The sequence below is a fragment of the Platichthys flesus genome, chromosome 10 (assembly GCF_949316205.1).
Source record: "Platichthys flesus chromosome 10, fPlaFle2.1, whole genome shotgun sequence".
Taxonomy (NCBI): Eukaryota; Metazoa; Chordata; class Actinopteri; order Pleuronectiformes; family Pleuronectidae; genus Platichthys; species Platichthys flesus.
Window position 1 is genome coordinate 25,179,504 of NC_084954.1, and position 72,089 is coordinate 25,251,592.

General features: G+C 42.3%; 1 protein-coding gene across 3 annotated transcripts; it reads left to right on the top strand.

Moving 5' to 3' along the window:
• The first annotated feature begins 14,326 nt into the window (after positions 1 to 14,326).
• Positions 14,327 to 51,254, top strand: bcl11ba (BCL11 transcription factor B a). Of its 3 annotated transcripts, XM_062396784.1 has the most exons (4): positions 14,327 to 15,143; positions 22,735 to 23,205; positions 45,909 to 47,774; positions 49,935 to 51,254. In XM_062396784.1, the coding sequence occupies exons 1-4, from the start codon at positions 15,089 to 15,091 to the stop codon at positions 50,009 to 50,011; spliced, it is 2,469 nt and encodes an 822-aa protein (XP_062252768.1). In that variant the 5' UTR covers positions 14,327 to 15,088; the 3' UTR covers positions 50,012 to 51,254. The 3 variants fall into 3 exon arrangements, with proteins under 3 accessions (XP_062252768.1, XP_062252766.1, XP_062252767.1); XM_062396782.1 differs by having other exon boundaries at positions 45,909 to 51,254; XM_062396783.1 differs by having other exon boundaries at positions 22,738 to 23,205; positions 45,909 to 51,254.
• The last annotated feature ends 20,835 nt before the right edge of the window (positions 51,255 to 72,089 follow it).

Here is a 72,089-nt window from a genome sequence, read left to right on the forward strand (position 1 = left end):
TAAAACGCAATAAAATGCTAAACTAAGAGTATATACAAGTTCTTGAACTTTAACTGTATGCATTTGTGTGAATAGGTATTGCACATATGTATGTATAGTTATTGCACCTTGTGTTGTGATTCACATTTTTCCAAATAAAGTGCAAAAAGGCAGGAAAATGATGTGCACAGGGTTGAAAGTTATGGGCTTCCTAAACCTCCCTGATGGTAGAAACTGTTCTTAAATCTGGTGATGAATGCAGCCCTGCTCCTTTACCTTCTTCCAGATGGTAACTGAGTGAACAGTCTGCGTGCTGGATGGCTATGGTCCTTGATGATGTTTTGTGCCACATCTGCCACTCCCTGCATTGATTTTTGCTATGATGTAAAATGTCAGCAAGCTGTCAATGTTCCACCGGTACAAGTTTGTGAGAATGCTGGTGTTAACGCCAAATTTCCTCAGTCTCCTAAGAGAAGAGAATGGCTGATGATCTTTCTTGACCGTGTCCAGGAGAAGTCCTTAGTGATGTGCACAAAGACATCTGAAGCTGCTGACCCTCTCAATCTCAGCATGACCAATGGGGGGGGTCCACCTCCCTGCTGTCTTCTGAAATGCACAATCATCTCCTTCTTTTTGCTGACATTGATAGAGAGAGGTTGTTAGCGTTTAACCAGCTTGTCAGTGACCTCACATCTTCTCGGTAGGTCATCTCGGCGTTGTGTGTGTTGATGCCCAGGATGGTTGTGTCGTCGGCAAACTGATTGATGGTGTTGAAGCTGTTCTCGGCTGTGCAGTCTTGGGTGAACAGGGAATACAGGATGGGGCTGAGCACACAGCCCTGACGTACACCCATGTTGAGGATCAGAAGGGAGGAGATGTGCCAATTCTCACCACCTGGGGCCTGCTTGTCAGAAAGGCACATAGCTAGCATCTTCAGCTGGATTTATGACTTACTGACCTATGACCTTTGAAAGAGACTTTGACGGTTACACAATTGGTCAGACTGGTTGTTATAATGGAAATGGTAAGCGTGATATAGATGTAATGATGTTATAAATGATAGCAGCAACTTTTAATATTATTCTTAATATTATTCTTATTATTCTCATAATAATCATAATCATAATTCTGCAGCTATGGAGTCAGAGATACCTGCATAATGAAATATAGAGAGACACAGAGAAAAAGAGAGAAGTGCTCAGTGCATGATGGGAGTTTCCCCAGAAGTCTAGCTCAGGGTGGTTCAGGGCCTCCACAACAACTAGGTCCAAAAAGATTTATTGAATTAAAGGGGAGGGAATATTTACACACAAATATTTACAAGGACAATAACACAGGAAATATCCAAAATAGATCAAATTAACCATATCCTTATAGCAATGGAATAGAAAGGTGATCATTTGTGTGATGGTGATGGAGATGGTGGCGGATGTGGATTCTGCAATAATGATTATGATTATTATAATGATTATTAACCATTAATTCTTATTAATATCACTTAACCCGCAACCTTTTCAAAATGTAAATGTACATTTAATTTAACGGACATGCCCTTTAACTTGAGCATTACTTTGTAAAAAGGATATGCTGCTGTTAGTGATGCTTTCTGATTGTGCTTTTTATTTGCTTTTGGAGAGATGCTATGGAAATTTCAATGTATGATAGAATATAATCCCCAAAAAGATGAATCCCTTCAAGTCAAAATTTCCAGGGCACTGAAAATAAACACTCACCATTTAAAAGAATATGTAAAACAACACTGGAAATAAAATAAGTTGCAGTAGGGTTATACATTTTAAAGCGGGGGAATGTTATAGCATGTGACGAGTCTCATGCCAAAAACAGTTAGCATCGTTTCCGACCACCGTTCACACAGTCTATTATCAGGCCATCTTGATGCACTTCCCCTTCAACCTGCTACTTTCTATCTTCCCTGACCCCCACCCTCCACCTCTGTCTCGCTGGTCTTTCTCCTGGTTATGGTGTGATGACCTGTCAGGAGATGCTGCAGAGAGGGCAGAGCGACAACAAAATCAGCTAAGATTAGACCTGATCCCTTAACACACATGCACACACACACACATGCCAATGCACAGCGGTGTGCTGACCAGAAAGCGAAGAGGCCCACTGTTGGTGTCCCACCTCATCTTCATCAGATCTCCCAGCTCTGACCCAGAATCCTCCAGATCTGTGTGTGTGTGTGTGTGTGTTTGCGCTAACTCTGACCATATCCGTGATTACTGGGGCTCTGGCTGCTCAGGTGGACAGTGTATGTGAGTGAGTGTGTCTGACATGATGGCTTGTGGCAAAGTGATCTCTACAGCCCAGAAGCCTGACTGTCAGACCAAATATCTGAAGAGGGGAGAAGAATTGTTGGAGGGAGAGATATCCAGAGAATGGAGGAAAGAAAGGGAGATGAAAAATATATAGTTCTCCATAAAGTTACTTCTGTATCTTTAGTGAGGTTTTTCTCCATTAAACTGTTAAACAAATAATTCATTTTGTGAGCAACAGTGTATGCTCCCTCAGTTGATCTCTATCTGGGACTGTCTGGATGAGATCTGCTTAATTTGGGTTTGATCTCTTTGATCACAGTGTGTGCAGTTGCTAGTGCAAGTGTTTACTCTCCGTCAGTATTTCACTTCAAGAGGAAGATGAGGTGGGTGCTTATTGGGGTATTTGTTGGCTCATATCAGAACTGTCATCATCTGAGGCTGGATTACCTACTTGGTAGAACAGAACTGCCCTGAGAACCCAAATTTCCGGCTGGTCGGTCTTACAACAGTACAGTTTATTGCCATTCATCCATTCACACATATTCATACATTGCATCTATGAGCAGCACTTTTTCTATGAGGGGAAATTTGGGGTTCAGTATCTTGCCCAAGGACACTTCAGCGTGCAAATGGTTAGACGAAGACTGCTCTGCCCCCTGGGCCCTTAAGTTAGTGGTCTATTGAAATAAAGCGTGAGAATATGCACAGCTGAAGCACCATACCAACCGACAATACATAGTGAGTCCTTGTTTATTGTCAACAATACCCTATTGTGGGCGTGATAATATAAAATTATATCAACTTTATGTCCCCCAGGGGCAAATTTTCTGGGGGGACAGGGGGGTCCCAACCACTAAATCCAGAGAGTTGCCCCACCTCAATATCCTTGCCAACATAGGCAATGAAGATGTTAAATAGTACAATCTATACTGAACGCATGTTTACTAATTATAAATGTAAATAAAAGCATTCTCCCACCCTCCCGTGTCACACATATACTCTCTCTCTCCCTCTCTCTAAGAGCGATTGCGAACTCAGTGTGTTGACTTCATCCTGAAGTAATAATATTAATAATTATAGTAACAATAACTATATTTGTATAGCACCTATCTAAACAAGGTTATAATGGTTAAAAATCCATTGAAAAAAGTTAATGAACAAAAATAACATTCAATTAAATTTTAAGCAAAAAATCATTTTAACGTAAGTAAATTAAAGCAAGCACTTTAAAAGAAAAAAAATAGCAGCTTTATAACAGATAACTAGAAGCAAAGCATGTGGCAGACATTTTGCTTGGATTTGACCACTCAGTAAAATAAAGTGCACATTTAACCAGACTGGATATTGTTTGTTTAGTGCTACCGTTGAATCTTGATCACATTTTTCAGATCGATTCCAATTCGTGCATATAAATGATAAGTCATCTGTACGCACCAAAGTTAACCATGGTGTTCCACAGGGCTTTGTGCTCGGCCCAATTTTATTCTCATTGTATATGCTTCCACTAGGAAACATTATAAGGACACACTCTATAAATTTCCACTGCTATGTGGATGACACCCAGTTAATTAAAACCTGAACAAAGTAATCAATTAACTAAACTTCGAGCATGTCTCAAGGACATAAAAACCTGGATGACCCGCAATTTTCTCTTATTAAACTCAGATAAAGCAGAGGTTATAATTTTGGCCCTAAACACCTTTGAGATACATTATCTAATGATATAGCTGCGCTAGACGACATTGCCCTTGCTTCCAACGAAACAGTCAGGAACTTGGGAGTGAGCTTCGACCCCGATTTGTCCTTTAATTGTCACTTAAAACAAATTTCTAGAAATGCCTTCTTTGACTTGGGTAACAACCCACAAATGAGAAGTCCCTTCTCAAAAAGATGCAGAAAATCTATTTCACGCCTTTGTTACATCCAGACTTGATTATTTAAATTCCTTATTGTCAGGCTCCAGCAGTAAGTCGTTAAAGACACTGCATTTTCTCTAAAATGCCGCAGCAAGTGTCCTGACAAGAACCAAGAAAATAGAGCACATTTCTCCAGTATAAGCTTCGCTACAATGGCTTCTGGTTAAATCTAGAACAGAATTTAAATTCTCTTCCTCACCTTCAAGGCCCTTAATAATATGTAACATTATACCTCAAAGAGCTGATTGTACCATATCAACCCACCAGAGCACTGCACTCCAAGAGTTTAGGCCTAATTGTCGTCCCTAAAGTCTCTAAAAGTAGAGTAGGAGCCAGAGCTTTCAGCTATCAAGCTCCTCTCCTGTGGAATCAACTCTCACTTTCAGTTCGGGAGGCAGACACCCTCTGTACGTTTAAGAGTAGGCTTAAAACCTTCCTTTATGACAAAGCGTATAGTTCGAGCTGGTCCAGGCTTGTCTTAGACCTGCTCTTAGTTATGCTGCTATAGGTCTAGAATGTTAGGGGACACATGACACACGGATCTTCTCTTCCCAGCTTTTCCTCCTCTTCTCCATCCTTTCATCAATACATGTTACTGACTTGAGTTCTTCCGTGGAGTCCCTTTGCCCTACCGTCCGCAGACCCAGGGCCACGGCTGTGGACAATTGAGGTGGCAGCTGCTGGTGGCTCCTGATGGCGGCAGGGAACAATGACTGTGGACTATAATGGCATCCAATCTTGATGGTGGTGGCTGCTGACCATGGACTATGATTACAACGAGACTGCTTGATATATCATATTTCTCCTCAGATACTTGACCATTACCAGATTAATTGACCTTCCATTATGCTACAAAGTGTTTATTCTAATCAATGCTGGAAAGACCCTTATCTTTCTGATATTTCTTTTACACGTGGCATCTAATGCACTTCTGTCCGTCCTGGGAGAGGGAACCCTCACATGTGGCTCTCTCCAATGTTTCTACGTTCTTTTTACCCTGTTAAAGGATTTTTGTTGTAGTTTTTCTTTACTCTTGTTGAGGGTTAAGGGCAGATGATGTCAAAACTTGTAAAAGCCCTATGAGACTAATCGTGATTTGTGAATATGGGCTATACAAATACAATTTGATTGGTGGATTGATTGATTTTATATGACCCATAGCATACCGATGGCATATGAGACCACTGTTGTCACAGTTAGAGTAATTAACACATGGTTAAGACTGTATAAGTGTCACTTTTTGGTCAGGTTTGTACTGCACAAAACAAAACTACTTGTTTAAGGAAAATATAATTTTTGGGGATAAAATAAGAGCTTCCTTAGGGTCAGAGAACCTTCTTTATGAAAACATCCATCCATCTATCCTGCCCGGTTTGCTCCTAACTTTGAGTTAATTACTCTTTATACTATGCCACCACCTCAATGGCACCTGTCATAGTCATTATGGTCACTATTATTCTCCACAAATGAACTGTGCTCAAACGAATTTAAGACATGTTCTATGAAGGATTGTGATGGAAATTCATCTTGAGATTTGAAATAAAGAAATTCTCAGACTGGAGTTTCTTTTGAGTCTTTATAATAATAAGCTCTGCAGAGTTTATACAACAAGCACTGGTGCTCAAATGGAACTGGCCTCAAGTTCACAAAAGCCAGAACTTATACAAAGAGGCGGTACATAAGACATAATATAAAAAAAGGAGACATGAAAGTCATGAGATCATCCTCTGTCTTATCTGCTGTGTCCGTCCGTCCGCGGTACCAGTTGGAAGAAAAACATCACCAATTAAGAGTTCCATCCTATCAGGTAGACAGTATCACAGCAGTGATGATTTCCACTACCTTAGACACTGGTCAGTTTTTTCCTCCACAGGATCTCCACAGAATTAGGTCCAAACTCTCTCCGCAGGTACACACAATGCAGCGGGTGTTCTCTGCTGAGGCACATCCACAACAGCAACAAATTCTTCGCAGGATTCAGGTGAGAGGTGGTCGAGCAGGCAGAGAAAGGACATAACGGATTAGTTCTGCCGATTTTGTTCACAGAACATGTCGTCACACTGGCATTACCACAAACTGTCTGGATATCATCGATTGTGTCTTCTATGTGTGTGTTACACCCATATATATATATATATATATTTATGAATTTTTTTTTTCCGCCTGTTACATGGTGGTCATCAAAAATAGTGCAGTAAAGTGTTGTCAATAGATGTCCAATATGAGGAAATAGTGACCAGAAGAGGGCAGTGGAGGACAGTTAATGAAGCCTAGTTTCCTAATTAACCAAGGCTAATTAAGAGAGTGAGACAGAGAGTGAGAAACAGTCAGAGAAGGAGAGACAAAAGAGCGTGAGAGAGAAAAAGAGAGAGAGAGAGAGACAGTTGGAGAGCACGAGAAAATATATTTTAAACAAACCTTTATATGTCATCATGTACTCTTTATTGTACTCTACAAAAACACATTTTCTTTTACATTAGGTCAAGATTCACATCAGGATTGGACAAAAACTCAGTCGGTTCCCACAATAGCCCCTGGTATCCTGGTCAGCATCCATCTCCTGCACCCTCTGTCAAATCTGAAGTCCATCAGCAATTTGGACCTCATTCTAACATCAACATCCAATGATTCCTCCACCTTCCTCCTCCTGCTCACATGAGACAATTCTGCTAGTTTTTCTTAAATTGCTGCAGGAGAACCAACACTATTGTAACCATGCTACCGCGGTAAGAAATTGAAAAAAAGTTGGCCAGCTGACCAATCAGAGCAGACTATTAAGAACAGATTAAATTGATGAGGCAATTTAGGATCCCCCACTGTATGGCTTTGTCAGAGGATTATCTTCTAATCTTCAGGGTTGTATAAAGTCAAGACTTAAGCCTTGTTGGGGGGCATTTTTATGTGATTTGAATTCAAGTACATTAGGACAACTACACCTTAAGATTTTTTTAATCTTCTAAATTCAACGAGACATGACTGAGCTGAATGAGTCCAGATCTCGTTGTTGATTTCTCCTGACCCTGGCTGCACTGTGCTGTATTTGCTGAGGGATGAAGGAGGACAAGGCCTGATCACCTTAGCAGCAGAGCGACAAGAAGTTTCTTTGTCGTCCTGCTGATTTGGTGTGGAGGCTTTTGGCCCGCACCATCTTGACTTTCTCTGTCATTAATACTGCTGCGAGTCACCACTGCTCACTCTCTGATCATGAGATATTGCTTTATCAACTGATTGTTGCCACTGTTCTCAATGCTGGGGGGTCTTTTGGGTTCTTTAGTGAGGTCTTTTCTAAGCAGGTGATGATTATGTTGAGGTGGTTCGGGCATCTGGTAAGGATGCCCACTGGGCGCCTCCCTTGGGAGGTTTTTCAGGCACGTCCAGTGGGGAGGAGACCTCGGGGAAGACCCAGGACTAGGTGGAGAGATTATATCTCAACACTGGCCTGGGAACGCCTCGGGATCCCCCCGTCAGAGCTGGTCAATGTGGCCCGGGAAAGGGAAGTCTGGGGCCCCCTGTTTGAGCTGCTCCCCCCGCCACCCGACCCCGGATAAGCGGATGACGATGAGATGAGATGAGATGATGAGTGATGATTATGTGTTACAGGTCTTCCCAGTAGAACCAACAAAAAATGTCAGCTTTGATTTTTGGAAAGGGCTCAGCTAGCCATGTAGCTGCAGATAATGAATTGTCTTTATTTTTGTCAAAATGTTGAGTGTTCTTCTACAGATAGATTTGAATCTCTACAGAGTGACAAGGGATGCAGAAAGAGCGTCCAGTGTTTAGCGTTACACTGACAAGTCTAATTTATTGTAGAGAATGAACTGATCTTCAGGAATTTGCCAAAGCGATTTGGATTCTGTGAATGTGGATTCAATGGATTCAATGTTTATTACTGTTGTAACAGTTGTGTAAAATGTTTAGTTTAAACTATACTTTATCAATTACTTATTGCACTCTCTCTCTCTCTCTCTCTCTCTCTCTCTCTCTCATACATCACACTGATGGATAGACTCAGCTCAGTTTTTCAACACCCTGACAAAGAAGTCAGCTGTGGTTCAGCCTGATAAGAAGTCTGTGTGTGTTTGTGGTGGTCATCATCATTTGGACAACTCTTCCTTGATCAGTCCAGCTCATATTAATGTCAGTGCTGTGTCTTACCTTGACTACATCATGTCATGTTTCCACAAACTGAACACCAAACTCCTGCAGTGCAGATACAAGGATTTAAACTCTGCTGCTTTCCTAACCTAAAAGGCATTTGAAGCTATTTCATTTCAATTTCCTCCTGACAATTACAAGAAAACTAGGAGTCTCTGTATTTGTTTTTCTAACATGATCTCCTTCAAAGAATCAGCTTCCATGAATTTACTAATTCGCTTTCTTCACAGCGCGAAAGAACACTTTCACAGCCAAATCATAGTCTGTGTTATCCTAAATCAATTAAGCCCAATAAATGTTGTCTCTAAGAGAAAATGTGAGGATTTATGTGTGTATGTGCAAGTCAATGAGAGGACAAAGTTCTGGTTCAGGCGGCCAAAAGTCATGTCAGGGCTGCAGGAGAAACACTACATGAGAGCTTCTTTAAAACAAAAGCATGGACTTGGCTCACTACTGCTGGGTTTAGGATGAGCGTCTGAGGACAGAGCTAATTGTGGTGAATACAGAGCTTTGGCAGCGGCATGCTCCTCTATCAGATGCCAGCGTTTGTGTGTGTATGTTCTGGGCTGTGCATACCCTCACTCGTTTGTTTGCTCACTCTCTCTGCTTCCTCCGGGGACTCTGGTGAAAGTAGGCCTGCCGTCCGGCTGCCAAGTAAACCTGATTTAGTCACACTTGGCTGCCATTATTTTACTGCAAAGCAATCATGTTTGGCCCTGTGGCCGTTGGCTGGTGGCCGGTGGCCGACGGTTGTCAGGCTGCAGGGTCCCGCACTGGCCCGGTCTTCCTGGAAGCAGAACAGCTTCGCACACGGCTGGACTCTTCAGTGATTTAGCTCCTTGTGTTTTGAAGTGCTGGACTTCAATGTTTCTGAGAGAGATTCTTACTATTACTTTTGTATTTAGCACTTAAGAGCTCTTCCTATCTGGGCCTTTCCACAGAAACAACTGAACATTGTAACAGTAAAGAGGAGGGAGTTCACTTCACCTGGTGATCTGACACAACGACTTGCACTAGTGACTCCTCCTGTTGAGTGACCCTTAATGTCTCTTTCCTTTTCTCCCTATCTTGTCTTTGCGCTCCCTATTATGTTCTGTTCTCCTCTGTCCTGTATTATATGTATCTTAAAATACTTATAACAAATAGAAATAAGATAAGTAAGTAAAAGTGACCACTGTTTTCCTGGCTTCAATTTTACATCTCAAACAAAACAGTTTATAAGTAGCCCTTAGTGAATGTGGCTCCAGGTTTCTATCACTATATGAAAATTTGAATCAGTATATGATGCCATTGAGGGCGTTGCCTGCTCATTAGTCTCTAATTGAAAGCAAAGCCAATTTGCATACTTCTCTTTGAGTTGAGAACACATCCTTTTTCTCCTGTTTCCTCTCTCTGCCTCATTATGAGAAAATCTGAATAATGACCACCGTATATGTTAACGACTGGTATAATTGTGTTGGATTAATGATTCTGAAAATAATTATCTTTGAAAAGAGAGGAGTGAGGGGAAAAAGTGAGCGTGATATAAAAGGTCTTGCAGCGAGAGTGCACATGTGTTTGTGTGAAAGTGTGTGTTGATGCAGTGCTGCTGCTAACTTGCTCTAAATACATCTCTGATTAGCATTTTCCCTTTAAAAGAAATAATTTGAACTTTGATATCCCTAATGATGCTTAAGGGCTTATTAGCCCTCACACACTTGCTCCTCAGCCCGCGTAGAAACGATCACAGCAGCGTTTAATTCACTATACCCTTCATTCACAAGCTGTATTAATGATCAATGAATGCTGCTTTAATAAAAAAACCTTACAAGATGTTAAGTGAATCAGAAAAGTGCAGCACTCAATAGTGTGTGCATATACATAAAACACACACACACACACACACACACACACACACACACACACACATCCGGAGACATGTATACAGGCAGATAGGCAGACAGATAGACAAACAGAAACAAACATATACACGGGGCTTTTTACGTGCACGTGGCTGACCAACAGAGGGTGGTGTTGTATCGCAGGTGTGAAAACAGAGACGCGCTGCTTTGAGCTGAAGCAGATCTCCTGACTTTCTAATGAGCAGTTCACTCCTCATCACTGGATACTGGAAAGGAAACAAAGCACTTTAATGGATGATGCTGACATGAAGACGTGATGGTTGCTGATCAACGGAATCTGTCAGCTGCTCATTGATAAACACGAGTCTCTCACTTGGATGTTGTGTCTGAAATCTTTTACCATCTCAATTCAACAATTTTATATTTTGAGAATTTTTTTAAATAAAACCAGCAGCTCGTTTTTTTTTCTCTTTGACTCAAGACAAAATATAATGACCAACTACACTATCTCACTACAAGGTCAATTTAACAGTCTTTTCTGGAGCTTTAAATCAGATCATATGATCTTCTCTTGTCACTAAATGTTGTTTCCTAGGGCAAGAATGAACTCAGCTGTATGTGATCTGTGTCTGTTGCCTGACAGACAAAGACATTTTACCTACATTCCAAGTCAGCTGCTAAAGCTCATGTGATATTAATTAAAGCTCTGGAGCAGAAACCTGTTTGCAAAGTAAAAATCCACTTTTAACAATGAATTAAATAAAAAAAACCTCTTCCTGGCTTCTGTTGCCAGGATTCTCAGTGTATGAGATTTACTCAAACGTAGAAATAAAATTCACTTGATTAAAAGGGCATTCATCTGATGCATCTACGACTGGCTTCTGATTGGCCTGCTGTGTAAAATGTTGATACATTTAAAATATTAAGCATTCCTATCACAGCTTCTCAGTAACGTTGTGAACTCACTGTGTACATTTGTTTCTCCTCACACACTGCTTTATGTCCCAGCATGCATCTGAGCACATAAACATCAATATTAGCAGTTTAGTGGTGAACAGTTGCTGGGGAAGTGATCTTAAAACTCTAAAGGACACCTCCACGTCCCTCTAATTAAACCTTAACCGCCCAGCCGAGGTGATGGCTGATAGGAGGGGGAAGGGTAAAGGGGCTTATTTAGCATTAACATAAAAACAAACAGCCGCATATAGATATGCAAATTAAGGAAGTGCGAAAACAGAATGCCAGGAGCCATCCGCCATAACTCACACTGATGGTCTTTAAGTGAGAGGACGCCTTCGAAAAACGTCCAATAAGAAAGTGGGAATGATGCACCTGTCGCCCGTCTGTCTAATGAGCCAATCAGGTAGCAAGGACGAGGAGCATATCCGGGTAGAGAATTTGGCCTGGAGTGTCACTTGGTACAAAATGCACTCATGATTCCACAGCAGTGAAGATTTCACAGCTTTAGGTAACATAAAATACACCAAAACGGTAACAACACACCTTAAAAAAAATTGGAGCTGCAATAACAAATGATTTACAACATCAGCAGGCCAAAAACTGATAAACAGTGTGGACCTGAAAATGTAGTTTAAAGGCATTCCAAGTATGTGTGTGTGTGCGTGTGTGCGTGTGTGTGTGTCTGTGTCTGTGTGTTTTCTTGTGTGTTGACAGAATATGAGCGACAATTAAGACAGCTTCTACGTATTTCCCTTCGTCCATACGCAGAGCTGCTCAAAGCAGTTTTAATCCCATATCTTCATGAAAAAAAAATTCACTGGCACGAAGTCGTGCCTTAAAACTGACAATGATTTACATTTCAACATAATGCTCTGTGTCGGCTGTTATTGTGACAAAGTGCTGCATGTATCCCTCCAAAATGAAAGTGGGTGTTCTGTTATGTGTGAAACAAAGACATTTGGACGAACCTGCCATCCTCTCCTTTTTCTTGCAAATGAGCATGGTAAATCTATTTATGTCCTCCTACAGCATACTGGTGAAATAAGGAAAGCTTTTGGCTTATTGAGAGACAGCCTGAGCAGCCGAAACAAGCCCCCGTGAAGATATTTAGAAAGAAAAAAAAGAAAAAGGAGAAGGATGGTGGAAAGGAGCGGCAGCACCCGAGGCGATGCAGGAAAAGTAGCGAGAAGTCCAAACACAAAGCCGGGTGGATGAGGGACGGGGAAATGCGTTCTCGCTGGATGATCTGCCGCTCTGACAACACCTGGCCAAGGAACAAACTACAGGCTTGTCTAGATGCGAGGTAGAGAGGGATAAAAAGAACCCTGAGGCCTGCAATCCTCCCCCCAGCTCGCTTTTTTCTTTTTCAAGCAACGAGGTTGAGGATAGAGATGGAGGCACGAAGTTGAAATGCAGACATGCAGATGAAGAATAAGAAAAAAGGTTTTTTGGGAATGTGATAGCAGCTAATCCAGCTCAGATGCAGCTCTGTAGGGATGAAGGGGCTGGCAGCTGGAGTTGTAGTCATTGCTGACTGGCCAATGGTTCAAACCTGTGCTTTAAAAAACACTGACGTTCCTCCATATATATCAGAGCGACATGGCGTTTCATCATCGAGATGCCACCACAATCTAGAGACAGCAGAAAGTATGTGAGAGTGAATTCTAGACATTCACTCTCACCTACTTTCTGTTGTCTGTACACACACACACACACACACACACATACACACACACACACACACACACACACACACACACACACACACACACACACACACACACACACATCTTCAAGTCACCAAATTTCTACTTTTGTGTTTGAGCCTCCTCCTCTCCCACAGGGATGTGTGAGGATGAGAATCAGATGATATTCTCTGTTAAACAGTAGCTGCTGCAGGGAGGCGGTGAGCAGCCTGCATGCGGAGATGAGGCTTTCTGTCACCAAACCTTTTATCCATCATCAGCCTGAATCCACATCCTCCCTACACACACACGCATGCATGCACATATATACGCACACACACAAACGCAGTGCTATTTATGATGTTAAGGTGTGTAAGTGGCAGTTATTGCATTTTCACTTTTGTCTATTGTTTTAATTATAATTTTACTTTGGAAATACAATGAAATTCTTGATACAGAATATTTTGTTTTCTACAACCACTAACTTGAAATTAATGTATTTCATTTTCCACTTCAGGCAGTCTAAGGTCACTATGAGGTCACACCTGTTTAAACTCTGACGTCTTTGAACACTTAAATTGACTTTTCCTTATCTGACAGTTATATCACTCACAGCGTATTTCTAAAATGTATGTTAATTAATACGTTAAAAACAATTCAGAAATAACGATGTGTGTTTTCATATACATGCAGATTATTATAAAATGATCTGAATGATCCGTAAACCAGTGCGCTTGTGGACCGAGACAGCGCATTGTCTGACTCAGAGTCGGGTACAAATTCGGCGGCTTAATAGATTAAATACACACAGGCCTGTTATTTATTGATTTAAAAGAAAAAATTGTCTTGAGTCAGTGAGTCATTGAAAATCTTAAAAATGATTACGCGTCACTTATTTATGTTGCATTTAAATGTCAAATTGAGAGACATACATTTTTCACACGGACCGTTAAATGACAGGCCTGTGCTGTGGAGAAAGTGTCTGCACGCGCGTGTTTAAGTGTTTAAAAGGGTCAAATGCTGTGTTTGAACAGAATTTAATCATCAGAGACATTTGCGCACACTGCCCGACACAGTCTGAGTGTGTAACGAGGTGCGCACTGACACACTGCACGTGTTCACCTCTAAAACATACGAACACGGGCTCCTGCAAAGTGTCCAGCATCCTGGGAGGATATACAGAAAACCCTCGGGTCACACTTTAACGCAAATAAATACAGCTCTAATAGAGACGGGACAGAGACACAGGAGCGGCTCTGGCCACTGCGCTGTGCGCGCCACGCGCCGGAGTGGCTGCGAGGGCGTGAGGGTGGCATGCGTATGTGTGTGTGTTTGTGTGTGTGTGTGTCTGAGTGTCAGTGTGTGTGAAAGCCACCACTAGTCGCCCCCAGTGCTCTTCAGTCTCCACTCTCCCTTCTCAACGCAGACTGAACGTCACGTCCGCACTTGAACTTGAGTTTTGTCCCATTGTAGAAGCCAGCGAGGCGCACACAGCCGCACACCGCCGCACACAGCCCGGGGATGCGGGACGCTGCAGCCAGCACAAAGAGAAAAGAGGGTGGCAGTCTGTCCTCAAACCAACACTGGACGTTGACTTGAAGAGTTCAAGTCTAACCCGCCCGTTTGGCTGGCAGTGCAAGTGCAGCAGAAGAAGTGCCCACCACTTGGCAACATCCTGTGAAGTGCAGAGGAGAAAATTGGATCCCTATTCTAAACACTTTCCCACATTAGTTTATGTCCACTTACCTGCTTTGTCCGAGCAGGTACGCACGTTGTCCAAAGTGGCCGGAGAGTGGACACAGGTAGTGACCCTCCACCAGGAGCTGACCGCCGACCTCCCGCGCCTCGCTGGGTCCCTCCACTCCATTGCGTGCCTTCCTCCGCTCTCCTCTCACAGATGGGGCGAAAGTAGCGGAAGACAGAGCCGGACTATCTCCCAACCTCGCCACCGCCACGACCGAAGAACGGAGGCGCACAACCACTTTGGCACCGAGCTCCGACCGAGCGCCCGGCCGCCCAGCGCTGCGCCACGGCCGGTCACCGCAAATCGCAGCAGCCACTGCCCGCTGGAGGGAGAGCCGCCGCAGAGGGGTCAGTTCAAGGGCCAAGTTTGGGGCCAGTGCCGTGCAGTCCGTCTCGGCTGGCCAGCGAGCGGCCGGTTTGGGGGCCAGATCGCGGTCGGTATACCGGAGCAGCAGCAGCAGGAGGAGGAGGAGGAGGAGAGCCGACCCTTCCAGCGCCGCTCTCCGGGCGATGCCAGTGTAAATGCCAGGGCGATGTCCCGACGCAAGCAGGGGAACCCGCAGCACCTGTCCCAGAGAGAAATAACACGTAAGTATACCTGCGACAATTCACATCATATGATCACAATAATCTACTTGTCGTTATTTATTTTTTTCTCTTGTCAATCTGATAATTTTTTCTTCCGGATTATCGAGGCGATAAACATTTTCAAACAAACAGAAAGTTCGCAAAGTGCCCCCCCGAAGACCTTTCTTCTTTTTTGAGTTGAATAACAATCTAAGAATCAGTTTGTATGCACTTATGGGATCACTGCGGTGTAGCGATCAACTTAAAATTCTCAAACACATAAAACAGAGAGAGTGGAAAGTGTCTGACTTCTACTGAACAAGCAGCTCACGGAGAAGTCGGACTTTACTGTGACGTTACTTCTATATTGTTCCACTGTTTGTATGCATGGAGTTTTAGACAGGGGACACTGACAGTTACTCTATATTGTACAATACAATTTTCATTCCTCAAATTAAATTCGTTATTACTTTAGGATGCGCTTTCATCAGCAGATATAGATGGACATGTGAAACACACAAAAAGTCGCGTATGGATTTTAATATTTGTATTTATATTATAAAAACTTGTCTTCATTCTTTGCTTCAAGTGAAAGGCCGATAGTTGGACTTTATTTCAAGCATCACTCGCTTCTTTTTCCACTTCAGTGAAAGTAATGAAATGAATCCAGCAGAGGCGATTTTCCTCTGTGCGCACGGGCAGCCTCACTTTGAACACGCACACTTTCTTTTTCTCTTTCTGCATCTTGTTAAATCTTTAACAGACGCATTCCAGCCTCTCGGTTCGTACTCGAGCTGTTTAGTCCCGTTTTGCTGCTGCATGGAGGCAAAGTTTATACTTCCGCTGCTTGTAATATTAATGCTGCCTCTGGATTATTTAAAACCCTGCGCGTCTGACAGCCAAAATTCAAGGGTTTCCCTCACGGCCCTTTAATGCAGAGCACAATAAGTGACGGCATTTGAAGTGAAAATACGTAGGAAGAAAATCTTATATTATTATGAGGGATGGATAAAATATTTAATGCGTTTACTGTTGGAAAAAATCATGTTAGTGTTGATGTGAATTCAAGCGTAAATTGCGCAAATTAATTCAAACAGGAAACGCATCGCTTCCCTCATTTTTTACGCAAACTCCTTTTTGCGCTGACGCTTGAAAGTCCTCTGCAGATCTAATCACAGCTGATGTGTTCGGACAGGAGCCGCAAGTCTTCATGCAGGACTTTAGAGAAAACATTAGTAAAGGACACTTCGTGATGGATGCAGCTAAAAGCCTCAATCTGTTACTGGTTTACAGGTTTGCATTATTGAGGTATAAGATGCAGCTCTGTATCAGGACTGTATGTTGGGTGAATATCCCGCTTTCTTCCCTGCTGCTTCAGGGTGTTTGGGGAGATTTGTCTTGAGTGAGGTCTGTCAGATCAGATCACTTACACCACAGTGTATCAGTGTGCACCTTGCTGGATTGCTATGTATAACTTCACATCACATTTTAGAGTTGAAACTCAGCCTACCTGGCTGTGTGTAGGTTCTGTCCTCTGCTGCACGACCTGACTTTTACTACACTCACACACACACACACACACACACACACACACACACACACACACACACACACACACACACACACACACACACACACACACACACACACACACACACACACACACCTGAAGACACTGCATGTGGCACCAGCCAAATCACCTCCTGACATGAGGAGAGCTGATACAACTACAACTTGTGTGTGTGGCTGCTCATACGCAGGCCTGCGGTGTGGTCATGGTTTCCTTAAAAAATGGGTCACATTGTGCACGCTGCATGTTATTCCTGAGACGTTAGTTCCTGCACCTGCAGCACAGAGCAAAGAATACACACTAATACAATAACAGGTAGACAGACAGACAGACAGACAGACAGACAATCATTAAGTGTGGAGAGATGAAAAACATGCAAATAAAAGTTTTTAAATGAGCTTCCTGCTTGCTCTGTGTAAAAGCTGCTTTACTTTCAATCAGTGTGTGTGTGTGAGAGAGAGTGAGGTGTAAAATGCAATTTGGTATTTGTGTCTTCAGAGCAGCTCTGAACTGTCTATCTGATTTATGCTGTACATTCCATAATTCATGTGTAAGAGATTCTCCCCAATTTAGTATGCTTGAGTGCAGTCACACACGAACACACACACACATACACACACGCACTTAAATATGTATGTAGGCTTTTGTGGGCATCAACACAGACCTACATGTAAATGAACACATGCGAATCCCTCCTACAAATTCTGGTTCTCGAACTGTCAGGTAATAAATTCTGTTTGAGCAGTGTTTTAATTGGGGTTCTTTAATTTTGGCTTTTTACAACAAGATGATTCACACTCTCCAATACAATGAGATTGTGAATCCAAGATTCCAGTAGTAGAGGAACATGTGTTACTCAACCTCTCTTTTGTCTTTTACTATCTTTTCCTGAGTGGGAGGAAGTGTTGGAAACAGTAGTGCAGTTTTCTGATTGTTAAATTGTGGATTTATTTTAATTTAGTTTGGCCTCAGTCATAAAGCGACTTCCTTACAAGAAAAATGACAAATTCTTACTGGCTGGGTTGTAGTCCCATTTTCTATTATCTTCATCCCATGCAGTCTGAGATCTTATTTTTAAAACTGATCAATAAGGGATCACATGTTGGCCTGGAGTCATCTCCTCAGTGCCCGTCATGAACACTAAATAATATTTTACTTCTTAACTCCTGCTTCTACAGTTAACGTGTTGGATTGTGAAACAAATCCAGTACTGCATGCTTTCCATCACACTCATTTCCTGCCACATTACAATCAAACACACCATCATGAATGGCTAATCTTCACAAGAAGTTGATGCAATTTCTCTCCCAGAGACACATGGGAGAGATGAATCAGTGGAAATCTAGATTTTTTTTGTGTTTGTCAGGCAGATTCAGTGTGTGTTTTGGTGTCACCACGCTCAGACAGTTTACACCCGAAGGTGCAGACGTGCCTTCTGCTTCTCATTCACTGCAAATAACCCGAGCTTTCCTCCGAGAGGCTGATTTAGTGTGAAGAGATGCAAACAGGACGAGAGCTCCCATTGTAGCTGCACACACACACACACACACACACACACACACACACACACACACACACACACACACACACACACACACACACACACACACACACACACACACACACACACACACACACACACACACACACAGAGAGGGGAGAGAGAGAGGGCTGTGTATAAATTGCAGTCTCCCACTTGAGATGCATGTTTCCCTTTGGCTTGTCAAATAGCCATGCACCCTGCTGGGGCTAAGTCTTTGTTAGAGAGAGGGAATGAACCTGGCATCTCCTTCTAGTCTATCCGCTGTGAAATGTTCTGTGGATGCGCTGTCTTTAAAAAACCATAAATGAAAATAGAGTGTATTCGTAAAGGTGTCTGCTGATTGGAATTGATACATGAAGCTGTCCCTCCGATCATTCACTCCTTTCACAAATGTTGTTCAGTCTAATTTACAAAGCATATTCTCTCATATTCTCTCATTGTTAACAGTTTCCATCGTAACTTAAATACAACACTGACAGTGAGCTCAGTTTGTTTTACACAGCAGCTTTATAAATGTAATTTCTGAGCTGTGAATGTTTATTCACCTCCAACTGTGAGAAAATGTTTATAAAGCCCATTTTAGTCTGTGTGTGTGTGTGTGTCTGTGTGTCAATCCTCAGGACGAGGGGTTTTCAGTTCTTGCCTCAACTCTTGTTGATGATCAGCAGGCTGTGCACACTCTCCCAGCTACGATACTGCGTTGCACCCTCACACACACACACTCACCTGCTGTAGCTTGCATTCCAGAGAGTTGGTTTGATCAGCTGAGACTCGGTGAGCTGTCTGTTGTTCTCTCTCTCTCTCTCTCTCTCTCTCTCTCTCTCTCTCTCTCTCTTCCTGCTAGGGGGAGCTCTCAGGCTGTCAGTGCCTCACTCGCTCTGCCATCGAGAGAAGGGGGTAGCAGCGTGTGAATGTGCAACGTGGAACTTGTGTGTGTGTTAATCAGATGTCTTCAGTGCTGAAAGACCGCATTCACCTCTTAACCGTCAACACCTGCACACTCTGTGCTTCACTGTCTGTCTCTCCGTCACGCTTTCAATTTACACCATGTACTGTAAATTCAACACTGACTGACAACTACAGCCATCTGTGTGTGTGTGTGTGTGTGTGTGTGTGTGTGTATGTGTGTGTGTGTTTGTGTGAGTGAGTGTGTGCTGCAGTCTATTAACATAATGTTAAATATATAAATTTCATGAAGTTTGAAGATCTAAATTATTTAACGTTAATATTCAGTTTGGAACTTGCTTCAACAGTGTGGCCTGTGATAAGGTTCACTGAGAGTGACACGCTGTTATTCACTCATTAAACTAAATCATAAAGACTTGTATACGACTGAAAAGCAACAGAAACTCTTCACCCTCTCAGGTTGTTTTTTGAGGATGTGGGGGTGCAGGAACGAGGCTGTTCTACTGTTTGTAAAGCGTGCTTCATTCCTACCACAGCACCTCCCGGGCAGGTGCCTCTGTAGTCTGTCACACACTCTATCATCACACATGAACCCAATCAGACTGAAATAACTGCTCAGAGTTGCAGTATTTTTAAATTTGCCTCTGATGGATGTCTTAAATTGACATGGTAATCCCAGCTTCAACCGCAGCACAGTGAAGAACCTGAATTAAATTTGAGGTAAATTGATTTGTCTTTGACTACAGAGTCAAAGTTGCAAATATACTGTGATTGAAAATGATGAACACCTGAGGTTTGTTCTGTCTGTCTCTACTTCTCTATGTTTTTCACCCAAAATTTCGGGTCCGTACAGATTTGATGTCACTACTACTGTACAATGCAGTTATTATTTGATAGCAACGATGTTAGGAAAATTATTTCAGTAATTTGCAAATACTTTGCATGTAAAACAGTGCGCAAATAATATTTAGATTTGTTGTTTTGTGCCACAGAGCGAGCCACTTTAATTGCAGCGTCTGTGGTGCTCCTTCACACCATCACACAGTATCACACTGTGCGTGTGTGTGTGCAGTGCATGGTTTTGAAATGTCTGGGTGTGGCAGTAGCTTCGAGTTATGAATGACTGTAATGCTGCAGGTGTTTGTGCATCTACACACTTATCATTGGACTTATCTGGGAAAACTGGATCTGCAAAACATTTTGGTAGAATTATTGATTCTAGTAAAAATTATAAAACATGAAAAAAAGGTGGAAAAGAAATATTTTAGAAGCAGCTTGCCGCTAATACACAATCCCATTTGTGTCTTTCGATTTAAGTGACGGTTTTGTGGAGAACAAGAAGTCTAGATGGAGTAACCGCACATTTACAGTGAGAGGCGGTAAACAAAGGAAGCCAAACCCCAAAGACGGTATCCTGCTCAGAGACAATTTCCCCCTGATGACAGGAATTCAAAGCAGTGCCTTTTTGGCATTGACACGAGTCAAACAATATATTTCATATAAACACTTGTATCTTTAGCCTCGCTGCAGATACTGTCCATGGTTTATCAAGAGTGTTATTTTTGAGCTGTTCATTTTTAGACATTTTCCTTTGATTTTTTTTGTTCATCTTCAGCCCTGGTTAACTGAAATCCTATTAGCGCTCCTGCCTGACTCACCCGAGCCTTATTAGGCAAAGTGACGCATTCTTTTTTATATCTGTCATTTGAAAGAATGCTGTGACTTCAGCGCACCAGATGTGCAATAGTCTTTGAATATAAATGGCCTGTAATCAGTATTTACAGTATGTTTATAATAAACTTGTTCATATTACAGCTTTCAAGTGTAAATGTAATAATATTTATGTGAGTGGTAGATCATTGCGTATACACACACACACACACACACACACACACACACACACACACACACACACACACACACAAACTGGAAGTCAGCTGTGGGTTTCAGGGCTGTCTGTCAGTTTTTTAAATCATATTTCTATAATTGTTAACTTCTCGAGAAACACACTCCACTGTTCATGGTTGTTCATTTCAATAGCAGTGGACAGATGGCAGCAGCCTGCAGGCCACACACACAGACACACACACAAATAACTTACATACATACACAATGCATATGTATGTGTATTCACATGGTTCACATGCATATACAAACATGGTACGACACACGGTACAGGCAGTACAAACATGCAATGTATACACACATGCAGAATGAGGGCAGGAGTTGGTGGTGTGTGGAAATTGGGCCGAGCGAGCTTCACACACTGTACACCTGCTTGCACACACACACTTCCTGTAGCCGCGGCTACAGGAACTTACCGACAATTGCTCTATTTGTTCTATTTTTGACAGTTTTTTAAGATTTATTATTAAAATAACTGAATTATGAATTAAATAATGAAAATGGCGTTGATTAAGATGAATAAAAGAAATAGCTTAATTTACTATTATTTTATTTTTCGTGTTGCCAACCTCTTCACATTAGATACAAACACAAATTATATTTAGTATATTTGTGCACATATATGCATTCATATTTTATAAATGTGTATGTGTTAACATAGCCTAAGTGTATAAATCTGCATGTATGTATTTATGAATTACATTTCCTTGAATTTTCTCTTCTACTGTGCAGGCCGAGACAAATGGACAAGCTGCTGTTAATCCATTATATTAGTCAGAGATATGGTGGAGCAGGAACAGGTTTAACAATATCCAAAAAAGGAATTAATTCATTTTGTACTGAGTGCTAAATAAATATTTACTTTAAGTAACCAGCGTCCTTCTCAAATTGAAGTGAATATACAATTGAAGTGTATGGTGTCTTCACAATTTTTCAGGAAGGATTTGATCAATAGTTTCTATAGTGGTGTTCCAGGACCCCCAAAAGGTAGAAGTGGTAGTATTTCCTTACTCTTGTTGAGGGTTAAGCGCAGAGGATGTCACACCTGGTTTAGCCCAATGAGACAAATAGTAATTTGTCAATATGGGCTATCCAAATCAAATTTGATTGATTGGTTGATAGAACTGGTCAGAATTAGAAGGCAATGGCACGATTTTTGGAACCAGTGAATATATGTAATTGTCTTCATCTGTTCCCCCCCTGGGAAATTTACTGTGTTATAAGGGTTTCAGCACAGACTTTGCAGATGTATAAGCATGTATGGCACTCCAGCTCTTCCAGACAGAATAGATCTCAGTATAATTCTAGCAAACCAGGTTGGCAACTGTTTACGGCACCTGCTCTGTCTGACCACATTCAAAAGTGGAGTGCAAGGTATCACAGAAAGTCCCAGGACATCATGAAACATATAGACAGGAATAATGCAGCACACTCTTAACTTTTCCTGGAAAGATTTCATGTTGTTGCATTCAGTTGTGCCCACAAGATGACACACACCACATGACAACACAACAGTGATACAGTTATCCCAGTGATAAAAAAAGTTAACACAGCTCCTTCTGTGTTTTGTTAAATTGCCCAGCGTCATTTTCCACCCACATGTTACCACTCATTTAAAAAAAATTGTAAACTAAACAAAGTACATGTTAATCTTCTGACATGTCTCCTCTGTTTTTCTTATGGGACAGCAGAGATTGAGCACCAAGATGGCAGCCTGCTCTCCGACTCCTTACTCTCACAGTCGCTTGGCCCACCTCCCCACGCGTTGGAGCCCAACCTGGCCCACGCCCTGCCACCTGGACTTCACGCCGACCACGACTTGCTGACATGTGGCCAGTGCCAGCTGACCTTCCCGCTGGGCGACATCCTTCTCTTCATTGAGCACAAGAAGAAGCAGTGCCAAATGCCGCCTCTGGCCAATGGCTGCTACGACAAGATGAGCGACCGTGGAGGAGGGAGTCCCACTCTGCAGGGCCTACATCACCATGGCCAGCGGGTGGAGCTCAGGAAGGTGCTGGAGCCAGTGGAGATCGGCATTCAGGTGACACCTGAAGAGGAGGAGGAGGAGGGAGGAAGAGGAAGAGGAGGGCAAGGAGGGGAGAGGAGAGAGAGGACGCCCATCAAAAGAATTTGCCCCAAGCAGGAAAACGCACTGGCAGGTAAGCATAATGAAGACACTTACTGTTACAGAGTGAAACGAGAAAATGTATAGGTTTAATATCTGTTTATGTACGGATCTGGAGTGTGGACCTGGAACCGAAATGCAAAAATGTTTTTGTGGGGTGTTTATGGTGGAACTATTTCTTGACAAACAGCAGCATGTTAGATGAGGTGTTTGGGACAATATCAAACCTGCAGTTTTTTCATCCCATTAAATATAGTGGACTTTTCTTACACAACATGAATGCAAGGAAACATAGCCCATCCTCTTCAGAGTGATGTCCATTCCATTAGAAGCAAGGACAACAGAAAGAAGGGAGAGAGGGGAGACACTTGCACATTACCCACTCAAAGCCCAAAACCCCCTCAAGGACTCGGCTGGTTGAAACAAATTGTGCAAAACATGACAGAGAGACTCACCCTGACTTTCATGCAGAAATCCAGCCTAAGCCGTCTGCTTAAAAAGGTGAAAAGCTCATTAAAATTCAAATAAGCAAAGGAGGAAAAAACACTATGACAGGAAAAGAAAAAAAAAACACAGAAATGGGGATTAAAAAAAGGCTAGTTTCTCTGACATTAATTTTTGTAAAGAGGCATTTTAGCAGGAGAGCATCTGCAGGAGGAAGAGCAACAGCATTATCTCTCAAACACGTCGATATGCTCAAAAGAAGCCAGGGGGGAAAAGCAGAATATTCAGTCTGCCAGGAGGGCACCTCTCAGCTGTCCTGCTTTTTTAGGGGTCAGTTTGAGGCTGCAGCTCAGAACTCAGCAGCAACTTCCCACCAACATCCAGCAGCTCCTGAAATTACCCACAAGTCAACAGTTAAATCAGAACTTCTCAAAGATGAGTACATAGACAAAGAATATTTGTCCAGTCTGACATGTTGGGCGTTGCACAGCTCTGTACTTTGCAGAGCTGTTTGTGTTGGCTCTGTCCAGTAGTCAGTAGGTATGACTAAATTCTAATACTTTCTTTTCAAATAGTTTCAGTCTAACATCAAATTCATCCCGGCACATCAACATGGAAACTTTCTCACAGCTTCATGTTCATTTTTACAACACTAGAAAAAAAATATATGTTTTTTTGTATGGCAACTTTTACAGTAACTTATAGAGCTTTGGACAAAGAATAAATATACAATCTGGAAATATAATAAAACAAGAATTCAAAAAACTTTGACTATAGCCTGGACGATGCTTCCCACACAAATAAACTGGACAAACTAATACTAGAACTAGGAGAGAAATAGACAAATAGACAAACAAATACAAGTTGGTCTAGAGAGTAAACAGCCACATATTCAAACAAGAGATTAGATAAAGTTTCTCATGAAGAATAAAATATTAATAACATTTGAAAATCAGTGTTTTGACATCATAGGAGATGTGCTCCTAAAAATTGGCATGATATGAACACATTATTACATGTAAAACCATTAACAATTATGTGACTTGAAATAGCATCACTAATAAAGCTCAGCCAGCTTTTATGTAACTGAGGACAGTTTATTCTCAGCTGTGGTGACATTTGGACAAAAACAAAGGTATTCATCATTAGCACTGAACTAAACTCAGGAGAGAGAGCTGGCTCGAAGCCAGGTGAGGAAGTGTTCTCACAGGTAACGCTCCTGACTTTGCCAGAGCAGCACAGAGCTGTTCCGAACGTGTCACTCTGCGGTTTGGCTTGCGCTGTAAAACACTGTGTTTGGGCCTGAAAGTCATCAATATTTAACCAGGCTGTTACAACTGTGTCAGGCAGCCGCACAGGAATCCTGCGGACAGCACCTGAACCTCGGAAAGCACGCCACTTAGCTCTGTAACTGCACCACCACTTTAAATTGAACACACAACTATCTGAGCATCTGCAGAGCTGCAGTCGGGCATGTGCACCCACTGTTTGGCGACAGTGGGCACAGTATTACGTTTACATTATTCATATTTATCTGCACCAGTATATTTTTCCTCCTGTGTTTAAATGCCTGTAATATATCTAATTGTAATCCTTCTGTGAAATCAACTCCACATGAGCAGCGTTGGAAAGCTTAAAATTTTAATTGCTCAATATTTCTTCATAACAGAACGTGCAATCATTTTCCCATTAAAAACAAAAACATATTAGCGGCTCAATTGGACGCGCACTGTGGCAACTGTAAACTATATTGCTGCAATAACATTTTATGTTCCAAAATTACCCTTGGTATTTCACAATTTCCACATGAAATATGTCCAACTAGCACCTTATTAACTCGGGAGAGGACAGAGAAGTTTATTAATGGAACTGCAGTTTAATTTGGTGAGAACATGCTCAGCCCGGCTCATAATCACCGGGGGATTGAAATAAGGCAGGTGGATTTTTCTCTTTGTAACCCAGACTGTGCTTTTCCTCTTGTAGACTTTTACACTTTTCATTACCTGGTGGAAGGGGGAGGACACATAAGGGAGGAAGCAAGAGAGCATGGCGAGAGAGAGAGTGCAGGGGGAAAAGTGATCAGGGAGTTTGAATGTCAGCTCAGAACACGACTGACGACAACACTTAATTGGCTCCGAGTCAAACGATTCCTTTATTCTCAAGCTTTTTTACTACCATTTGTTCCCCATGTTAAAAGGAACACACACACACACACACTTACATGTGCGTCAGGACACTACATTTTTTTGTAGCTCTAAATTAGAAAGTGTTCCTGTTGCAGCAGAGCAGAGGCTCTGACATGGAAATGAAGCAGCACAGAGCTTATCTCGGCGCCGATGAAAACTTCCAATCGACTTTTTCTCTTGCTCTGAGGTTGCACACCATCTTGTGTTGTTTAGTCCTGTTGTTTCCTAGTATTTCCTTTGTTGACAGCAATCAATTTCATGATTTTTTTAAACTTATCTTTTCGGGTCAGTATTTCTCCATTTCCTCCTCCTCCACTTCTTTAATTGTGCCTGCTGGACATTAATGATGGCCACCACAGGGTGATGCTCCATCTCAACACAGACACAACACACACACACACTCACACACTCACACAAAAAGCTTTTGTATTATCAGTCAAAAAAGAATAATTAAAACACGTTTTTAACAATATGTTGAGTTAATAAAACACACAACTAAAACTTTTTCATTCATGAATCTTAAGGAAACAATACACACACACACCTTATGTAAATAATAATGGAGCACAGCGGTGTGTCCTTAAAATATTTACCATATGCTTATCTATCTTCAAAATGAAAGTGCACAAACTTAACAAAGAGCTGCGGCACAGTGTCGGTCTGTGTGAGTGTGTGTTTGATATAACAGCCCGTACTTTAGAGGCATTACGGCGCCCGCTGCTCTTGTTTTTTTTGTGTTGTTTCAATAAAGCTTGGAGGCCTCTAGGATGGAGCGCTGGCCTTTTTGAAGTGGTAATTACTCTGGTTTGTATCCCTGCTCTCTCTCTCTCCCTCTGTCTCTCTCTACCTCTCCCAGCCTCTGTATCCTGTGTGCTTTTGAATAGTTTTGGTTTTTGGCATGTGTGTGTGTGTGTGTGTGTGTGTGTGTGTGTTTGTGTGTGTGTGTGTGTCCACGTCCTTACAGGCTGATTAAGAATGTTGCACTGTTTGAACACACGCACACACACACACACATACACACAAACACAAAAACACACACACACACACGGTAGAAAGGTAAAAGTAAAGTAAAAAAATTATGCTTTGTAGAGTGACATGTTGATATTTAATGAAGAAAAACTCAGGTGTTGCACAATTAAAGATTTCAAACAACTGGCCCCGCACTGTGTTGAACATGTGAACATGTGAACATGTGATAGAGAAGCACAATCTGTCACCAGTGAGTGTGTCTTGCAAAGAGTGGATACATTCACAATGTCACACAACCTTACAAACTCCTGACTGTACTCTCCACACTAACTAGCTAAGATCTGCCTGTGTTTGTGTCTCATCCACTTCTTAGAAATTTTGCTCTATATTTCTTCTGTAAATCCAGCATCCTGGACACAAACCAGACACCTAGAGCAAAAACAAGTGAGACATGGAGGCTGGACCAGAGAGAGAGAGAGAGGAATGGGGGTGTTAGAGAGGCATATGGCAACACAAGGTGAGAGAGAGAGTTTTCACTATTAATAGAGCATAAAAAGGCAAAGCAGCATCCCATGCGCTTCTTAGCATTTTCAAAAATCCCTTTTTGAGATTTTTGCCTCGTCTCCTCTATGCCAGGTTAATCACTTTGCACGCACTCATTTAAATATTACAATTTTTTAATCATCAAAGCCAGTGAACATCATGCATATTCATATCATCTTACCCTCCCTCCCCCCTTCCCTTCCCCTCTCCTCCATCACCCCATCCCCTGGATCTCAGGTTCATTACTCTGCTGTGTAGCTATTAGCCACTTCCCATATCACACAGTTTACACACTATCATGCATATGTTTGCGCACACATACACACACACATACAAAAACACAGCTAGCCACCAGCGCTAACCACTGTTAATCCACTAACTACAGTAAAACACACAGGCATCCCTCCAGTCCAAACTGAGCGAGCAGGCTTGTCATCCATCCTGGCTGCTAGATGGCTGGAGCTGGGAATATTTGTCAAGAGGCTCGACGAAACCCTCATTTGCATAATTACTTTGTAGTTCTGCATTAATACAATTTGCATATGAAGCCATGTTAATTACTCCTGATCAGCATTTTTTGCATTCATGCATGGTAATTGTCAGCAACTTGCGAAAATTGATGTCCAGGCGTTAAGGATGAGACTGAATATGATCAGTGTGTGTGTGTGTGTGTGTGTGTGTGTGTGTGTGTGTGTGTGTTTGTGTGTGTGTGCGTGTGTGCGCGTGTGTGTGTATGAGGATGAAGGCAGGTTGAAGGTGACGGAGAAAGGGGCTGGGGTAGTTGGGCCAGATTGTTGTGGATTGTGTTTCAGGCAGCGTATCTCTATGTCTGTACGTAACTTTTATGAAATCTGCTTTAATTGTTGAGAATAACAGGAGAGGCTTTTCACACACACACACACAGATACACCCACACACAAATACACACACACGGCTGGAAGCCATTCTGAAGTCATTGTTTACTCTCAGTTCTTCATTTCAAACAGCATAGAATCTATTGTGCTCTCAAATTCTCAAACTGTGCCGGATTCACACACAGTTCTTTTTTAATTATTATTTTGGTTCTAATCACAATATTATTTCGCTGTTCCGTGTTTCCTTTTTTCAGAATTTTTGTTTTTGTGTTGGTGTCTTTCTTGGTGTCTGTATATATTTAGGTTTGACATTTTAAACTGAACCACACAGATTTAGAGCTATATTGTGATCGTTGTACTTGAGGTAATATACCCTCAGAGGACATCTATTTTGCCTTCTGGCTTTTGATAGCTGCTGGAATTTAGCTTTTCTTTGATGAAAATGGCATCTAAGTGAGCGAATGCTGATTTTAGAAGCCTTCCGTTTATTTAAAGCTTTTCCCTCAAGGACGAGCTTGTTTGAATTCCCCATAGGGCTGATCAGGTTTAACAGACCTGTTAAACCCAGTTTGAGACTTTCTTCATGGTCCCTCCACAGTTTAATTTATTAATGGAATTTCTTTGGCCTTTTTCATGTTGTTTTGGCACAGGGCTTTCAATGTGTGTCATGTGTGTTCTTCTTACAGTAGATGTGCAAAATTCAAGTGAAACTGAGAGCCCTGGTGAAACAGAGAGAAAACATTTGTGTTTCTTGGTGATCTTTCATTCATTGCAACATAACGAGAGAATTAAAGCCAGCAGCTTTTAGCAGCATGGAGAGGCGGGGGCGCCAACCAACACAGAGACATTTCCAACAGGATGGACATGAATCAAAAGAGGCCATGGATAAAGGTCTAAAGTGGTAACGGTAAAGACTCCTCAGCCCTGTTTGTTTTCTTTCATGAGAGGTTTCTGTTTGGCTCGGCACAGTGATCACCTGTCAGTCACACTTAGGCTTTCCCCTTTTCATTCACTTTACTACAGCCATGCAACTGGAGCCCTCACTCCTTGGACCAACCAAACAAAATTTTCTCTGATCATGTGTAACTTGGTTAAAGTTTAAAACAGACAGTTGGTAAAATCACAAACTGTGAAGCTAATATTTATCCATGAAGTGGCAGTTGCTTTATCCTCAATCGGAGCTTGGTTGATACTGAGTCCTGAAGTTGTCTGAACTTTCTTTATATATATATATGATTTTATTTTTCTATTGTTTTCTGTCGTATTGAATCTTGTTTCATTCAAGGATAAATAATAACTGACGACAGAACTTCTCACTACAATCTTACAATTTTTGATACTTTCCAGCCTTCGATCTGGAGATCTGTTGCATATAAACATATTGTAATATACCACTGTTATATAATATTGTAATGTATAATTTATCTAATGTTCAATCAATCGAATTTATTTGTATAGCGTATATTCACAAATAACAATTTGTCTCATAGGGCTTTAACAAGGTGTGTCATCCTCTGCCCTTAACCCCCAACTTGAGTAAGGAAAAACTACCAAAAGAAAACCTTTTAACCGGTTAGAAAGAACATAGAAACCTCAGAGAGAGCCACATGTGAGGGATCCCTCTCCCAGGACGGACAGAAGTGCAATAGATGCCACGTGTAAATGAAAAAATCTGAAAAGATAAGGGTATATGCAGCATAGTGTTGCATTAGACCTGTCGTTTACAGAAATATTAAAATAACAATAGTCTATTCCATTCCGAGTGAGCTGGATTTGTATCAGTGGGATTTTTAATTCAACGTTTAATTGTTTTTTATGCAGTTTCACTGTCTATATGGGACCGTAAGGACTGTTCACACCTAAAGATCACTGAGCTGCTCTCTCTCTATACATCTTAATCTGGGTCGAATCACTTTCTAAAAGCAGCTATAAATCTGCTTTTTTAATATTTAAATATATTAATAGTTGAATTTAATTAAACAGTTTTGTAAAGTCAGTCTGATAGAACTGAGTCACATGAGAACACCATGAGGATGTCACCAGAGCCGTAATGAATATTAGGGAAATACAAATGCAGTCTCTGAATACAATATAGGTTCCTCTATGAATATTCCATGTGTGGATGGGAGAGGCATTTTTACTGAATGTTGGCTTTTGTGAATCTAAGAGATCCGATCAGGTGGCAGAACACGAGAGGATGTTTGTTTCCCATTGTGTGTGAGAGCATGAAGCTGTAGTCAGGCAAGTAGAATGTGAAAGTGGATAGAAAGAGACAAACAGCAGAAGAGGACTGATTGGGGATCTTTGTGGCACTGACAATAGCTGGATGCAAAGCTATACTCCCGTCTGCATTCATGTGGAATCACTGCTGATGATATTTCAGAATGCAGGCCCTGCAGGAAAGGCTGCACTCTTTACTCACTCTAATCTCCATTGTACACTATGTAGGTGGCAGTGTGTGTGTGTGCAGTGATAATGTACCTGCTGCGTCCACCCTGCTGTGTACAGTATGTGTACTCATCTTTATTGTCTGTGTCGGATATGAACATGTGCATGTGAGTGTTTGTGTGTGTGTGTGTGTGTGTGCTTTGTGAACATTTCAGTCAGTCATAGCTTGTACACATGTAACAAGTTGACCAACACTTAGAAAACACAGCTAGAAAATAGCCCATCTAAACTTAATACATAAATAATAATTTAAACCTAGATAAAATATACGATACTCAAAACATGATAAAGGTAATGAAATAGGGAATATAACTGTTGACAGAAGTATTAGAGAATCTGGGTTTTCAGTGCAGTTGTAAAAAGCTCTTTGTCGTAAGCTGCTCATGTATACATGAATGATATTTTTAGAAACAGGCATATAATTGCCATATTTTTATTAAATAATCTGAAATATTTACCTTTTCTTTCTTTCTTGAACATCAGTGCCTCAACAAATTGGAGAACTCCTTCAAATATAGATGTCTTTGTCAAACTAATATTTCCAAGAGAGAACTTTGACACTTAAATTATCAAAATGAATGGCTTCTTCTAATTTACTGTTACATTTTATTTTGTCACTTCACTGACGCTTATTGACAATAACGTTACATTGAGTAAAACAAGGTAGTTATTGCTTATCTTTTTTCATAAGCCAAAAGGAAAAACTTAATTTGAAAGACCATAATTAGAATTGAGACGTATAAAAGGTGGATGAAGCAGACTGCAGGCCGTGCACATACACTGTAAAAAAAAAAATACTACAGTGAACAGGAAGTTCCACTTAGGTTAAAAGAAATAAAAATGAAGCACATAGATGGGATGAGATGCACTACATATCCAGTGCCCCATGGAAATGTGATGCAGACTCTTAATAGATGAGATGGAGAGAAAAAAGTGAATCTTCTAGAATACCACATCTGTAGTAATGTAAAAGGTAGACTTGGAAACACACTGCGTTCTGTATGAATAAGAGTTATCGCTTTCCACATAAAGACATCAAACTCGTGTGTAACTCCATGCTCAGTAGAGCTGTGGTATCTTCATGCCACAGCAGGGGAACAAAACGTGACAGTCTGGCCCCGGATTGGCCATAAAATGTTTTGGCTTCCAGGTCATTGCCAACTCTCTCTCTCTCGCAGCTCTTTGCTCTTCTTCTGCCTTTTTATTGCCTGAAAATATCTCCTGCCATTGCAGAATTCTCTGAATTAACTTTGGAGTTTTTCTCGGACTGAGACCAAGTCACAGGGATTTTCTGTGGCAGATTTCTGCCTGCTGAGTCTAAAAGACGACGCTGTGCTTTGTCTTGCCTCCTCCTGCCAGTGGAGTCTGCTCTGTCTCACCGGCTTTGAGGATCTGACTCTGCAGCCATTTCTTGTGTCATCTATCAGCCTGACAATGGTGGCTTCCATGACAACTCTGCATACAAGATTTGATTTAGTAAATGGAGAGATGGCAGTGAGAGTAGTGAGGGGTGTTGGGGTAAGGAGGACTTGTATATGCTGCAAAACAGACACAGCACTGACAGCACCTGGGTAATACGTAGAGCAACCCTCCGTAGCCAAGCTGACATGCCGATGCTTCAAAACCATTTTGGACAACAAAGAGACACATACAAACAACTTGGCAATATTGTCAGGGCACAATAACAGGCAGCAGCAGCTCATGCCCGGCCGCATGGACAGGATGGGATTACCACAGTATTTTGCTTCATTTTGGGGGACTCATGACTGCCCCTCTCCTTTACAATGGGCTGTTGGCGTTTAGCAGCAGCCAAATCACCACTTAACAAAACCTAATTTCTCACTTGGTTAAACTGGGAAGGATTAGGGGCCCTGTGTCGGCACAATCCGTGTTTGCTGAAGAGTGAGGGATGGGGGATGTTATGGAAGGATTTAAGCCTCAATTACAAGGAACTGAGGGTGTTTGTGTGTCCGCAGCAAAGGTGGGACACATTTAGAAACTTTGTATGAGATATCTGCAGCCGTGCTGTCCACACGCACGGCAGTGTGTGTATGTGCATGTTGCCACGGGGTGGCATAGCCTGACGAATATATATTTATACATATGCAACACCATGTATTGTGTATGTATAAATGCAACATAAACACATCAAAAGACACACCATTTAAAACATTGTACATACTGAATGATTACTGCCTCTCAGGATCTCATCCACTATAATATTCCATGGTCATCTAGCACAGCTACAACACTTCGATCCAGGGCCTTTAGCATCCTTTTGGCAAGACCTCATTCAAGAAACTTAAAATTAAGCCGGCACACGTAACAGAAGACTGCTGCCCCTGAAATTCTGAAGTGTCCCCTCACACTGCTTAAAGGCCTTTACCACCTCTCTAAACACCTTTGCACAACCTGTTCTACTGCTGCAGCTTGACCAACTTTCTCTCCTTTCACCCAAATTCAGTGTTTATTGCTTTTATGTGTTTGTTTGTTGCGAGGGACACTCTTGGTGGAAGTAAACGGCGGCCTCTCTCCATCCTTCACCCACAACCAGATTTTGAACTGCTTCAGCGTCTCTTATCCTAGAGACTTTTGAGGAAGAATAGGGGGAAAGGGAGGGGTTAGATTTCCCCCCTTAACAACAAATCCTTTGGTTTGTATCAAAGCTTTGCCTCACTCCTGCTGACACCCCTGAAGTATTCACTTAAAGGGAAAGATAAACAAAGCTTGATAGCTACAGTTGTTCTATTGATTTTTCTGGGCAACATCACAGATAAGAAAAAGAGGGCTGGAGGAGAGGTGCTGGGCTGCAGCCGCCTCTCTTTTTTCATCTGTAAATAAATCAATAATGTGTGCAGTTTCTCTCTTGAGAAAGTAGCCCCTGTCCTGTTCCCCAGGAAAGCAAATAAATGCATTTAAATTATTTCTGCTTTGATAGTTAGAGCATGTGCCTATGGATCTGGTTGCTTGCCATGTGGGAAGTGTCTTGGATTTGAATTATCTATCGTGGTGTCGAACATGGTGTAGGAGCTAATAACTGGTCATACACCTCTGATTAGGAACAGCGAGATCCTTCGATTCTTTAAGAGTTTAAAAAGAAAAGTATCTGATAACCTGTTCACTCTTATTACTGTTACATTACTGAAAACGGAATATTGAATTACAGTGATTGTTCATTTATGCACATGTTCTCCCATATTCCCTGACCAAGAGTGTTCAAATATCACACACAGCTAAATATTTGGCCCATTTTGCGACATTCACAGGCAGCCACAAGATAAATGCCCCTTTGGCTCCACTTGAAGGCTTGCAGATAAAAGGAACCTAGGAGGAAATTGCAGGTTGGCAGGTGCAGCGTTTTCTCACTCCCTGACTAAGACTGCTTAATCACCAGAGGGCTCCTGCATTGTTTTGCTCCCCTGGCCCCATAGCACGTTATTATGTCATCCAGATGCTTAGGTACATTGCAGTACTGTTCATCCACCCATGGAGGCATTTACACCCAACCCAGGACCTGAGGCAGTGTCTGGGTCTGCCCAGCTGTGATTGGCCAGTGGATACAGTGTGACTGGCCACCAGCTTGGACCTGGATCTCGGCGGACCTTTCGTCATGGCTGCCAGCACAGCATCGCCGTATGTCTGGCTGTGGTGAGATCAGTGTATCCTGTGTAGCTTGATGTGTGTTTGCCTGCCGCTGCCTCGCTACACATTTACACACATTGAAATCGAGCAGAGCGGATCCAGCATGTGATGACCTTAATGGTCACTTCTGGAATCTAATGAGCAGTGGAGGAGGCTGCAATATCAGTTCACTTCTGTGTAATTGTGTGACTTAGAAGTTCTATCTAAAGACAATAAGGCTGATCTAGCGTGCTGAACAGAAACATACTGCATGAACATAGCCCAATTTTTCTAACTATACGTCAAAGCTCTGCGAGCCTCACGCAAGTCTGCTAACTACATCCTTGAGTCGCATTTCCGGTTTCATGCCACATAATACCGTCAAAACAACGGAAGATTTAGAAGAACGAATATGGACCAAATAGAAGAGCGTTTGGCAGAAGAGATCCGAAAGTATGACCACTTGTATAACCCCTCACTGACTGGCGGATTTGTCCGCCAGAAAAAGGCTATGTTGGTTTATAGTGGAAAAATAGTCGTGGACACTGTTTTACTCATGGCAGACTCAAGTACACATTGGAGGTTTAAAAGGAGAAGCTACTCATTCAGTTTGAATGATGTGTCGTCATGTGCTGCCAAACTGCATTGTGGTGCAGGCAGTAGAAGTGAAGGGCAGGCACCAGCCAATCAGATCCCATGAATGTCAATATTCACATGCAGGTACTAGCCAATCAAATGATGCAAATATAGGTTGAGTCTAACATCAGACCTTATGATACCAAGTGACAGCCACACCCACCGCTAAGCGTTAAAGCAACATATAAGTGCTGCATTAATACTTTTCCATCGTGCTGACAATGTTGCAATCTGAAATAATTAAATAATAAAACCAGTGCATTTCTCCTTTAAGAGATGAGGCAGCCTTGTTTTATTGTGCTTCAGAATGTGTGTGTGTGTGTGTGCATGTGTTAGTGTGTGTCTGTGCCTCAGCAAATGAAAACAGATTGGAGTGGTTATGGGAGTAGGCCTGCTTCCAGTTATTGTAGAGACAGCAGGAGGACTGAGAAGCTACTCTTCTGTCGTCCAGAAAAAAAGTTTAGACTTTCATATTTTGTCTAGAATCATCCATACACCAATCAGTATCTGACCATCAACAAATGTAAAAAAAAAGATATGCACAGAATTGAGAAAAAATTCCAGAAGACTGGTGTTTATGGTCACCAGTAATATTAGTCACATGCAGCTGTTATCTCTCACCAAATATTTTGCACAAAACCCTCATAATGAGTTTGACAGACGGGATGAGAGACTGACTGACAGAGAACCAGTTAGATGGCCTGACTGATAAATAACGTTTAGTGTGAAGTACTTATAGTTGAGATGGCTTCATTCTGGCTCCCCCTGCACTCTGTCCCTTTATATTTTCATTGTCTCTGCCTGTCTTTCCATAGCTCACCAGCCATCCAAGCCTTATAAGGGCCTTCAAGACAGACATGTCCCCTCATTCCTCCCTCCATCCCTTTATCCATGCCCTCCTCTAACCTCCGTCTGCTCTGGATCTGCTCTTGTCCTCGACCTGCCCCCCACACACACCACACCACCACACACACTTCTTGCTGCCACATCTGTATAAACAAGTGGAGTCTGACCATAACACTCAGAGCAAAGGATACACTCCTTCATTTCCCCCTCTCTCCTCTCTGCTTCACCTCTTTTTCCACCTCAGCAAACAGTTTCTTTGTACTTCTCTTTCTCTGTGGGTAAAGTTATTCGAGAGAGAGAGAGAGAGAGAGAGAGAGAGAGAGAGAGCGAGAGAGAGAGAGAGGACATCTTTTCTTCCTGATGTCACTGTCAGACAGTGTTGTAATATGTCTCCTTCAGACAGGAGGGGCACTGCTACATCATAGAATGGGATGGGGCTAGGGCGCATGTGTGTGTTCCAGGAGACTCTCACTTGGCAGTGGACATTTTGGACAATCTTCATATAGGGGAAGGGGAGTGGGGTGGGGTGGATTTGGACGGGACAGCCGAAAGGGAGACGTAGGGGATAGAGAGGGTTGATCCAAAAATGTGTTGGACTGTTACCCCGGTTTAATCAGGCTCATGGCAGACTTTGTGTGTTGTGGCTACAGAGACCGAGCCAACTCGTCACCTGACAACATGTCAATGACTAAACCGGCTAGTCCCCACAGAGGAGTATCCTCGCAGGATACTGAACCTGGAGGAAGTTCCTCAGCACACCCGGTCATCGTCTTATACGTCCTGCTGTTGAAATATATCAGTGTCAGCTAGAACAGCTTTTCTTCCATAGGCAGAGTCTAGCTCTTATTTTCATCTTCATCCCACTTTTAATTTAATAAGACTATCAAAAAATCACAATTATAGTTGGATTATCCATTCATCTGTCTGTTTGTCCCATTCTGATGAGTGCAATATTTTAGGAATAAGATTTTTACAATTTTTACAATGAATATTTGGAGGTTCTCCAGAGATCAGTGCATGTCTGAAGGCAGCTTTAGACTCAAGGACGAGCTGGTCAGAATTTGGAGGTCAAAGGTCAAGTAAACTGTGACCTCACACAGCAATTCAATTATTGCAATGATTATTATTATACTTTGTGCATTTTTATTGAATTCCTTCAGTCAACATGAGTGATTGGTTTAGGAGGCAACCATTCTAGTCACACATATTCACCAGAAGTGGTTAAACAGGAACCAGTCAAAAAGGCAACTGTAGTTCAAGCACCAAAATGTTGGGATCCAATTATTCTATCAACATTAGAAAGAAACATTAAGCCCATCTGTATGAGACGATTCTTGACACTGAGATTTATTTTGTGTGTCAGTGAAAACAGAGACGTTTGAAGTGGTAGATGGTCGTGTAGAAAATCTGACCTCCATGTCATAGACCAGACTGTGTATCCTGTCACTGTGTCATATGCTATATTAATAGTTCCCTTCATTGGAACTAAATAATTGCCTCACCTGAACCATGACAAACAGCCCAGAACCAAGGTGTTCCCATACACGTTGCAACCTCATATATTTGTTGGAATGAACACATACATATCGGAACAACCACTGGGGAACTTACTATAAATCTGATAGTAGATTATTTAAAATAAATAAATTAAATGCCCCAGGGGGCTTGGCTTTATTGTTTTAGGCTCACATCAGTAAAGAAAAGCATGAACTCCTCTGAAAATATTAATTTTAATAGCAAACAAACAGATCTTCACATACACAAACAAGACACACACACACACACACACACACAGACTCACACACTCATTCCCAGTGCAGTGGTGCAGTGGTGTGGGCCAGTGTGTGGGATTAGCTGCTATGCTCTGGCACACTCTCCTGGTAATCCCTCTAATTTGTTAACAGTGCACAGAAACAGACACACACACACACATGCACAAACACACATACCTTCACTTGCTGCAGTAGTTTGTTTTGGGTTGTACCGCACCTCCTAATTTTGGCTACCTGCTAAAGTGGTGTGAGGGACAGAGAATCTCTTCTTCCTCTTCCTCCTTCCTTGCTTCTCCTCACCCACTAATGATGAAGCCCTGATCAGCTAAGCCCTACTTTCAAATGCATATCATAAGAATGTCAAAGCCTCCTTCCTCCCGCCACTTCTTGTCTTCACTATCACACACATGGACATGCACATCTTGCACAATGATAATCATTTGCAGGCTGGATAACATACAGAAGATGGGCTCCTCCTGAAGTTCAACACATGCTGGGAAGAACGAAAGTTGTATAGACAGAGGCAGAGTAAAAGACAGTTACAGAGGCAGAGAGAATACAAGAAAACGCAGCTCATGTTGATTCTTTTGACGTTAATGTCTCTGTCTGGGCCAGACCTGCATATTGACATCCACCAGCTCTGTCAGATACCAACACTCACTTTGCTTCCATTCAGCTATCCAATAATTTCCTCAGAACCTTTTGAAACATGAACTCTAAAATGAAAACACATGAACTTCATCTGCTTTAAAATAAGACACATCCTCATGACTCTTCTTGCCACCAAAAGCATAAAGTGTTCCTGTGACAGACTCTTCAAGCCTGGGTATAGATATGTGAACTGAATCAAATCTGCAGATCTGGTGATGTATCCACTGATGACTGGTAAAACAACCGCGCCTATCAGAGCGTTGTTGGTGGGATGAGGAGCTGGGATAATTGTATTCCTGTTCTAAAGCCAGAAAGGAAAAATGTGTATGAAATGGATTGAGGATGAGAGTGACGCCATTCTACAGGTAGTTGGAGGTCAACATACAGCAGTAAGAAATTGTCATTAAAAATGCTCACTGAAGTTTCTTCAAAAAGAAGACATCAGTGAAGATGAAGTCAGTGATAGAGAGCTGAAGCTCCAGGCAGTTTAAACAGGACATTCTATTGTACTTTCAACACTTAATGAATATATATATATATAAGGTATATACATATGTATGTATGTATGTATGTATGTATGTATGTATGTATGTATGTATGTATGTATGTATGTATGTATGTATGTATGTATGTATGTATGTATGTATGTATGTATGTATGTATGTATGTTTGTATGTCTCTATGTATTTCTATGTCTAGATTTAGCCATGGGCAACCATTTGGCTCCTCTTGTCAAGCTGTTGAGATTTAACCTGCAGACAATTCTAACTAAAAGCGGGAAACTAAAACAGAGATAAAAAAGTGTTCAACAGCCTTATTGGGACATGTCAGGAGAACCACATCATTAACTCTGGAGTGGACTGAGGTTCTCCTCTAATGCTTGATTTATATCCATATTTGTTAAGACAAATACCAGGGTAATTTCATGTGAGGGTTTTCTGGAGGTTCCAACCTTGATTTTGACAAAAAAAGAACAGCTCTTAAGATTAGAGGCAAATAGCAGAATTTCTTCTCCCAAATTCCCTATTGTCAATAGTTTAAATGTAAGTGTAAAAGTCTTCATAGACAACTCCATTTTTCCATTCAGCCTTCACGTTCAACACATCATAATTTCGAAAAAATGAATAAAAGAAGAAGAAAATGTGGTATGTATACCCAGCACATGGCATATAGGCTTACAGTAACAGTCTGTATAGCAGCAAGAGGTAAAGGTTTATCTCTTGGTCTTTAGCCAATAGCTAAATATGTGAACTGAGCTCAGGGATGACTCAGTTTCCCCAGAAGGAGTTTTCAGTGTGGCCGAGTAGAGCTGCAGGAGCTGTGAAGTAGCTGCACTGAATCACAGTCTCAGAAGTAGCAGATAAAGCCTGCCCCGTCTCCAGTGTTGGGCTCTGTCGGTGCTGACTCTGTATAGGGTTTTCACACTGTAACAGTTTGTGTCTTGATTAAAGCTGCAGATTTGGATGAGGTTAATAGCTTTGCTCTCAAACCACATCATTCAAAACTAACACACTACTTAATGAATACCAGGAACTAATGATGTCCTTAGGACAGGGCAAGCAAAGAATAAACATTTGTTCACTCTCCTCCACTTGTAAGTGTGTGTGTGTGTGTGTGTGTGTGTGTGTGTGTGTGTGTGTGTGCGTGTGTGTGTGCGCGCCTGGTTAGGGGGCACCTCAAGCTCACACAAATGGTAAAGATGCTTCTGGCTTAGTAATGCAAGAAAACATATCAGGAAACTTTTCACATGCTCACACACACACACACATGTCAGCTTTGCTTTGCGCGCTGATATTTTGGCAGGGATATATTTTCTACTGATTGTGAACATTGCATTCAACGCAAGTAATCGAGTTATCTGACTCATAACCACCGACCAACCACGCTTCATTGTTCTGCAATAGCTTTTTTTCAGCTTTCATTTTCTGCATTCAGCAATCCTGGAGTTCTTTAAAAGTTCCCATTTTAGGGGCCCAAATGTGTGGACTGAAAGTAATTGTTGGGATGTAGCCACACATCCTTCTGTGAATTGTCCCCATTAATCCCCTTTCTTCCCTGTCGAGTCTACTTTGGGATAATTTAATGAAACACCTAAATGTAGAGCGATCTATAAATTAGTAAACTCAACACTGAAACACTGATGGTCTTTAAAATAGAAAATTAAAAAAAAAACACTTGAAAGAAGTAAACAGTAGAAAATCCATAGGTGCAACCATGTTCTGGAGCCAGGATCACATCTGTGTGTCGTGTCTTTGAATTTCCGTGGGTGACATTATTCCCATGTTCCATGCGACAACATTGATTTTACAGTAGGAGTTAACAATAGTGTGGAGTAAATCATTACAACACCAGTAACAATGTGGGTGGAGACACAATATAAGAAGTTAAAGTGAATGTAAAAACATTCATGTCAGCTCAGTTAAGATTGTGAGTCTGCTCTGGCTCTTTATAGTCCCCTGTCACTGTGTCTGCCTTCCATTCAGCTGCCAGCTACAGAAAAAAATCATCATTGTAATCATCTGACACAATAATCCAATGTTGCTCTTCCGACACATTAATCGCACACTTTAAAGCGATCTGCACTTGCTCTTTAATTCTACGTATTTGACCCCCCAAATCTGTAATAGCTGTGATTTAATTTAGCTATTTAACCTGTAATTCCAGCAATATTTATTGAGGAGTGAGGGGGAGAAAATTGGGCCATTAGCCGCCCCAGATGAATACACTGAGATGAAAATGAATGGCGCTAACTGCCAGTTGACCTTCGTACAGGAAATCCGCACTTCCCTCTCTCCCCTTTTTTATTAGCGACAGCCACAGTAATTATAGCAAATTGAATCATAGTGAAAACTGGAATCAGTCAGTAATGAGAGTTTTATGCTGTGTGAAACTAAGCCAGGAAGGAGCAACACACACAAAGGAGAAGAGCGACTGAAGTACGGAAGGATGAGGAGGGAGACTTGGATGTCAGTGTTTATTGTTTCTCCTCCATATGGCTGCTTCTGGGGGACAAATACATACACACACACACACACACATGCACGCACACACACACGCACACGCACATGCACCAAACACACACACACACCAATGCAGAACAGTATGTTTAATGTCAAATGCTAACGCACTGTGACTATGCATGATCGCATTGTTTTTCTTAGCAGTGACTCAACTTCAGCTGTGAAAATATGTGTCTAAAATTATCAATCCTTTAAAAGAAATGTCGGAAAAAAGAAAGTCGTTTTTATCATCCACAATAGAACACATTTTCCTCTTCACTCACACTTGTTGAAACAGTTGGTGCTGCCAGTGTGTGAGACAAAGACAGAGATAATTGTGTGTGTGTGTGAGAGAGAGAGAGAGAGAGAGAGAGAGAGAGAGAGAGAGAGAGAGAGAGAGAGAGAGAGAGAGAGAGAGAGAGAGAGAGAGAGAGAGAGAGAGAGAGAGAGAGAGAGAGATTATGTGAGCCAAAGAAAACACAGGCAAAGGGCCAGACTGCACTTCCACAGATATAGAGCAGCTCTAATAGGAAGCAGAGAGAGAAATAGAGAGTCTCTGACAGACAGAACAATATAACAATGTCTAATTGGAATTTGGTCATTTAGTGCTTTATTTACAAATTTGGGATATTATATATTATATTGTACTGTAATTTATTATTAGTAATTGTAATATTTGACATAATATATATAATATTTTAATTATTTAAAAAAATCTCCAGTTCTGTTACCACGACAGCAATAAATATATTTATCAAAAGGTAATCTAATTTTGCTTATACAAATGTTGTTTTGTTAAAATATTAAAAGCCACATCCCTGTCTGGTGAAATAATCTCTTGTAGGATTCCAGAATCCTCTTAGGAAAAACATCCTCTCATTGTGGCTTAACATGCGAAAATGTTCTGAAGCATTTAAAATGTGAATTCATCTGATTACTGTCAAACTTCTAAAACACTGAATGATAAAGGAGCCATTGTTGGCCATTCTTTTTGAAATAGCAAAGGCCACTTATATTGGTTTAAACAGCTTCTATTACGTCATCTGCAGCGTTTATAGGCAGTCTTTGCAACTTTAAGACCTGCTTAGTGACTTTTTCTCACCCAGTCATGACACTTTGGGATAAACCTTACCTAATTTCAGTCGAACAAAAGCTCAAGCTCAGGTTTTACCTCCACAGACACACCTCTTTGTCTCATTCAACTGACTGGCTTAGAAGTTACTGCTAGTTAACAAGTCTTAGTCGTCTTTGGCTGAGAATCGGTTTGAGTTATTCCACATTGGCTCTGTTGTCTGAAAACACACAAGAACATTTTTAATAAGAACAGTTTTATTCGGACTACAGTGAATCTTAAATAATGTAGGCTATATGTGAAAACAGAGATTGACAGATAAGCAAGCATATGTTAAGCCAGATGTTAATACAATGATACAAATACAATGTCATTATGTCATGCTGATTAGTTAATTTGAGCAGGATAACTCTCTAGTGAAAGTAATATTTCTACAGTGCTTTGTTAGTCATATCGATCACTCAAAGTGCTTAAAGTCGCATTCACCCATTCAGGCACACATACATATACACAGGGCTTCTATATGCAGCACTTTTTCTAATATCATCATTCAGGGAGTAGCCAGGGATCAAACCACTGACCTTTTGGTTAGAGGACAACCCTCTCTACCTCTGTGTATGGACCTAGACTTGTTTAGTATTGCATCCTGCTCTGATTTATAATGCATACGTGTCTGCACCAGCCAGTGGCTGTTGGCATTATGTTTTTCGGTTGTCTGTCCCTACATCCCATTCTTGAGAACACCATATCGCAAGAACGCCTGGCTACAAACATTCACTTTAACTCAAGGATAAACTAATCAAGATCAAAGATCACGGTAAACTCCCAAATATGTGTTTGGCCTCTTTAATGTGATATATAAAGACTTACGTAAGGGAAATTCTTCAGATTTGGCACAAATGGTAACTTGGACGCAATGATGAACTGATCAGATTTTGGTGCTGTAGGTCAAAGGTCAAGGTCACTGTGATCTCATGTTTCTTTGTCTGTAATATATGAGGAATGCCTGAAGGGAATTCTCTAAAATTTGGCACACAAGTTAATTTGGAATCACTGATAACTGATGTATTTGTTAAATCTGGTAGATTTACTTTAAGTAATATTAAGTTTGACATATTTCCACTTTTTAGACTCCCATCTGTAAAGAAAAGCATTGATTCTTCTGAATTATTTCTTCACACACACGCTCTCTCTCCTCAACTTACCCTAGCCATAACTTAACCTTTACCCTAACCTGACCCTAAACGTGACATTAACTTAGTCCTTTTTTGTCCAAATAAGGAAGACAATCTTAATATTAAATACAGGTTCCCACAACACGAGTAATATGGGGAACACATAGCGCACAACCTGGAAATGTACATTCAGTATTTCATAATTCAAACTGTGTGTGTGTGTGTGTCTGTTTGTGCATGCGTGCGTGCGTTTCCGGTGTGTATGTTCAAGTCAGAAACACAGAGAGGAGAGAAGGAAAGAAAGTATCTGCAAATGCCGATGAGGTAGTGTGTTTTTTTCATAGAGAGTTATATGTGTTTTTGTGTGTGACACACAACACTCCATAAAACATGCTCTGTGCATCTTACCAAATAATGTTATGAGCAGTCCTCTCTCTTTCTCTGTCTCTCCCTCTGTTTTTTCATATGGAAATAGGAAATAATGGGGTGATTAAATAGAGTCGTATATTAAAGTACAGCTGACATTAGAATTAGCATAATGTGCTCTCGCCTCAGGCTACATACTTTATTTGCCATCTGCGTTGGTCTCCCTTCCCCCAGGAGGGCACACACACACACACACAATTCCCCCAAACAAATACCCTTACCCATTCATTCCACTGTGGCCAGAGAGAAATGGCGTTTAGTGCAGAAACACATACTTTCTCTATTTCTCTGTCTCTCTCTATCTGTCTCTCTCTCTGTCACTCTCTCTGTCCCACACACACACACAAAAGCACACTCACACACACAAACGCCTCTGTTCCTAATTGTTGGGCAGAAATGAACGTCAGCTGCCCCTTAAATGACTTCTGTCGGCAGATGAGAAGTTCAGCTGAAGGACTGAGGATGGAGGAGCATCTCAGTTCTACCTTCATCCTCAGTCTCTTTTACTCACAGATCAAAGCATTGACTGAAAAGAGAGAGTAACAGAAGGTGCGGGTTCCTATTTTGGTGTTGTGGGTCTTGAGTTTCAGTAGTAAAACAGTGTTTGTGTTTGTATGAGAGAGAGAGAGAGAGAGAGAGAGAGAGAGAGAGAGAGAGAGAGAGAGAGAGAGAGAGAGAGAGACATAGAAAGCGTAGACAGAAAGGTGCAGACAAAAGCTGAGGCGTGGGGAGCTGTTATTTTCATTGTATGTGTGTGTGTGGGTGTGGGGTGGGGGGGGGGGTTTGCTGTCCACTATAATTAAGTCAAAAGGCTTTACAGGACTGTGGAGGTGAACAGCTGTTCCGCCTCTTGCCTTTCCTCCTTAACACACATACGCACTCACAAACCACATTGACTCACACACACGGGCGAGCGACTGGGTGAAATGTTTCAGTGAGGACAGGTTAACTGTCTAACAGGGGGGATATTAAATTACTGAGATGCTTATTGTTGAATTATTTAAGGTAATTTTATTTTGTGCGTTTTTATTTTCAAAAGCCATATATAAAATATAATATTTTGAGGCTTGTGTATACATTTGAGCAACATTTCCATTATTTTATTATTTTGTAATTTTTTCCAATATAATAATAAATAATATCAATACAGAGAGACTGAACTTTAAATCTTCAAACATGTTGTATTTAAATATAACGTTTGCATCTTTATTCTTTCATTTGGGCAGGTGTGGCTCAGGGGGTATAGCGGTACTCCTGAGCCCCTGGCGGCTGTGCCATTCTCATAGAAGAAGGTGGTAAAGTGTTAAAAAAAACTGTACTGTAAAGCGGTCATCAAGACTAGAAAAGCACTATATGAATACAGACCATTTACCATATTCAGCACATTTAATGCTTGTGTGTAGCTTTTATACCTGGTATACTCAAGCTCTCTTTTGTCATGGTGGTAGCAAGCTACTTAGGAATAGCGGGACCCATTCATATGTCCTGTATCTGAAATAAAATTCACACTATAATGTAATAACAAGTCTTCCTCTCAGCTGATTTTATCTCTTCCAAAGATCCAGGAATTTCATAGCTTAGTATTAGATTATCACAGATTCTTTGCTCGTAGGGATTGTCAGTTTTTTTAAATGCATACACATATGTGTATACATCTTCTTTCATGCTTGCTGTAAATCTAAACACACACAAACACACCGTTGCAGTTTGTACTTTGAGAATCACAATACTGTATATGACAGATTTAACGCCTCATGTTGGCCAATCCAGTATCTGTGAGAGGCCACCTCACAATAGCATGATAAGGACTTTATTTGGGACTAATAAATGCATCTTAATCTTAAGTAGCATTTATGTGACTACATGAGTAACTAGAAATAAGCTGTTGTAGAAAGCTATAGTTCCTGACAATTTTAATAATGAATGGTGTCAAGTTTACTAATAAGGTATTTAAAAAAAGGAATAAATGTTTATTTTTGTGACTGAAAATATGTGTTACTTCAGAAGGCTTGTAACACTCATGTTTTAATCGCATCAAATAAATGAGTAGGTCTCGGTTGAAATATTTCAATTATTTTCTCTTTCTGTGTCGCAGGTGGCAGGGATGAGCCTTCTAGCTATATATGTACCACATGCAAACAGCCCTTCCCCAGCGCCTGGTTCCTGCTGCAGCATGCCCAGAACATCCATGGCATTCGCATTTACCTGGAATCCAACCCCTCTAGCACAGCCCTCACTCCCCGCATCACTATGCCTCCGCCCATGGGCAACGACTCCATCCCACAGTCCCCCCTCACCAACTTTCTTAGGGACAACAATCCTTTCCATCTCCTAAGGATGACAGGTCCCCTGCTACGGGAGCCTCCCCCAGGCTTTGTGGAGAACCGCCTTCCCAACACACCTCCGTTTGTCAGCCCCCCTCCCCGCCATCACCTGGACCCCCACCGGTTGGAACGCCTTAGTGCAGAGGAAATGGGCCTCATCTCCCAGCATCCTAGTGCCTTTGAGAGGGTGATGCGGCTAACACCTATGGCCATTGAGTCCCAGTCTATGGACTTCTCCAGACGATTACGTGAGTTGGCAGGGAACAATAACAGTACCACACCACCATTATCACCCAGCAGGGCAAACCCTATGCACCGACTACTAAACCCCAACCCCTTTCAGCCCGGACCAAAATCGCCCTTTCTTAGCACACCCCCTTTACCACCAATTCCCCCAAATAGCACCACTCCTCCCCAGACACAGATCAAGGTCAAGTCCTGTGAGTTCTGCGGTAAGACCTTCAAATTTCAGAGCAACTTGGTTGTGCATCGGCGCAGCCATACCGGAGAAAAACCTTACAAGTGCCAGCTATGTGACCACGCCTGCTCTCAGGCAAGCAAACTGAAACGCCACATGAAGACACACATGCACAAGGCTGGATCCCTGACCGGGCGCTCAGATGATGGACTGTCTACTACGAGCTCTCCAGAGCCAGGTACAAGTGATGTCACAGGTGAGGGCATGAAGAATCGTGACGGGGACTTCCAGGGGGAAGGCAACGAGGAGGAAGAAGAGGAAGAAGAAGAAGAGGAACTTGAGAATGAGAGTCGACCAGAATCCAACTTCAGCATGGAGTCTGAGTTCTACCGCAACAGGGAGAATGGTTCTAAACCATTATCAGAGGAGAAGTCATCACTCGCTCTTGAGAAGATGATGGAGGGTGGGGGCCTCAACTCTATACAGCAGTACAATAATTTAATAGTTGACAATCGTAAAAGGATGCCCTTCTCAAAGAGGGGCTCAGATGGTCTGCGGGAAACTGGAGATGAAGATTCAATGGCTGGCGAAATAGACCACCACCAGCAGGAAGAGAGGACCACCATTAATGGCCGGAACTGTGGCTCTGGTGACTCTTTCTCGGGCCTGTTCCCCCGTAAGCCCACACCCATCACTAGCCCCAGCCTGTCCATCTCTTCAAATAAGAGGATCAAGATTGAGAAGGACTTGGATCTTCCTCCAGCACCCCATATTCCCTCAGAGAACGTCTACTCCCAGTGGTTGGTTGGCTACGCTGCCTCGCGACACTTCATTAAAGACCCTTTCCTAGGTTTCACAGACTCCAGACAATCTCCCTTTGCCACCTCCTCTGAGCACTCATCAGAGAATGGCAGCCTGCGCTTCTCAACACCTCCGGGTGACCTGCTGGATGGTGGCCTTTCAGGCCGCAGCGGCACCGCCAGTGGGGGCAGCACACCGCATCTGGGTGGAGGTCCGGGACCAGGTCGACCTAGCTCCAAGGACAGCAGGAGGTCTGACACCTGCGAATACTGTGGAAAGATCTTCAAGAACTGTAGCAACCTGACGGTGCATCGACGCAGTCACACAGGTGAAAGGCCCTACAAGTGTGAGCTGTGCAACTATGCCTGCGCCCAGAGCTCCAAGCTCACGCGCCACATGAAGACACATGGTCAGCTTGGTAAGGAGGTCTACCGCTGTGACATTTGCCAAATGCCCTTCAGCGTGTACAGCACTCTGGAAAAACACATGAAAAAGTGGCATGGAGAACATTTGATGACCAATGAGGTCAAAATTGAACAAGCAGAGAGAACCTAAAACAGGTTATTTATTTCCATAATCTGTGCCACACTTTGACTTAAAAAAAAAACTAAAAAAAAAAACTAAATGAGGAGCTGGATACTCTTTTTCTGAGATACTCATTTTGGGTTAATTTTGGGTTTTGCCTAAGAAACTGCCAGCTTAAAAAAAAGAAAACCAATTGAAGCTGTTTAAACTGCCTCATCTGGAGTTCCTTTTAAAACAATCAGTCAGTTGAGTTTTAACCTATGTGGAGCCTTTAACTGTGCAATAATTTCTGTATTTATTGGATTTTGTTTTTTGGCATGTGCAGGTAAATTTTTTATTTAGGCTTTTTCTATTTATAATACTTTGACTTTAACTTACTCTTTGTTTTAGTAACCCACATTATAGCTTTAGAACTTTTTCTTTTTTTTTAAAGTCAATTTTAATTATACCCTTCAGGCTGCCACATGTAGGAAAATTGAATATTAAGCTAAAAATGTGCTTTCTTGAAGAGAAGCTGATTTCAATCTTCGAGTTGGCAGTGTTCCTAACTGAGATTGCTAGAATTAGTTTGTTTTGTGTGACGATGATATGCGGACAACAATCCTTGGCCTTGTAGCATGAACTGATTCTTAAACATGTCAATATAATTGGAAATGTAGCACTAAGTGTCATATTTGACAGTAAATGTAAAATCAAAGTGGTTTCTTCCTGAGACCACCATAACCAGCCAGAAGAAACAGATTCTAGATAAGGTAGCTGCTGACAGGTACATAGTACCAAATCTTGACGAAGCTACAACCATCCCTAATCTCTTCTCCTTGCCACACCCCTTCCACTTATTACAAACTAACCTGCATTACATCAATTGATTATATTTAGCATGAAGCAATATGATCTAGGCTATATTATTTATTGAGAGTAAACTGACCACGAAGCCATGCATAATACATAGAGAGATGGAAAAAACAGATATGAGAGCGAGCACAGGGACATCTCAGGGTGAGCAATACTACTTTTATTTATTTATCCCACTCCTGTGTTTCAGAGGCATTTACATTTCATCATATATTGAAATCTTTTGAGACAGTTATGTCCTCTTGCTCTGGCCTACCTGCTTAGTGACAAGCTATATACTATTTCAAAGGGGGGGATAAAATGATTTAGTTAGGTGAGGGCTAAATATATGTGCATACTATGGCAGATGTCAATACTTTAGCTAGATTTCTGCAGGAAATGTATGTCTCACATTTAATTTGTAAAATTTATATAAAAAGAAATGAGCAGTACATTTTGACTTGTATTGTTATAGTGGTTTATCTGATTATGAAGTCACTCTGCAGGAATTTAAATTCTTCAAAGCTACATTTGTATGGGACAATTTTTATGTAGAAGAGCGAAATGTGTATGTTTGCTGAAATAGTAGGACTAAACCAGCAGCACCAGCTCGCTCCATGCTCCTTTTTTAATTTGACATATCATAACCCCCATTTTGATTTCATAATGGTACTTTTTAATTTTTAAATCAGATCTAATTTATTATTTTCAATAAACAAATTACAGAGCTCTTAACAACAGACCTGTTGAGTCAGACACACACAGAAAGATGGTCAGAAAAAGTGACTAAAAGGGTCTAGAGCTTGGGATCTCCTGGCATTGAACTGCCCAGGGTTGTTAGGCATGGCTTTCCCAATGCTGGCACACAAAAAAAATAATGATGACAATAATGATGAATCCAGGACAGTTTTTGTACTGCCATTCAGTTTGACATGAGTGTGCCTTGAATAACAATCTTCTTATTTATTGTCAAAGACAAATGCAACAGATTTATAAAGCATCAAATTGAATAAGATTTTTTTTTGTTGATGTGTAATTTGACATTACAATTATTTAAATCAATACATATGAAACAATGCTGAATTTAGGTTAGGAGTGCCCAGCACACTACTTATGTGTCTGTGTGTACATATTTATTCATATGTACATATAAAGACACACACATATATAGATATATAACAAATTCCTTACTCATAAGAACATGTTTGTCCCTCAACAGAAAATCCCAGGAGTGAACAAAAGCCACACAAAAAGTCAAGGAAGACCTGGACAGAAATCAGGAACTACAGAAGCTAAAAAGGATTTTAGTGAACTGTGTCTTAAAATAAGTTTACAGTATTGAAACAAGTACAAGGGTAAAATAATATTTGTGTGTATGTGTGTTTTGAACAAAAAAGTATTTTTTTTCTAGGTTTGCTTCTAAAGTTCCTCTGAATGCCATACTGGCGACGTGTGTATTGTTTATATATATATCATTTCATTTTTTCCCTTTCTTTAATTTTGGTGACGGGGTTTTAGTATATATATATAAATATATATGAATATATATAACATTTTTCTTGTTTACTGTCAAAGTATACCAGTATTTGTAATATTGGAGAATGCCTGGGCATTTTACAAAAATAGAAAAAATATTGTTTGATTTTTTTATTTTGCAGTCCAATTTAAATTGTGGGACTCTTAAACTGTTTTTGTCACTGTAACTGTATAAGTTTTCAGTTTAAGTAACTTTTATTCTGCCTTGGGTGTAATGAAATAAAAAATAAATGAGATAAAAAATTACAGAGCGGTAACACACTTGGATTTGATAGGGGAGTTCGGGTGCGGGTGGGTGGTTGGTTTGGAGGAAGTAGGGTTCCTCCCTTAAAAACGATGGAGCATTGGTTCTGCTTTTAAGGAAAAGCCCACTGAAAATCCTGACTTGTATCTATTTTCCTGCTTCTGGTATGGAATATTCTTCATGGACAGTTTGAAATACACGTGTAGGCACTCACTGTCTTTAATGAGGAGCTTATCTTTTTTAATTGTAGGCTTTGTGAATAGGGTACTCTGAGTACCTGGGGACGTCTTGCTCTTACACTTGGTGCAAGGGGAGGTGACTTCATTCCAGTGACAAGATACAACCTACAGTCTGCCATGATCTTTTTTCCTTTCATTGGGCAGGATAAACACAACCTAATTCATTTGTACTGTTGTAACGAATCACATTGTACAGAGTGGGGTTAAAACGGTTGCTTGACAGCCTTTTAGTGACAAAAACACAGGTTGATGTTTTGTTTACATTGGATGTACATAGTTTTCTATGACTTCACTGTTATTTGAATTGCTTTTTTTCCCCTTTTATTTGATTGTGATTTCTAACTGGCACTGGCAGTGAATTCCTGTGTTTGGGGGGCGGGTGTGTGTGTGTGTGTGTGTGTGTGTGTGGGGGGGGGTGATTCTTCTGTTTGACCTTTGTGACCTCCATGTCAGTTTTCAGGCACATGCCTCCCCAGTTGATATTTCTCAGCATGAGAACAAAGCACAAATACAAGCTGTTACAATTCTCCACCCTCTGCTTGTTTGTCTCATTTTTGTTCTATGAGCTGATCTCTCAAAAAGAACGACACATTTACAACATGAATAAAAAAATGTATGTGTATTACATGCACTAAGGTTTTACCATCTACAGGCACATTTACTGCTGCTGAACGCTAACACAAGCCAGTAGAAACAAAACAATTCTTGGTGATTAGATTAAAATGAATTAATCCAGTAAAGGGCATTCCATGTATTTCTTATGACAGCAGACTTTTATCATCACACATATTGTAGATTTACTCATTTAATACTCAACAATAATAGAAAATAAAAAGCATTCTAATATTTTTTTCTAGCACTTCCAAGTGTAGTCATTAACAGGACACTTTCAGAAATATGTATATATGTGTGTATGAATAAGAGTATGAAACAATCAGTGCTACCATCGGTTTTTCGTAATTTCTGAATTAGTGTATATCCTGGAGGCCTACTGTAAAGTTCAACAAATAATTTACTGTTATGCTGTTAGGGAGCACTTACACATACGCAATGCTGTAAAACTTGAAAGTTGATGCTTGGTTCTATAATGATTGCGTAATCATTATAATGACAATCATCAATCATTTTGCAAAAGTTGTCTTTCCTGGCCGACTTTGTAACGAGGCTAGTTTGCTTCCCTATCTTTCTCTGCCGTTTCTGCCCAGGCTTAGTTTATCTGGTTTGTGTCCCTGTGAGTAAATAATGTCTGACAACAGGGCGATATCCCACTGCAAAAATCCATGTCAGAAAGGACATGAATGTGATTTGTTTGGCTGATGCCTGTACAACACAAAAAGAGTGACGCAATGGAATCACAATGCAGTTTGGCAACACGTGACATCACACTATGCAGATTGAGGGAGTAGCGTTTCCATTGAAGCCTCCTACATGGCCATGCTCTATCTTAAACTACACATTGCATGATACTTTTTACTGATACTACAGATATATTAGAATTATTTTAGAGCATCTACAATAGAACAGGGATGGAAACACAACTGAGCATGGTCAACAGTCGTGGTGACACAACACTCATGCAAAACACTGACAGTGGTGAGCACATTATTACAGATCAAGTGGCTGGGGTCTGTTGACCAAACACATGAGCTCCTCTTATCAACTATAAAAGTAGCAAAGGAGAGAGATAAAGTTCAATTAAGTTCATTGATGACCCAAGGTTTCTAAAAACTGAATAAATATGTACACAGCACCCCAAACATAATACATGAATGGTTGGAAACATGCACACAAGATGGCTGCTTCCCGAATCCTTTGTCCATTTGGTGAGTAGGTTTTTACAAGTCCTCAGAAATCCTCGCAACATGTGCGCAAGATGCAATACCCACATAGTGGCGGGTCCTTGACTGGGTCAGTGGGAACATTATCATGAGCAAATAGGGAAGGGTAGAAGACAAGTTGTGTGACCAGGTTAGGAATTTAGCCAAGTGTTGATCTCCTAGAGTGATGCCATTTCTTTGAATTTTTACCGAACGCAAATCGAGAAGTAGCAGAAAGATCGGTCGGAGTCAAATATTTAAGAGCTAATTTCAATCATTATGATCACCCTAATCGACCACAGCACCTGTCTTTTCTCCTGTTCTGACTGACGTCCCTCGTCAGAATCTCTGAACCACTTCAGAGGTTGCACTGTTACTAAAATGTTGAACCTTGCCATCAATCTATGGGGCTTAATGCTTTTTGAAGATCAAAATTAATAAAGTACAAATTATGACAATTAAATCGGATACTTAGAAAACTTTTGTCAGCTAATGTGGTATTTAGTTTGACATTACATTACATTTCATTTAGCTGACGCTTTTATCCAAAACGACTTACAATAAGTGCATTCAACCATGAGGGTACAAACCCAGAACAACAAGATTCAAGAAAGTACCATTTCTTCAAGAAAACCAAACTACAAACTGCTATAAGTAAGTGCAATTTAAGCGTTACAAATTGTTTTGTTTAAACTTTTATTCAAGGTATATTCGGAAGAGATGCGTTTTTAGTTTGCAGAGAAAGATATATAGACTTTTTGCTGTCCCGATGTCTCGTTCCACCAGCTCGTTCCACCATTTAGGAGCAAGGACAGCAAACAGTTGTTATTTTGTTGAGTGTTTAGCTCGCAGTGAGGGAGCAACAAGCCGATTGGCAGATGCAGAGCGAAGTGAACGAGCTAGGGTGTAAGGTTTGACCATGTCTTGGATGTAGACTGGACCCGATCCATTCACAGCACAGTAAGCAAATACTAGTGTCTTGAAACGGATACGGGCTGCCAATGGAAACCAGTGAAGGAAGCAGAGGAGCAGAGTAGTGTGAGTGAATTGAGGTAAATTTGAATTTACCTCACAAAGCTTTGCACTCCTATAACTACTAATGATAGCATTTGCAATAGTAAAATATGAAAATACTAAACATCTCTCTTGATAACGGCCCTTTCTTGGAGAGAACAATTTTTCACATCATTGAATTTCACTCTCTGAAGATAAACTAACACATGGAGGTAAATCAGCTTCATAAAATAAGGTCACTGACACTTTTATCACCTGCTTCACAATCAGATTTTCCCTCTGATTCTGATTTAATTTCATCCTTCCACTTTCACTTTGGAGGAGGAAAAAGAAAAAACAAAGAAATCCAGACCAACAATTAGTCTGTGGGAGGCAGGAGTACGGAGTCGGACAGACCGGGGCGAGTTGTGATTTGGCTTGAGTTTCAAGGCAAATGGGTAATTAAGACTTTTCCCTGGTTGGCCTGCACTTTGAAGTCCCCTACAGGGGGGATTATCCCAGCCAAGAGAAAGAGAGTGAGAGCAAAGTAATGAGACTGAATAAAAGAGGGAGAGAAAGGAGTGAAGCCTCGCTTAACAGAGAGATTAAAAATCACATTGGTGTGCATCGCAGGTAAAACAACACCCTGAACATATACCTGTCTGAAACAAATTAGAAAGCAATTACATTAATGTTAAAGCTGAAATTATAATTGATTGAACCGTCACCTTATCGTGGTGGAGAGGTTTGTGTGTCCCTGTGAACCTGAGGGCTGTGTTGTCTGGAGCCTTGTGCTCCTGGTAGGGTCTCTCATGGCAGAGTGGTCTCAGGTGAGGGGCCAGACTAAGAATGGTTCAAAAAGCCTCAATGAATAGCGAAAAAAGAGGAGATGGGACCCGGCCCGGAGGAAGCCCGGGGCCCCCGTCTGGAGCTAGGCCCAGACGGAGGGCTCGATGGCGAGGGCCTGGTGGCCGGGTTTGCCACGGAGCCCGGTCGGGCATAGCCCGAACAAACTACGTGGCACCCCCCCTCTCTTTATCTCATGGGCCCACCACCTGTGGGAAGACCCGTTGGGGTCGGGTGCGCAGCCACATGGGTGGCAGCGAAGGTCAGGGGTCTCGACGGACCAGACCCGGGCGGCAGAAGCTGGCTCTGGGGACGTGGAACGTCACCTCGCTGTGGGGAAAGGAACCGGAGCTTGTGAGGGAGGTGGAGCGCTATCAGTTAGATCTGGTGGGGCTTACCTCCACGCACAGTCTCAGCTCTGGTACCGTACTCCTGGATAAGGGTTGGACTCTATTCTTTTCCGGAGTTGCCAAGGGCGTGAGGCGCCGGGCGGGTGTGGGGATACTCATAAATCCCCGGCTGAGCGCCGCGGTGTTGGAGTTTACCCCGGTAGACGAGAGGGTCGCGTCCCTGCGCCTAAGGGTTGTAGGGGGGAAAACTCTGACTGTTGTTTGTGCGTATGCACCAAACAGAGCTCAGAGTACTCTGCCTTCTTGGAGACCCTGAATGGAGTCCTGTATGGGGCTCCAGTAGGGGACTCCCTAGTTCTGCTGGGTGACTTCAACGCCCACGTGGGCAATGATGGAGACACCTGGAGAGGCGTGGTGGGGAGGAACGGCCTCCCTGATCTGAACCCGAGCGGTTGTTTGTTATTGGACTTCTGTGCTAGTCATGGATTATCCATAACAAACACCATGTTCGAACATAAGGGTGCTCATAAGTGTACCTGGTACCAGAGTACCCTAGGCCGAAGATCAATGATCGATTTTGTGATCGTGTCATCTGATCTGAGGCCGCATGTTTTGGACGCTCGGGTAAAGAGAGGGGCGTAACTGTCAACCGACCACCATCTGGTTGTGAGTTGGATCAGGGAATGGGGGAAATTTCCGGATAGACCTGGTAAGCCCAAACGAGTAGTGCGGGTGAACTGGGAACGTCTGGAGGAGGCCCCCGTCCTAGGTATCTTCAACTCACACCTCTGGCGGAGTTTTTCTGGCATTCCTGTGGAGGTTGGGGGCATTGAGCCGGAGTGGGCGGTGTTCAAAGCCTCCATTGCTGAAGCTGGGGCGGCTAGCTGTGGCCTCAGGGTCTTAGGCTCCTCAAGGAGCCGTAACCCTCGGACACCGTGGTGGACACCGGTGGTCAGGGAAGCCGTCCGATTGAAGAAGGAGGCCTTCCAGGATATGATATCCTGGAGGACTCCTGACTCGGTTGCAGGGTACCGACAGGCCCGAAGGGCTGCAGCTGCTGCCGTGTCGGAGGCTAAGCAGCGGGTGTGGGAGAAGTTCGGAGAGGCCATGGAGAAGGACTTTCGGTCGGCACCAAAGTGTTTCTGGAAGACTATCCGGCACCTCAGGAGGGGGAAACGGGGAACCATCCAAGCTGTGTACAGTAAGGATGGGACTCTGTTGACCTCAACTGAGGAGGTCGTCGGACGTTGGAAGGAACACTTTGAGGAACTCCTGAATCCGAATAACACGCCCTCTATGTTGGAGGAAGAGCTCGAGGTTGATGGTGTTTCATCGTCAATTTCCCTGGTGGAGGTCACTGAGGTGGTCAAACATCTCTGCAGTGGCAAGGCCCCAGGGATTGATGAGCTCCAGCCAGAAATGCTAAAGGCTCTGGGTGTTGAGGGGCTGTCATGGTTGACACGCCTATTCAACATCGCGTGGGAGTCGGGTACAGTGCCAAAGGAGTGGCAAACCGGGGTGGTGGTTCCCCTGTTCAAAAAGGGGGACCAGAGAGTGTGTGCCAATTACCGGGGCATCACACTTCTCAGCCTCCCTGGTAAAGTCTACTCCAAGGTGCTGGAAAGGAGGGTTCGGCCGATCGTCGAGGAACAATGCGGCTTTCGCCCCGGACGTGGAACTACGGACCAGCTCTTCACTCTCGCAAGTATCCTGGAGGGGGCCTGGGAGTATGCCCATCCGGTCTACATGTATTTTGTGGATCTGGAGAAGGCGTATGACCGGGTCCCCCGGGAGAAACAGTGGGAGGTGCTGCGGGAGTATGGGGTAAGGGGGTCTATCCTCAGGGCCATCCAATCCCTGTACTCCCAAAGCGAGAGCTGTGTTCGCGTCCTCGGCAGCCAGTCAGTTTCGTTCTCAGTGGATGCTGGTCTCCGCCAGGGCTGCGCCTTGTCACCAATCCTGTTTGTGATATACATGGACAGGATATCGAGGCGTAGTCGTGGTGGGGAGGGGTTGCAGTTCGGTGGTCTGAGGATCTCGTCACTGCTTTTTGCAGATGACGTGGTCCTCATTGGATCTTCGGCCTGTGACCTTCAGCACTCACTGGATCGGCTGGCGGCCGAGTGTGAAGCGGCTGGGATGAGGATCAGCACCGCTAAATCTGAGGCCATGACTCTTAGCAGGAAACCGATGGATTGCTTACTCCGGGTAGGAAATGAGTCCTTAGCCCAAGTGAAGGAGTTCAAGTACCTTGGGGTCTTGTTCACAAGTGAGGGTACTATGGAGCGTGAGATTGGCCGGAGAATCGGATCAGCGGGGGCGGTATTGCGTTTGCTTTACCGCACCGTTGTAACGAAAAGAGAGCTGAGCCACAAGGCAAAGCTCTCGATCTACCGGTCGATCTTCGTTCCTATCCTCACCTATGGTCATGAGGGCTGGGTGATGACCGAAAGGACGAGATCGCGGGTACAAGCGGCCGAGATGAGTTTTCTCAGAAGGGTGGCTGGCGTCTCCCTTAGGGATAGGGTGAGAAGCTCAGCCATCCGTGAGGAACTCGGATTAGAGCCGCTGCTCCTTTACTTAGAAAGAAGTCAGCTGAGGTGGTTCGGGCATCTGGTAAGGATGCTCACTGGGCGCCTTCCTTGGGAGGTGTTTCAGGCACGTCCAGTGGGGAGGAGACCTCGGGGAAGACCCAGGACTAGGTGGAGAGATTATATCTCAACACTGGCCTGGGAACGCCTCGGGATCCCCCCGTCAGAGTTGGTCAATGTGGCCCTGGAAAGGGAAGTCTGGGGCCCCCTGCTTGAGCTGCTCCCCCCGCGACCCGACCCCGGATAAGCGGACGAAAATGAGATGAGATGAGATGAATTGATTCATAATTTTGTCACATTTTAAACTTGGCCACAGCTTCAGTTCCTTATATGAAAATGCTTTCTTCATCTTACAATAATCGACTGAATATCTTTTGACTGTTGATCAGACGAATCATCTACCGCTGTCCATTCATACTGTTTTCTGGCAAAATTATTTATTTTACTATATTAAATTTATTAGAAATAGTAGTCGGTAATTGGATCCATTTGGATCCCAGGAATGCCGTTATCATAAAAGGTGACCAAAACATAATGATTGAATAACATTTTTCAAATAAGAAATACATGACTTGATTCATAGACTCAGTTAACATAATGACAAGACAAGTGTTTTCCCCTCTCTGTTACCACTTCTTCATTATTAGCCCTGCAATCTGCTTTTATTTCCAATACCTTAAAGTGTCTGTGTGTGTGTGTGAGAGAGGGGGGGGGGGGGGGGGGGGGATTAAGTCAGACAGACACCTCTGGTTATTCAGAGGTATGGAATTATTTCAAGACCCTGACTGGCTGTCAGCATTCGCTGCACCTCCTCCCCTCCTCATTAAAAAAAGCAACTTCAAATGACTTAAGCCGCTGGTCGTCAGCACCAAAGCCACACTGTTGACAGGTACAGTAGAGTCTTAAGCCTTCAAGATCAACGCCGCTATTCTCCCTGACAAAATCCCCCTGCAGGGCTCCTCCCTGACTGGATGACAGAGGAATGACAGAGGGAGGGGGTTGGAGTCAGTTTGGATGAGAAAGAGAGAAGAGTTCAGACGAGCAGGTGTCACATGTCAGGAGGTAAAGCCAGGAGGAAAGGGATGGAGGGGCAGAGGCTGGGCGTTTAATAATTTCAGGTTTCACGGCCAATCAGAAATGCGTCCTTCGACATGGCTGATAATTATTGACATTAACATTCAGCAGCCTTGTCCAAGTCAAATGGATTGGCATGTTTGTTTCATGGCTCTTTCCAAAAACACCCATATGACCTCCACTTCAACTGTAAAGTTCCCACTGGAAAATGGATTCTCATCAGACTTGTGCTGGGTTCATTTTGATCCCAGAATGCTGCCCTGCATGTGATCAAGAAGAAGGAGCAGCTCTGCCTCTTGTACTGATTCCTAATAAAGGAATAAGAGGTGAGTGACTAAATTCTAAATTCTCCATGCATGTGGCGACTTAACTCTACGTGTTGATACAGCTCTTTGTTAGTCTTTGTATCTGCATACTGTTCATCGACAAAGCCTCCTATTGCTGTTTCTGAAATAAATCTTTGTGACAAAGCAGAAAGTGCTGATTTATTTGAACTCATAATCGCGGCCACTTAGACAATTACACAGTGTAGTTTGTAATTATCCTTCAAATGCAGGAGAAAACAGGCTAAATAATAAAGAAAAACTAAATATGATAGGGAACAGACTTCAGATTGTGACACTTTGTGTTTGATTCCTGTAAGTTCTTTAAAAACGAGATGGAGAGAAATAGGGAGATGGAGGGACGTAGAGTGTTAGCTGTGGAAGTATTGAAGGCCCAGTAAAAGAGTTGCGTGCCGTCTTTTTGATTTTCAGATTTGCCCGCCTACACACAGCATTATGACACATTTGGATGATCGCATTGTAGGATTAACGGGGCTGCCTTGTCATTTTCAACAACAATGCCACGATTTAGGGATGCTATTTCTCACATGGCGCTCAGCATTAACGCCGGGCCCAAAGATTTACATAAATCTTTGTCTTAAGATGAAAGCGGAGTGGAGCTTGAGACAATGAAGCTTTGGAAATAGCAGAGAGATGAGAGGAAGGAGAGCCATCACTGGGCGTTGGTGGTAGAGGGATGAGGAGATGGAAGGAGAAAGAGAAGGGAGGGAGGAAATTTTGAGGATAAATCAACCAGTAGTCATGCTGATTTGTAGAAACACTATGCCCCCTCCCATCCTTACTGGCGTCTATATGGTAGTAATAATAATAAAAAAAGAAGTGAATAGAGAAGGAGGAGGGAAATTTTCATCTCTTTATCCAAGAGTAGTTGTGTTTGAGGGGGAGACAAATGGAAGTGAAGGTGATGAATGCATGTGTGATTTAGTGTTGCATCGCCGAATGAAAAGCTTCTTCTTCATAGTAGTTGCGGCACCTCTATTACCCCCCCCCCTCCCATTCTTGCTTCTGTCCTCTAATCTCCTGGCCTGCAGCAGTCAATGGAAAAGTGCCCTAGATTGGTGCCCCTCCCCCTTCGCTTAATTGGATTCATCCTTGCTGATCAGCAATCTGCTTACATTAAATCCAACGAAGACATAGGATCAGATGGATCTGACCAATGAAGGCATTATTTTCCCCTTTTGCTTTGAAATAGAGAAGAGGTTACAGGGGAAAATAGATTATAAACCAAGAGAGACAGTGAGAGAGAGGTGAAGCATGAGTGACACTATCAGTACCATTATCACTAAGCTCCAGCCTTGTTTCACAGCCTTTATTTCACCCACTGGCCATGATTATAGAAATGAAGCCCTCAAACAAAAGGCCAGAAGGGCGTCAAACCATTGTGTTTCGGGTTCATTATAGCCGTTTTCAGACATGACCTGCAAGTCAAATCTGGAGAATTGGCTAGTTTACCCAAAATTAGATTTTTGCACATTCACAACCTTGCAGGGAGGTTCTCTGCACAGACGAGTCACAACAGCAACGAATTCTTATCACCTCCAACTCTCTTGACATCTTCGTCGGTCCAGTCCATGTGTGTGTCACTGCTTTTTCACCTGGAGACACATATTTTTTTCTTTTCTTTTTTGTGTCTGTCGTGTGTTAGAAGCGCTATCAAAACTCTACTTTAAAGACCTTTGAGTGGTCATCAAGACTAGAAAAGCGCTAAATATAAAGACAACCATTTACCATTTAATTCAATGAATAACTTATATGTATAATGAGGTTCTAGGTTTTGTTTGCTGTAAAGTGCAGCACATGGATAGTTAATATGCACTGGCTACTTATAAGGGTTAAGGCCGATATACGCTACTCCGTTTTGACGGCGACAGACACATGGGAACGCCTTCGCCGACGTGGAATGCCCTCTCCGGGCAACTCTGAGAGCTTTTCGAGCCTATGGAGGCGACAACACAACGCAATCACAAGGCAATCACAAGCCTTGTGGGCTGCGTGAGGCTCGCGTCACTTTGTCGTGTAGTTAGAAAAATTGGCGGACGCACGCAAGCCCGCAGAGGGCACGAAAGGGGCGTGTTGCGTGTCTTGCGTGCATGCGTGCGTGCGTGCAACCCGACTATAATTCGGACTTAAGCCTGAATTTTGGGAGCGGAGTGCTCTAGTGGGTTGATAGGGTACTAACAGCTCTTTAAGATAAAAAGGCGCCATATTATTCACAGCTTTACTCACACACAGTGAACGATGGCAACTAACAGACAAGGCTGTTGATGGAGCTGGAGATGCTCGACATGGAAGAGGACTTGCTTGGAACGTATTTTATGAGACGAGAACAACAACAGAATCGTAGTTGTGTTTGGGTTTTAAAGTGGCGGTATTCTGATATAGGGAATGAAACAGGAAGTTTGAGGTCCGGAAATGACATCTTTCGAAAATGATGTCGTATGTGGACCAATCACAGCCAAGGGCTTTACTACATCCCGTCCGGAGTCTAGTTTCCGGTTTCATGCCCCACAATACGCAGAAATCATGGAAGATTTAGAAGAACGAATATGGACCAAATAGAAGAGCACTTGGCAGAAGAGATCCGAAAGTATGACCACTTGTATAACCCGTCACTGACTGGCCGATTTGTCCGCCAGAAATAGGCTATGAGGAGCCGGAGTGGCGATGTAAATAAACAGTCGACGAAGTAGAAGACGTCTCTTCTTTGTGTGTTCTGTCTTTGAAAAAAAACGTTACTCCGCCTAGTGTTCTGGCGGAGAATTGCGTTGCAACATGCGCAGCATGTTAGAGAAGTATAAACCAAAACGAGTCCGTCGATGTAGCTGCGTGGCCTTCCGCGGTTGCAGTCGCAGGACTATAATTCAGCTTTACTTGTCGTCTCTAGAGCTAATTAGTGCGTTACTTGTCCTATGTTCTAAAATAGGAAGCGGTTGGTTTAAAAAGGCATAGAGGTATTGATGGCTGATCTACTGAGTGGGCCACAGGGTTTTCATCGTACTACCATACAAACAAGTAGCCAGTCAGATCTACCTTGAGCCTCATTGTATCCCCAAGGTCAGCCTGTATCATTGATTACAAGGCAAAAACCCCTGATGATTCTAAGACGCAAAGGGAATTTATGACACATGACACACAGAGCTTCTCTTTCCAGCTTCTTCTTCCTCTTCTCCATCCCTATCACATTGAAGTTAGTCATATCTCATTAGTACATGTTACTGACCTTACCCCTTCCCAGAGTGCCTTTGCTTTATCGCCCGTAGATCCGGGCCCGCTGTGGCCACACCTTGGATTACGATTGTGGATCGCGCATCAGATGTCGCAATGGTTGATCCAGTATGGGAGATTCTACTATCGTTTGGGCTGATTGTAGTGGTGGTTGCGGATCCTGTGTCGCGTTGGCATCATATATTGGTGGTGGACCACGACCGAGGCGGCGCCTGATGATGGATCTTAAGAAGCGGCAGTGGACAATGACTGTGGACAATAGTGGATCCGACCTGGATGATGGATCATTATCTTGCTGGCTGCTGACCATGGACTATGATTGCAGCAGGGCTGCTTGACATATCGTATTGAAGTTTCCCTACAAAACGTTTACTCTCATTAATGCTGCTAAAAACTTTAATCTTGATGATGTTTTCCTACACCTGACATCTATTGCACTTCTGTCCATCCTGGGAGAGGGATCCCTCACATGTGGCTCTCTCTGAGGTTGCTATGTATTTTTACCCTGTTAACAGGGTTTTTAAGTAGTTTTTCCTTACTCTTGCTGAGGGTTAAGGACAGAGGATGTCTCACCATGTTAAAGCCCTATGAGACAAATTGTAATTTGTGAATATGGGCTATACAAATAAAATTTGATTGATTGATTGTTGCATATTTAGTTTCCATCCTGTAAACCATCAAAACTGACTCAGGTGAAAGGTTCAAAAGTCATCCCTGAGGAGCAGGAGCCATCCACAATTTTTCCACTGACATAATGTTACTCCCGAGGTAAAGACCTTTACAATAATGTCTTTGCTTTTGTCCAACGACAAAGTTTACGTTTCATCTTGCTCCAAGCACAGGCCCTCTGGTGTGTACTTTCTCAGACCCCTTCGAGGTCCAAGCTGGATCAAATCTGTCAAATATGTTTTAAGTGGTATTTAATGGACAGATATGGTCAAAATATGTATGTTTGCTTTATACACAATCATATGTTTTACTTTGGCCCAAGTTAGAGACACCTTTGTTCATTAACAACCCAATTTTTCACACCCTAGCCTCAGACTGCTACAGGGTCCTCCGTTTATGGAGCATTATGTTCAGGAACAGTTTATTCCTGCGGCTTTCACTCTGCTGAATCACCATGCTGCAGATTTTCATATGTATTTTAAAATATAAGGGTTAGGGCTAGATGAATGTCCGCAATATTTTTTGCTTTCACGAAGAGAGAGAAGCGCATAGGTCACGTTTCCCCAGCCTCCTGACTCACGATTACGTGGAATTCATATGAATTCTAGTGCATTACTTTTAGTAGCATTTCCTACAAAATGTTGATGAGACCAGCCTGTGAAGCTGTATGACTCCAATGCCAAGATGCTTGATACCACAGCACATCGTCAGAGGTCTTAGAGTCCTGATGGGTCAGAACAGTTTTGGAGGTGGAGGCAGACCTACACAATATCAAGCATGAGGTTTTGATGTTATAGCTGATATATCACACTATCTGACAGATGGCTGGACCTGATTGTCTTTATCTGATGTAAGATGGTAGTGTTGGTGATGATTGTTACATCTTGTTACACATGATTTATTTACTCTGTCACATTTCTTCAAGTCAAACAGACACTTTGAAAAATGTGTCTGGTTCAAGTGGCTCCACAGTAGTAACCAAATCCTTTACCACTTCTGAATGAGGTTTCGGCTTCTTAGCTCACTCTGCAGTTCTTTCTGACTCCTGAGCTGAAACCTTCACTGTTTCACTCTCACATGGCAATACATGCAATAGTTGTTGGAATGTTTCCGTTTTGACCAAAGTGGTGGACTGCTACTGTGTCTTCTACGTGCATGGCACCGGGATATATTTGTTTTCTTTTTCTTTTTTCATTTCAAAGAAGAACTTAGTCCACTGACAGAAAATGTGTCTTTGCCTTACTGTTGTATATGATGTAAAAAAATAAAGGTTTAGTGGAAGTTTGGAAAGTACGGAGCCCCCCAGGGGACATGGAAAAAAGAGTTTTGCGAGATCCCGAGATAGTTTTGCGAGACCGTCCCGCAGCGGGGAGGAGAGATGAAGAGAAATTCTTGCATTAAAAATTAATGAATCATGACAGTTTGGCTGATTTTAAATGGTCATTTATTATACCATTTAATGGTCATTTATTATACGACTGCTGCTGTCCACCGTGACAGCAGCAGCGGGTGCGGCGGGACCTGCTGCTCCTCCAGTACAACAGCGGCAGGGATCCGCTGCTCCGCCGCTCCGGTCAAGGACCCGCTCCTCCGGTACCGCAAGCAAAGTATTCTGGACCAGACCAGTGTTTCGTTGATGAAAGAAGAGGAGCAATGGAGGACGACTTGGAGAGCGGTGGTCATGGACCCTCTGCTGCTGTCACGGAGGAGCAGTGTGTCCCGCCGTTCCGGTACCGGAGGAGCGGCGGTCACGGAGCGGCGGTCACAGACCCGCTCCTCCTCCATGACAGCAACAGCGGGTCAGTGACCAGAGCGGCTGTCATGGACCCGCTGCTGCTGTCACGGAGGAGCAGCGGGTCCCAGCCGCTCCTTTCACGGGGGCCTCCGCCTCAGCGCTCGTATAATAAATGACCATTTCAAATCATCCAAATTGTCATGATTCATTATTTTAATGAAAGAATTTCTCTTCTTCTCTCCTCCCGATGCGGGACCATCACCGATCTCGCAAAACTAACTCGGGATCTCGCAAAATTATCTCGGGATCTCGCAAAAGTATCTCGGGATCTCGCAAAAGTTTTGCGAGATCTGACACCAACAATCAAGTTTTGCGAGATCTCGCAAAACTCCGTCCTTTTTTTTTTTTTCACCCAGCTTTTTTTTGTCCCGTGTCCCCTTGGGGGCTCCGTAGGAAAGACTGTGCATGAGGTTGGCATTAAACTGCATTCAGCTACTTAAAAACTACACTGATTGACCTAATGAGTGCGCTCTGATTAAATGTCAAACATTTTAACACAAATGATCTGAGGATACTGCTTAGATTTTGACAAAACCACAACTGATGGTATAGCTTACCGCTGTGCTCTGACGTTTCAGACAATCCACTGATTGGCTTGGCAGGGAGTCTCTTAATTAAAGGTCAACATTTCAAATTTGAAAGGCCAGAAAGGCTATGCCACCAGTCCGATTTGGAGACACCTAAAGAGATGATGCATCTTGATTGGCCCACCAGGTGTCTGCATCATCTGGGCAAAATTATGGACTTTAAAATCTAGTTGTTTTTGTAGGTTTGAGGAATCGGTCACGATTTTCCTTGATTGTATTGGACTCAACAGCAACTCTGTTTACCCCTAAAACTCCAAAAGTATTTTGTGGACAATTCACCCACCCCTCCATCAGGAAAGTGGTGAGTACATAATGAGTGAATTAAGTGTCCCCCTACACAAAAACACACACACACTCACACGTGCACACACACACACACGTCAAACATATACATGCCTCTAAATAAATTATTGAATACCGTTTTCAAAGAACATAGATCTTTATTTGTCTCCCATTCAACTTTGTATCAGCTGTTCTATAAAGTTATTTGTATTATATTTTAAAGATGTTTTATTTATGTCCAAATTAATCACTCAATGTGATACCTGTGAATTAACAAAAGAACAGAAAGTAATACATCAAAAAACTGCAATTGATACCAACAATAAAAAACCAACTGCACATCCACTGTGCCTCTTTTTCTTCTCTGTCATGGTGTCTTTCATCTGCAGTGTCTCCGGAAGATGAGTGCCTTCTAATTAGTTGCTAATTTACAACCAAATGGATCTACATCCAGGAGGTTAATGCTGCCTGATTCCACAGGAAAATAACTGGGCTGCTCCAAACAGGAGTGCTGGCTGAGGCACCGCATCTCCCCTCCCCAAGGAGAAGTGGTAACATTAGTAATTGCCTACCGGACCACAGGGCCAGATATCTGTGCACCTTTTTATGAAGTCCACAAATTGAGGTCAGTCGGGGAGGGAGAAACACTGCAAGGTGTACGCCATTGGTTAGTGGGAGATTTATTGTTGAAAATACAGGTGCGCCAAGTAAATGTCGTCAATTAAAAACCTGCATTGCAATCTCTCCCTCTCCATAATCTGGTCTATATCTTTTATGTTGCGGTAATACCACAGCAATTATGTAGCTGAGGCCTGAGGGTTGGAGAAAGGTGAAAGGGTCACATGGTCTGATTGGAAAGACAGAACAGAAAGACGAGAAATCCTGCTCCAAAAATTCAATTTTGTTGACTTATGACAAGCCTCAAACATGCAATCAAACAATATGGTTAACAAGAAACATCCTCCATAATAATTTTTATAAGCATTTTCAATGCCTTATCATATCATCAACAAAGGTGTGCAGGAATCACTTTATTTCTGTGTTGTGCATTCAACATGTTCTGTGGGTGCATAGGTTTTTTTTAAACATAAATGTAAAAAAAATGGGTATTAAAGTGGCAAGAATCACCAAAATGTAGATAGCAGTAGATATCAACTTGGCTGTTATATCCGGATGGGGGGATCATGTGTCGCTGTCACGCTGTTTTCTCTTGGTTCCGGATATTCCGTGTCTTGTCCTCGCTCGATCGCTGTGGCCACTGGGGGGAGAAGGAAGACACAAACAAACACACACACGCAGACTTTTTTTCCTGTCACAATCCAATCATTAAAAAAGCACACCATGCCGCGTTGACCAATCCTGGGCCGTGTGTGGTCCAGTTAATCACACTTGTTTGTCATCACTTTGATCCTTGCCCAAACAAACAAGCAGTTCAATAAAAACAGCAAAGATAATAACGATTAAAACATGCAACACATACAAAACAATAAAACCAAATGCAGGACATATTTAAACATGCAAATACTGGATCAAGTGAATTAAAAAGTGGCTAAAAATAAGGGCCACCTCGTCGCTTCCAGCACCAGCTGGGACCAGGTATTAAAGCCATGGTCAGACAAAAACAGTGTGCCACTAGTGTTGTTGGGGTACCCAGAACATAGGGCACAGGGAATTAAACTAACCTGGTTTACCCAAATCCGACACGCAACCTACCTTGCAAAATCACCTAGTGATGCATTCGTCTTTGTAATGATGTAACAATTGTGTGTTGAGATGGAGGACATGCGGACACTTGGATGACACCACACAAGCAGTATTAGGGCATTTTAGTTTTTTTCTGTTGTTTTATTACGTCTGCAGAATGGTTCTCCATTGACTTCAATTGGATTAGACTGCTGAAACAAAGTTTAGCGCTGAGACTCCAGAAGTGTTCTGTAAACTCAAACGCTTCACTAACCCCTTCATCGGCATAGTGATGAGTAGATTATGAATTTTCCTTTTTCTCTGAACTATCCCTTTAAGGACAGGAAAGGACATTTAGAGTTGTTGAGGATCCTGATCACACAGAGTGGATGCAATTAATTAACAATGATCATACGCTACAATTAGGGGCCACCCTGTTCAGGTCGGCATTTTCCAGACTCTGTGGAGAACTGTGGAGTATCCTTCTAAACAGATTTAAGGTGCTAAGATTGATTTAAGGGATGGATCTTATGATCTGAGTAAGAATGATGTGAAAGAACAGCTCCTGCCCCATCGACAGAGGCATCAACCAAAAACTTATTTGAAGGAAAAGGCTGGATCTGAACTGGTGCAAAAGTGAACAGGTCCTTCAGTTTCTGATTAGTTGCAGCTGATTTAGGATTCGACTCAAACAGGACAAAGGATAAGGTTACAGATGTCAGAGGAGCATTAACCACATTGAAATTCCTGATGAAGTGCAGTATAAGTTGTTGGGCAAGAGTCCCTACAGAACTAACCATGTGGTGGGATCCACACATAATGGGTCGTAAAAGCGTGGCCTTTGAGCCAAGATGAAGCCAGCTAAAGTCTCCCTCTAAGATCCAGCACGGAGATTGTATCTTCTGGTGGTAACTTAATCCCTGGGGTCTCCCCAGAAACCCCTGCTCTGCTCCTGGCCGCTCCCACTCTCCTTTGACCTCTGACACTCAATTGGCTAAAAGCCAGCATCATCCCATGACCAGCACCTCAAGGAGGCAGGACCTCTCAGGTAGAACAAAACCACTGAGACATCAATAATATCAGCCATTTTTACCCTTCTCTGAAGACATCACCAGGCCCCTTCGGGGCCTCCCAGCTGATTTAGTTGCTAAAGGGGGCAACCTGAGTTATTTTCTTTCATTCCTTTCATTGTCCTTTATCTCAGTCGACGTTTTTATTTTCAAAAGGACTTTTGCTGTTTTAACTTGAAAAGACCAAACAGGAAATTGCATGCGGAACAATCTCAGACTGTTTCACTTTCCCCACGGACTTTACTTTCTTTTCCCAACGATCTACAAACGGCTTCCACAGCCGTCCCCTGCAGAAGCGCGAGATTCATTCCGCTGAGGAGCATGACCTCCACATCCCTGAAGAAGAAGGACGATGTTCATCCCGTCGAGGCAGCACGAGAAAATCCGCTGCTTGTCCGGTCCAGCGGCGGCTCACCGCTTGAGAGACAACGTGATTCACTGGCCCGACGCGCACGCACACCGCGAGGGTGGTACAGTAAGAGGCTTTATTGTCTGGGCAGATGTTAATCTAATACGTAGCGTATTGTTTTAATACTTGAATGTATTTGTTTTGTATGAGACCGCAGAGTCTCCAGTGTTTTAGCGGCTATTCGCCACTTCCGGTGAGCAGCGTCTCCAGCTCATTGTGACCGTTTGAACAACTTTAAAGATACTTTACCGGTCAAACCGCAGCACACAACGCCACATGGGTGCTGAGTGGTAAAGTAAATGTAACTCTCTGACGGTGCTTTTAAGAGCTTTGCTCTCTCCTGATCTCTCTCTATCTCTCCCTCTCTCTCTCTTTTCTCCTAAACCTGTTTATACACACATCCGATCTGTATTTAGAATACAGTTCAGGTAACATAGTTAAATCTATATTCAGAGAGGCTGGACACATCTGGGAGCCATGCGGCCGAACGCCAAAGCAGAGACAAAGAATTCTCTTTGTCTGAAAATCCCTTTGTGTAATTCATGTGACGACCACCAGTGTGAGCTCCGGCCACATGGTGTCATTAACATAGACTCCATTTTGAATAACGCAAGTTAAACCACCATTTTGAGTCCATTATTGCCACGCCTCCTCTCTCCCATTCTGGCTCTAAATTCATAACGGCTCCGCCATCTTGTTTTGTAGTCAATCCGCCATTTTGAGAGTTTTTAGGCCTTGATTCCACGAATCATGATCGGCCGCCATCTTGGTTGTGACGTGACTGCGTCATCGCCACAACCCCTTCTTTTTCTCTCCCTCTCTCTCTCTCGCTCTCTCACACACACCCACACAGACACAGAGACACATTGATAGACACAGACAGATACACACACACAGATACACATAGATGAATACATGTGTTTTCTAAATTGTGATAAGCGGCTGCTGTTGTTATCTTTGAAATATGGGAGTTTGTTAAAATGATGAATCATTAAATAACACTAACTGTATTTCACATGCACACACATAGACACACACACACAGAGAGACACTTTGACACAGACACACACACATACCGAGACAGACATACATAGGTAGACCGCCGGTTTTACATGTATTTTCTGAATTGTGATAAGTGCTGCTGCTGTGTTTATCTTTGAAATATCGGAGCTTGTTAAAATGATGAATCATTGAATAACATAACTTTATTTCCCTTTTTTAATAAATGCTTTTGTAATTAAAGTATCTGTAGTCTGTGATTATTTGTGCATATGTATGTGATTGCAGCTGGATTATGATTGCCTGTGCTCGAACTTAAAACCCTTCATTGTTTATTATATAATCATTAATACTAAATATTGAGATTATTAATATAACTTATATCATTGAGACGGATATTTTATAGATTGACTCGTTGGTCCCTGTAACCAGGGTGGTGCCCCGCGACAATAAGCAATGATTACAGATTTGTATTATTCTTAATTGACAATTTTATTGTTTTCATTAATTATTTTAACTATTATTAATGGATAACCGTATCATTTCTAATTAAATGTGTTACTGTTCTTAATTAATAGCTTTATCATTTTTGATTATTTTTAATAAATAATTGTTATTTTAATAATCATATTTCATGATTATTAATAATTAGCCAACGTCAATTCTACTCCTACTATTGCACAACAAAGTTGACAAACCCCTAACCTGCCTGCTCTCAGATATACAGTACCCCAGAAGACCGACTGTCATGGCATGGAAGTAAAATCCTATGGTCTCTGAGTAGCTAAGGAAAGAGCCCGATCTTTATTGAAAACCTACTTGAGGTAATGGGAAGAAGTTTTTGGGACAAACCAGGTTGTTAATGTTCTGAGAGGGAACCTCAAGCGGGAGGGGGTGGGGCTTGTGGCTCACTGCAAACAGGCCGAAAGACAAGGACTGCCCCAACGAAGAACTCTGCCAGTCAGCCTGATCAATATGCACATTATGGGTTTTAAGCCAGGAGTGCCCTAAATCAATGGGTGTGACAGGGTAAGAGCTGAGATTACCTTAAACGCAACAGTCTCTCTGTGTTTGCCAGAGAGAACTAGGGTTACAGGGGAAGTGCAGTGTGTCATCTAGGCAAGTAGTCTACAATCCAATGCATTAGCTCTCAGTGGCTTCTTGAACTGCTTCCTTATCATCTTCACCAGAATTGATTAGGGCCCTGCGTTTTTTCCCATTTGAAGTTTTGTGGGAGTATAAAGTAGCATAAAATGGAAATGACCAGAACCTCACAATTTACCAAAAATGTAATTAGTGTCATGGCCTCTGCCTCATCTGCCTCCTAGTTTCTCTCTCTCTCTCTCTTTCTCTTGGTGTGTGTGCAGGTGACGTCTCTAATTGCAGATGAGGGCCTGGTGTGCTGGAGTTGGGGTCTTGATTAACCAGCTTCCTATAAAAGCTCCACTCCTGCTCCGGACTATAGACCAAGCTCAAGTCAGTGGTAGCAGCCAAGATATCGTAGATTCAAGATTCCGAAACATCCTGTTCATTCCCTGTCTGACTTCCTGCCCGCCCGCCTGCCTGCCTGTGTTATATGATTGCCAATAAATTATCATTTGACATTTCTTTTGCCTCAGCCTCTGTCTCTATGTCCAAAGCCTGGCCTTAACAATTAGTTATTTTCCACCTCTGATTATTATGTACATACAATATTCCTGTGTAGCGAGATTAAAAGAAAAAGGGCAGTACGTCTCTCTCTCTCTGTCTGTCTGTCTGTGTATTGTTGAGTGCTACGTCCCATCAGGTCTGGTTGTAACTGCCACATTCCAGTCCAATAAGACCAGACAGTTTCAGGTTGATTTAAGGGCAGTTTTCTTTTCTGAGGGGGAAATACTTGATGACAGCTTTAACCACTTTACCAGAATCATCTCCTCCTTTTATTCATGTCTCTTAAATCGTATATTGACATCCATCATGACCAATGTTCAAAGCGAATGAATTTAATTGATCAATATAATAAAAAAATATTGTTAGTGTTATTTGAGAAGTGCAATTTAAATAAATTGTATTATCATCAATATTATTATTAAACTTTATGAATCCCAAATAATTCCTGAATTAGGTAGTCTACTGGTCAGAGCGTGTCAGCTAATGTACAAGCATGTGCATCCATTATCTCTACTGTTTATCTTTTAAGGGGGCTGGAACCAGTCCCACCTGGTTTACTCTGGTACACCTGGACAGGCTGCTAATCTATCAAAGGGCTGATGTGCTTTCAGTATAACACTGTTGAATTGAACACCACTACAAGACTCCAAAATGACCTTAAACCTGAGTATAAATACTGAATTACTGTACTCATCACAAATGTAGGATTTATGTCAAGGCTCTATGGGCCTGTAGTCATGTTTGTGTATAATAAGTGTATAAAAAAACTGCCATTAAGGGTACAAATAAATAATCCCCTTGTGCAGCTGTGGATTTTACTCTGGTGAAAACTAACAGACTCCGAGCTTTGTCTCTATCTTCCACATAATTAATTCCAAATTAAATTAATCATTCCAGGAGCTTCCCTAAATTATTATGGAGAATAAGACAATACACAAATTGAGTTCAACGTTTTGAACCATATGAATCAT

Bases quoted from the DNA above. Each gene is read 5' to 3' on its own strand.
- bcl11ba (XM_062396782.1), top strand. From the start codon at position 15,089: ATGTCCCGACGCAAGCAGGGGAACCCGCAGCACCTGTCCCAGAGAGAA. The intron at 15,144-22,734 runs GTAAGTATACCT...CTTATGGGACAG, and splicing joins GTCCCAGAGAGAAATAACAC to CAGAGATTGAGCACCAAGAT. The intron at 23,206-45,908 runs GTAAGCATAATG...TCTGTGTCGCAG, and splicing joins GCAGGAAAACGCACTGGCAG to GTGGCAGGGATGAGCCTTCT.